This window comes from Haliotis asinina, chromosome 1 (assembly GCF_037392515.1).
Source record: "Haliotis asinina isolate JCU_RB_2024 chromosome 1, JCU_Hal_asi_v2, whole genome shotgun sequence".
Classification (NCBI taxonomy): Eukaryota; Metazoa; Mollusca; class Gastropoda; order Lepetellida; family Haliotidae; genus Haliotis; species Haliotis asinina.
In genome coordinates, this window is record NC_090280.1 from 80,490,451 (window position 1) to 80,562,539 (window position 72,089).

Genomic DNA, 72,089 nt, shown 5'->3' on the forward strand with positions numbered 1-72,089 from the left:
ATGTATGTCAGATCGTAAGGGAAAATGGTACAAGGTGCGATATGCAGGTGTCGCAAAACGCGAATGGGTCCAACGGGAATTTCTTCCAGCTGAAATAGTGGAGGATTTCCACATCAGAAAGACGATGAAGGGAAAAACAAAACGGAAGCACAAGTCAAAACGATAGATTCCTAAACATGATGTTCCTAAACTCCGAGTATAAGGTAGCTGCATATATTTTTAAGTCCCGATATTATTATGACACGTGTCAGCTTATATGGGTACCCAAAGTTATGAGAAGTGATATGGAAAAGTCGCGGAAGGACGTGCCCGCGCACACGAGTATTGATGTATATGAAGCAGAGGGACATGCCTGCATTTATGAGAATTGATGTATATGAAGCAGAGGGACATGCCTGCATATATGAGAATTGATGTATATGAAGCAGAGGGACATTCCTGCATTTATGAGAATTGATGTATATGAAGCAGAGGGACATGCCTGCATTTATGAGAATTGATGAATACGAAGCAGAGGGACATGCCTGCATTCGTGGTATATATAAAAGCTCAAAAGAGTCTAGAGATGACTGACACTCTCTAGTGTGGGGTAGATGAACATCTGCCTCAGGTTTCTGAACGATGAGGACAGTCGAAAGACTAACGATGAATTCATTCGGGACGAAGGACGGAGTGTCGAATAATAAGCAGCCGTGAGGGGAAACCCATTCATAAGTGAGTGTGATCGCCAGCCCGTGTAAACCGTGTTGTGTAAAGAATAACTCATTATCTTGACTGTAAGCGTCATTGTTGTACAACGGGATTATCACTAACCTTCATTCCAAAACAAGGCGGGTTCTCTTCTGAATATTCCCTCACTTATTTTTTTCCGGAAATCTTTTCACAAGCACAGTTTTAGTGAGTCGCGGATTTTCCTACTTTTACAAGTCCGCTCAACAAAATGGTTGATGGGAAGGATTCCCCGTTGACAATTGTTCCGAAAGAGAAATGGACTCGGAAACTCGACTTTCTATTGTCTCTCGCTGGTTACAGCGTTGGACTGGGCAATCTGTGGCGATACCCTTACCTCTGTAACAGGAATGGGGGCGGTGCCTTCCTCATCCCGTTCCTAACCTTCCTCATACTATGTGGCTTGCCCCTGTTTTTCCTGGAGCTGTCCGTAGGGCAGTTCTCTGGCAAGAGCGCTCTACACGTGTGGAAAGTGTCCCCATTGTTTGTTGGGATCGGCGTGTCAATGAACGTCGTGAGCGCTATGTGCGCCCTCTACTACAACGTTATCATTGCATGGACCCTCTACTACCCCGCATCTCCACCATCTGTTACCTGAGGGTGTCGGGGTGTTATACCCTTCTCCCTAGGCAATCTGTATTTCCTCCATTCTTTGTCTGGGGATGATGTAGTCAGATGGTATACTCAAGGATAAGTCCCGTTTGGCGTTCAAGTCCTTTTATTTTTGGTATAGTTTTTCACAAACAAAGGTCCTCAAATACTTCCTAGACTCGGGTCTAAACACGACATTAGTTTACAATGTCTTGGAAGAACTTGTAGGTCTCTTACACAACTTCTGATACTTCAAGTTCATCTGAGCCATTCTCTCAATATACGGAGAGAACCTCTCAAGTCAACGGTGGGGCCCAGAATCGCGCACCACTCACCGGACAACTAACAAAATAGAAGTCATGACAATTTAGGCTCCTCCCCCCGAAATAATGTCCTACGTCATACAAAAATGACTCATACCCAATCTTAATAATTAATTACTTTCATTAGTCCCTTTCCGAGACTTTATCGGTACCATCAAATTCTTCCAGTATAAAATATCTTCGTTAATCAACTTTTAGCCATCCATCAACCAAACATTGACATATCTGACAAAATATCAAATAATATTTCAGACTGGTAGGCGCCAGAAGATACTTAAACAAATTATTTCCGATCCTCTGCGTGTCCCTTTTATTGACACACTGACCATTAGTATCCGAATGTCCATTTGCCTAATCATGTATGATCACAAAGTCCTAGTTATATGCTACTTCTGAGAAATTGCCATTTCCCTCGAGAAAAGTGAATCCATAAAATTTGATTACTTGGTCAATGCACTTTCCCAGTACATTGACCCTTCCTAACTTAACTTCAATTATTCCTTATATTTCTATCAAATATTTTATAAACTTTTTAACTCAAAATGTCTTGGTTATATTATATGGTGAATGGTAGCTTATTCTTGCACACTGCACAACATTTACCGGTGTCAGTGCCTCTCTCAACCCCAATTTGACAATATCAAGAAAGTCGAAAAACATGCCATATATGATCATGACAATCTGTCAAATTAATATGTTTACATACTCTGGGTCTGTAAGTTTAGTGGTAATTGGTAATCCATTATGAAAAATTGGTGCCTGGATGTCATATGCTAAAATAGCTAAAATTTCCTCATGGATGTACGAATGAATGAGTTCTGGTATATCCACTTTAATTGAATGCGGGACATCAGATTCCTCCTAAATACCCATTAAATTGAAAAAAAAAATATGGCAAATTGGGACCAATATTCAAGCTGGTTCCGTTTAATCCAGACTGGTCTTTTCCTCTGAGCCGAGCCAGAAACACCAATAACATCCCTAGATTCCATATTATCCCTTATAAATTGATGGGAAACGCTAAAACACGATACCAAGATTCCAAACAAATCACAAGGCCTAACTAATGAAGGCGTACCCTAGGTCAACAACCGGTGACTAGCCAAAGTATACAGCAGAATAGTGCGTATGATAAGCTGCAAAAAAAAAAGCATGCGTCTTACAAGCGGATTTAGAATAATTAGCAATAGTGCCAATTATAGAACAGCACTATTCAAAAAGTGATATACTTTGGGGTACCAACTAGCCAACAAAACCCCCATGTAAGCATACATGGCATTTCAAAGCGCAGAGTCTGATTGCGGCCAAGCAGTTCTATGTACAGTTGCAATCAGACGTAGGAGGTAGGCATATATTCCAAACTTGGAATATTACAACAACCAACCTACAATTAGTTAACTGTTTGGGAATAATACTGATATATTCATATAGGTCATGTTAATTACTAATATACATAAATTTCTAACAGACAAAAGTATACATGAACAGTAATACAAATTCATAAAACATACAATCAAGTTATTAGTAGAATATAATTATTACCTAGGAAGACACTTAGCATGTCTGAGGGTGAGTGTCTCTTTACTTCTAAAACTGTGTCATCTCAATGTTCTCCCGACTTGGAGGAACCTGCAGGTAGATTAATCTAACCGTATCTCTAACCGCAGTAGTTTGTGTAGCTGTATTACAAGGCGGAGGAGCAGAAGGTCGAACCGAGTCATTAACCAGTATCGGTTATCCATAATTTATCAACGTCCTCACATCAAATCGGTCCAACATGTCTCTAAGTGGAAGTAGCACTGGATTTTTATGAAGAATAGGAGCAATGTCATCTGGCACTCAATGGGTTCTCGTATGTTGTAAACATATGTACTGAGACATTTGAACAATAATGATAGGCGACATAATTTGCTCCAAAGCCTATGGGAAATACTAATTGAAGGAGACCAGTTGTAGAACTCATCAAGGTTAGTCACAACATATTGTGTCTCCAACAAAGCCATAATGAAGTAATGGGGTATCAGTGACAACGGCTAGGAAAGTTCAAAGAATCACAGTAGTATTATCCAAGCACAAAACAAAGGTCCTCAAATATTTCCTAGTTTCTGGTCTAAGCACAACATTAGTTTACAACATCCTGGAAGAACTTGTTGGTTTCTTGTACAACTTCTGATACTATAAGTTCATCTGAGCCATTCTCTCAATATACAGAGAGAACCTCTCAAGACAACGGTGGGGCCCAGAATCGCGCACCACTCACCGGACAACTAACAAAATAGAAGTCATGACATTTTAGGCTCCTCCCCCAAAATAATGTCCTACGTCATACGAAAGTGACTCATACCCAATCTTAATAATTAGTTACTTTCATTAGTCCCTTTATTAACTTCATTTGTAGTATACCCTGCTCCTCTCAAATACGCATAGAAGAAGGGCATGAGCCTTTGTTTATATGGTGAATGGTAGCTTATTCTTGCACACTGCACAACATTTACCGGTGTCAGTGCCTCTCTCAACCCCAATTTGACAATATCAAGAAAGTCGAAAAACATGCCATATATGATCATGACAATCTGTCAAATTAATATGTTTACATACTCTGGGTCTGTAAGTTTAGTGGTAATCGGTAATCCATTATGAAAAATTGGTGCCTGGATATCATATGCTAAAATAGCTAAAATTTCCTCATGGATGTACGAATGAATGAGTTCTGGTATATCCACTTTAATTGAATGCGGGACATCAGATTCCTCCTAAATACCCATTAAATTGAAAAAAAAAATATGGCAAATTGGGACCAATATTCAAGCTGGTTCCGTTTAATCCAGACTGGTCTTTTCCTCTGAGCCGAGCCAGAAACACCAATAACATCCCTAGATTCCATATTATCCCTTATAAATTGATGGGAAACGCTAAAACACGATACCAAGATTCCAAACAAATCACAAGGCCTAACTAATGAAGGCGTACCCTAGGTCAACAACCGGTGACTAGCCAAAGTATACAGCAGAATAGTGCGTATGATAAGCTGCAAAAAAAAAAGCATGCGTCTTACAAGCGGATTTAGAATAATTAGCAATAGTGCCGATTATAGAACAGCACTATTCAAAAAGTGATATACTTTGGGGTACCAACTAGCCAACAAAACCCCCATGTAAGCATACATGGCATTTCAAAGCGCAGAGTCTGATTGCGGCCAAGCAGCTCTATGTACAGTTGCAATCAGACGTAGGAGGTAGGCATATATTCCAAACTTGGAATATTACAACAACCAACCTACAATTAGTTAACTGTTTGTGAATAATACTGATATATTCATATAGGTCATGTTAATTACTAATATACATAAATTTCTAACAGACAATAGTATACAGGAACAGTAATACAAATTCATAAAACATACAATCAAGTTATTAGTAGAATATAATTATTACCTAGGAAGACACTTAGCATATCTGAGGGTGAGTGTCTCTTTACTTCTAAAACTGTGTCATCTCAATGTTCTCCCGACTTGGAGGAACCTGCAGGTAGATTAATTTAACCGTATCTCTAACCACAGTAGTTTGTGCAGCTGTATTACAAGGCGGAGGAGCAGAAGGTCTAACCGAGTCATTAACCAGTATCGGTTATCCATAATTTATCAACGTCCTCACATCAAATCGGTCCAACATGTCTCTAAGTGGAAATAGCACTGGATTTTTATGAAGAATAGGAGCAATGTCATCTGGCACTCCAGTGAATGGCTTCTCGTATGAAACCTTGCATTCCGGACACTGTTTATAATTTAGACAGTTTGTTTGGTGTGAAGGTGGCGGACCCCCTGCCAGTAAGGCCTCCAAACCGTCATTACTGGGTAAATCGAAATGTACACACATTCTTCCCCAGGTATCTGATCTTCCAGTGTGACCAGTCGGAATCTTCCCCCTGATATTTTCCAAAGTGTGACCGGACACCCAGAATGTTGGATTCTTTGGCCCCATTTACAGAATGTTATTAGGGAAAAATTGCTGCAGTTCTTTCGAATTGGAAAAGTTTCTCGCAACAAAGAGCACAACATCGCAGAGCAACCTTACAAGTTCCCTTGATTAAGGATGAGCTGCAAAGCATCCTTAAAACACTGTTCTACTCTGTCTGATTGTGGAGCAGTGATTGATTGCCAAATTACCATGTTTGGAAAAGGTAATAATCGCCAATAAAATTCTAAGTAACCTTGTAATGCTGTGCCCATGTCCGTGTGCAGCTCTTGCAAGTGAAACAAGATTGTCAAATCCTTGTTCCGTTTAGCCGCTTTAAAGCCTAGGGTCATGAGGAGGGGAAGGTCAAAATATAGATAATAGACCATACATCAGGATTATTGCCGCCCCGATCTCCATATCTATATTTTCCCTGCGTAATGGATTTCCATCTCCTAGCCGTGATGGTTGTGTAGCTATGAACAAAGCCCTCTTCACTCAGTCGGACAAATCCGATGGGCTGGGTGTAAACAGAATTGGTGGCCTAAAAGTGAAACGTTTTCGTAATTCGTGTATTGAATTTGGACTTGAATTTTGATTTCTTGTGTCTCCCATATTGTAAACATATGTACTGAGACATTTGAACAATAATGATAGGCGACATAATTTGCTCCAAAGCCTATGGGAAATACTTATTGAAGGAGACCAGTTGTAGAACTCCTCATCAAGGTTAGTCACAACATATTGTGTCTCCAACAAAGCCATAATGAAGTAATGGGGTGACAATGACAACAGCTAGGAAAGTTCAAAGAATCACAGTAGTATTATCCAAGCACAAAACAAAGGTCCTCAAATATTTCCTAGTTTCTGGTCTAAGCACAACATTAGTTTACAACATCCTGGAAGAACTTGTTGGTTTCTTGTACAACTTCTGATACTTTCTTAAGTTCATCTGAGACGTTCTCTCAATATACAGAGAGAACCTCTCAAGTCAACGGTGGGGCCCAGAATCGCGCACCACTCACCGGACAACTAACAAAATAGAAGTCATGACAATTCAGGCTCCTCCCCCAAAATAATGTCCTACGTCATACGAAAATGACTCATACCCAATCTTAATAATTAGTTACTTTCATTAGTCCCTTTCCGAAACTTTATCGGTACCATCAAATTCTTCCAGTATGAAATATCTTCGTTAATCAACTTTTAGCCGTTCATCAAGCAAACATTGACATATCTGACAAAATATCAAATAATATTTCAGACTGGCAGGCGCCAGAAGATACTTAAACAAATTATTTCTGATCCTCTGCGTGTCCCTTTATTGACAAACTGACCAGTAGTATCCGAATGACCATCCGCCTAATCATGTAGAAACACAAGGTCCTAGTTTATGTCTGTTCAGAGAAATTGCCATTTCCCCCAAGAAAAGTGAATCCATAAAATTTGATTACTTGGTCAACGCACTTTCCTAGGACATTGACCCTTCCTAACTTGACTTCAATTTTTCCTTATATATTTATCAAATGTTTTATAAGCTTTTTAACTCTAAATGTTCTGGTTTTTCATACCCCTCCTGTTGTAGAGCATATCCCATGCGGTTGATAAATGGCTCAAGTGTCATCATATACATATAAACATTATATCAAGATCAATAGTAAAGATTAAGATACACATAAATGATACAATATTAATATGAAATATCGATAGAATACTGACAACCCAAAAACTCAAAATGCCAAAATACAGGTAAATGTCTCAGATAGGATCTGTCTTTGGTTGTACATATCTGAGAAGCGAAACGGTCATGTATCAATCAACAACCCTGTAACGATATCTGAATAAATCCCCTTATTACGTTTTCCTTTAAATTAATTATATCTTTTCTACAATATCCACTTTTTTCCCAAGTTTTGAATGCCGTTGTTCCAACTGACGACTTAAAATTCCTCCATCGCCCAACATACAAAAATTATTAACTTCATTTGTAGTATACCCTGCTACTCTCAAATAAGCAAAGAAGAAGGGCATGAGCCTTTGTTTATATGGTGAATGGTAGCTTATTCTTGCACACTGCGCAACATTTACTGGTGTCAGTGCCTCTCTCAACCCCAATTTGACAATATCGAGAAAGTTGAAAAACATGGCATATATGATCATGACAATCTGTCGAATTAATATGTTTACATACTCTGGGTCTGTAAGTTGTAAGTCTGTAAGTGGTAATCGGTAATCCATTATGAAAAATTGGTGCCTGGATATCATATGCTAAAATAGCTAAAATTTCCTCATGGATGTACGAATGAATGAGTTCTGGTATATCCACTTTAATTGAATGTGGGACATCAGATTCCCCGTAAATACCCATTAAATTGAAAAAAATCCCGGCAAATTGGGACCAATATTCAAGCTGGTTCCGTTTAATTCAGACTGGTCTTCTCCTCTGAGCCGAGCCAAAAACACCAATAACATCCCTAGATTCCATATTATCCCTTATAAATTGATGGGAAACGCTAGAACACAATACCAAGATTCGAAACAAATCAGAAGGCCTAACTAAAGGAGGCTAACCCTAGGTCAACAACCGGTGACTAGTCAAAGTATACAGCAGAATAGTGCGTATGATAAGCTGCAAAAAAAAGCGTGATTCTTACAAGCGGATTTAGAATAATTAGCAATAGTAGCAATTATAGAACAGCACTATTCGGAAAGCGATATACTTTGGGGTACCAACTAGGCTCGCAAATCCCCCATGTGAGGATACATGGCATTTCAAAGCACCGAGTCTGATTGCGGCCAAACACCTCTATATACAGTTGCAATCAGACGTAGGAGGTAGGCTTATATTCCAAACTTGGAGTATTACAACAACTGTACAACAGCCAACCTGCAATTAATCAAACATTTTATGAAAAATACAGGTACATTCACACAGATCACATTAATCATTAATACACATGGAAAACCATGTGCATCTACTATTTAAGATTAGTCAGCAGTAAAGAATACTAATTACACAAAAAAGACGTATGATGCGATCAATGCATAACAAATATTATTCACATACATGTAAGGAGATGGTTATGTGAAATATTCCTAACATACAATCTCATACATTAACTGTAGTTTAAATTCATAAAACATACAACAAGCTATCAATTAAATGTAGTTATTAATCATGAAGACAATAGCATGTCTGAGTGTGAGTCATCTCAATGTTCTCCTGTCTTGGAAGTCAAGTCTGGGTTGAAGATTTTAACAGCATCAAAAGTGGACTTTGCACAAAGCATTGTGAGACTCACCAGCTTCACATTCACATGCTTTCTCTTATTCATCATGGAACGGCCAAAACAGGAATTGTAAAAGGCTTTTTCTGTTTTATTTTTAGTTTGTTTTCTCTTCTCTGTTTTGAAGTCAATGAACTGTTTGAGCAAGGGAGACTAATTGAATTGGATAACTTTGTGAATTTTGCCAAGAACCATGCCATGATTCAGATAGAACTGCAAGTTCCTGTAGTGCAATACACACATTTGTAGTTTGTTTGTCAAACAAATTGGGAACTAAAGTTTCTTCATGGGTTTACCTTTAAGGTTTCTTAGCGTGTTCAGAAACCATGTTTAGCATGACTACAGTGGCTTCATTGTGGAGATGAGCAGATGAGAGAGGTATTCTACATCCACCTCTAAGATGTAACTATAGTTTGCGTCAGGAGCTATGTTCATATCATCAATTTTCTCTACATTCTCTACCCACTGGACCTCGGGTAGGGCTTGAGACATCGCACATCCATATAGGTTGTTGGCATCTCACTACATAAGACAACTCATGGAATAATCAGAATTGAAGCTTTTGGTTTCATCAGTGTGTTATTGCATGAAGGTATTTTTTTTAGATACAAGATATGCCACCCCTCAGTCCAGTTTCCAGCATGAAATGTTTATCTATATCTTTCAAGAGTTTATGCTCCACTCGACCCATTTTCAACATAGCATTCCACATCAGCTTGTAAATCATTATTACTACTGCATATCATACACTGTTTATAGATGTGAAATTTTTATTTTATCATATGTTTCAAATAATGCAACTACAACTTGAATAAATTAATTTAACATAATTATAATGTCCAGATAAACCACAGAGGAAACAACAAAAGCAGTGATATTTTTTCCATTTCTAACATGTCATAATATTCCCTTACCTCTTTTGTTATTGATTCATTTTAATAATATTGAAAAATTATTACCAAAAGATTTCTCAAATAATATGTATGATCATCTGTTGCCCCATATAAGCGGAAAATACTTCTGTTTTCAAAGCTTTGTATGAATAACATGAGGCAATTCGTTTGATTACGGTTGTCGTACAAAAGCTCTTAACATTAACTCACAGAATATCACTGTACCCTTGCCAAAAGTATTTTCATATTTGTAGAAAGCAATTTCAATGGATAAGGATTCGTTTCTAATGATGATTATATACCACAGTCTGCTATGAGGGCCGTGATTGGTCGAAATCATGCACATGGCCTAAGGCAGGCAATCATATTAAAGCAATTGATACCACCCTTCTAAACGAAAACTTACAAGATTCAGACAGAAGTCATGGGTAAAATCATGGTATTCCAAATGTTTTATGCAAAAAAAACCAAAACCAAAAAACACACCACCTAATTGTATATTATTTTAAGTTTAAGTATCATGCTAAGTCATGACCCATGACAAAAAATTCTTTGTGCATATATTTTACCATTAAAGATCATGCTTGAGTGCTAAATGCAAGGCGACAAAAGCCGAGACATCTCTTGAATTACATTACGAGATCGCTCAAAAAGATAAATAAATAGTATAAATAGTAATAGATAAATAAGTTATCATGTAAATTTGACAACTTTCATGAGTACTGTCATAGATTTTATTCTTTAGTTTATTCAATTTGTTTAATTATTTCCATTAAATATTGTTACTTTGCTTCTTGACAACTTTGCTGTAGACCCATTGCCAAAGTATCTGTCCCAGAAAGCATGTATGATCAGCGAATATGTATGCATACACAGGATGCATGTGTAAAATATTTTTCCGTCCTTTCAAATTACCCAGGACACGCTGGTAGATTTATCCCTACTATTGTAGAGTCCTTCTATTCTGGGAGATGATTCAGCATGAATTTTGATTCTTCATTCATGAATGTGTCTGTATAAACCCCTTCTGCAAGAGTAATTTTCTTTGTTGATGACTGCCATATTCCCAGAAAAGTTGTTTGAATTTAGTGGCACATTTATCCAAAGCTTTTCGTTTTTTAAGTATTTGGGCAAGGGAATGTAACTGGATGCTGACAAGGGAACATATTAAGCTGTATTAACCTCAAGATGAATGATGTCCACACACTGCCCTCAGCTTGAAAGTCTTGAGAATATGTGTACAGACTCTAGAACTCTTCAGCTAATTGTTGTTCCATTTCCAAGAACTTACTCACCCAGAAGTTTGTAGTTCTCAAAACGAGTTCAGCAAATGATTTTCGTTATTTTCATCATACCAGTTGAAGTATGAAACCAGTTCATATCATTTTTCTCCTTAAGGAAGTCATGCAAAATTGTTTGTATGTCAGACTGTTCATCAGTCAAGAAATGGACAATGTCACCACTGTTGATATGGCTGATGGTGATTGTTGCTGTCCTTAGTGACCCAGCGATCATTGATCTCGAACCTCCTCCACTTTGCCTAGTTTGCCTCACCTCATACCACTAGTGTCCCGTCACATAGCTGTCACACTGGTCAACATGTTCACTGAAGAACTGCTGTGGAAGAGGACCATGGCATGCAATACACTCATGATGTTTATGCAAACAGTTCTCACAGAAGAGCTTGGTTGGTACTAAGCGCTTAAAATGTTCATACCAGTTACATGTGTCGTAACTGGCTGGGGCATTGGAGCCTGTGTTCAGTGGTTATAGAAAGGGATGTTTCGCCGGTGGTTCTTCTGGTCTCTTACCTTCTCTCTTCAAGCTTGACTCACAGTTGTGACTATGTGCATCCAAGCACGAATACGACTTCCCACATTGCTGATAATGTATACTGTACAAATGTGCAGAAGGTAGAGTTTGGAATCAGTAGTGTTTGTCTATTGGTTGACATCCGTGTTGGTTGTGAAAAGTTGTCATCAATTTTATGCTGAACTGTCCTTGGTTGGGCAGGTTTTGAAGCATCAGTGTTTCCCGAAATTATCAACAGTTATTTTCTTTATTTTGACAAATACAAAATCCCTATTTATTGATGAAAGTTTCAACTTTCTTTCAGGATATGTTTCAAATTTTCTTTGCGCGCACACATGCATACACACACACTCACAATACTGCTTACAAGGCCAATATAATGTCAGTCATTTTCAAAAACAATTGTTTCAATTTCATGGTATGTGTTCTGCAGTTTCAAATTTGGTACTGATAATAACATTCATTGTCAGTATAGACTGGTTCATATCAAGCACATGAAATATTGACGATACAGGAAACAATACATTTATAACATCATAGTCATCTTTTCTGTTCTATTTTCAAATAATTCTTTAGACAATTCACTTGATAGTATCATGAAATTATGAGTAGATTCCTATGTTGAGGTATTCCTTTTGACAAATTCGATAAATCGCCTTTGACATCTCACGGTTTTCCTTCGTTGGGAGCCCTTGGCATTTCTTCCAAAATCAGAAACTCTTCCAAACGTTGGATCTGGCATTCCCACCAGGGTAGTTGAATCACCCGGTTCGCAGCTGCTATATTGTTTGTCACAAAACTAGCAACAATGATGTTTCTACCAAAACTTTGCTTCTTTATCTTAACACATTACTGGAAGATCATTATTTCTTTAGAAATAAGTTTCAAACTTACCAGACCTGGTACGTTTCCTACACTGTTGCGTGTATTCGTAGTTTGATCAGAAGACACTGCATTGCCATCATCGCCCATATTGATGACTGGTTGTACCTTGAAAACATTACTATTATCATCACGATCATGATCTTCATTTTCTGTTACTAATGCTACCAACTGACCCATTTCAAGATTTTCAGACATGACTCAGTTTTTTATTCTGTACTGGAAGTCAACAAATGCCTGTTCAATATAGTAATTAGAGTCTGCTTAGGAATCATCCAGGCTAAGGCTGAAAAATGTCAAAGAACAGAAATAAGCAATACTCAAAAATTCAAGATTAGAAAATATTTTCGATCATTTTTTGCCCTATATACTCTTCATAAAAGCCAAAAGTAAAATATTTTTCGTATTTTACAGGAATAGTACTACGACTGGTGTTTTTTTATATTTTTTATTTTTATTCCTCCTGCCTTTAGGTTTTCTGAGAACAAGAATCTGTAAAGCAAGAAGTAAAATTAGTCTCACCTTAGCATTTCAAACAGAATTGTGCTTGTGTTATTATGAACCATGAAAAAATGTGATAATACAACAGAAAAATCTTTTTACATCACATAATAATAACATGCATCACTACCCAGATCTATGGTTTTAGAAACAGAGAAGCTTCTGTGATGTTTTTATCTATACAAACTGAATCATGAAGCTTTAACAAAGGGTTTTACTAAGGGCACTGCTATAAATATAAAAGTTCAAACCTATGATTGGACTGTTATTGTGGGTTCTCCTAGTTCTCAGCATCCATACAGAAAACCTTGCCTGTGTGTTCTAACAGGGTGCCACAAGACCGAAAAACCGAGAAATTCGCACCCTCATTTTCCTGTCTTGGAAAACTCTTGGAATTAGAAAAAAAATGGATGAAATCATGGAAATATCATGGAATAACCTTGGGTTTTTTTTATCTAACAAAACTGTATATATTAACATTACTACAAAGGCTATACAAGCCTTCAACATGAGTATCTGGATTAGTTTGCATATATGTGAATACTTGCTACAATGCCTGTGATACTAAAATTCTCAACAATAACATGTACTCAGTTGATGTTTCATTTTTATATGATCTTATCATGAAGATGTGTGAACGAACTGGAATGTGAGATGGGAGGTGGTATTTAGATACTTTATGTATTTCAGACACAGTAATGTATGTCAAAGGTATCAGTTACCCTAGGACCTATATTGTTGTGTCTGGGGAATAGCAGTATTTGTTTGGGGGGAAATATTGAAACCCTGATTAATTTCATTTGTTGAATGAATATGTTTGTCTGGTTATCAGGATAACCTACATGTAACTGAAAAGTAGGGTCTGAGTTTCAGGAATGACAGTCATGGTATTCTTGTCATGACACTGTCAAATGTTAACATAATATTGAAGACTGTGACAGATTGGTTTCTGTATATGTGGAATTGTATACATGTATTTGATTGATTGATCTGACATATGAATAAACTGTGAACCTTTCTCTATTTGTATGTTGTTCTTATGAATACACTACGAAAAGGCTTGAGTGATGTGATTATGTAACCTTGACTTCCAACATTTATTTGTTAATGACCTATGATATACAGAAGATTATTTTTCTTCATATCACTCTTTGTATGTGAGAAATGTAGAAGTGTTTCCACATCACAAGAGTGAGTGAGTGAGTTTAGTTTTAGGATGCATCCTGCAATATTCTAGCTATATGGCAAGTCTGAGCCAGACAATCCAGTGAACAACAGTATGAGTATCTATAGATTGCAATTAGGATACAGTGACATGTGTCAAGCAAGTTAGTGAGCCTGTCATATGTCTTTATTTTGGGGGCTTGGTGGTTGGTCTGCCAGTGATCCAGCAAACTTGAAGTGCCTGGACCAAGCACACCCGTGACCGGGTGTATAAACCTTGGAGTCAACTCTATGTGCAGACTCTTTCAGTGTTGTCACAACTCCAAGTGTACCGTACACAACCCTTTACTCTTAAAATGAGTAAGTTGAGTTTTACACCGCACTTAGCAATATTCCAGCTATATGGCAGCGGTCTGTAAATAATCGAGTCTAGAGCAGACAATCCAGTGATAAACAGCATGAGCATCGTTCTGCGCAATTGGGAACCTATGGCACATGTCAACCAAATCAGCGAGCCTGACCACCCGATCCTGTTAGTCGCCTCTTACAACAAGCACAGTCACCTTTAATGGCAAGCATGGGTTGCTGAAGGCCTATTCTACCCCGGGACCTTCACTGGTCTCAGCGGATCAGGAGGCTGACAAGAGTGTATGAGGAGGACAGTGCTGACTGTCATACAGTCACATAGAGGCTGACCTTGAGTGTTGTAATATATGCCTTTTACGACAAACTGCGTCACCTTTTATGACAAGCATGGGTTGCTGAAGGCTTATTCTAACCCGACCTTCACAGGTCTTCTCTTGAAAGAACGCATGCTTATAGTAAATTATCAAATGGTGGCCACAATTTAAATGACTTCAGAAAGCACAAATGTCAAGCAATATCATATAACTGAACATGCTGAAACCAAGCTAGCTAGCTCTCTCGCTCTCTCTCTCTCTCTCTCTCTCACACACACACACAGAAGGACAGAGAGAAAAAGAGTGTGTGAGAGAGGAGGTCCAGTCGTGGATTTACATTTGATGTTTTTGTAGGAAGTTTGTGACAACTTCTTCATACTTCAGTGACATGAAACAACAGGTGTGTCACCCTCGAACTATCTATGTTACTACCTGTTGTTTGCCAAAGGTGAAAATAAAACGTTAATCAGTTAAAAGTTAATCAGTCCCTAAAAAGCAAGATGTGAAACCTACAAACAAATGTTCTGCAAGAAACAACTGTTTTCAAAAATGAAATAAGTTCAGACTCAATACAAGCATGCCACTATGGCTGTATAAACATTAGTTCTGGTACAAATTCAAAAGTAACATAATACAAGAGCAGTGATTGTTTCAGTAAAACAATGACATCTTCACCACTCTCCAACAGTTACTCAACTTGGAAGAAAGGGCAAGGCAGAGAGTGTTTAGGGTATGAGTGAGTTTAGTATTACATCGCTTTAAGTAATATTCCAGCAATATCACGGGGAGACACCAGAAATGGGCTTCACACATACCCATGTGGGGAATCGAACCCGGGGCTTCAATTGCTTTAACCACTAGGCTACCTCATCACCCCTGTTGTGGCAAGAGATCTTATGTGAGGTGAGAGGCAATAGCTACCTCCCCTTATACCCAAGAAAATGATCCTGGGAAATTTTACAATAATTTTAAAGGCTAATTATCCTGGATTAAACGGTGTGTAGCAAATTCCAGATCATTATGTATAAATCTAGTACAAGTTTATGCGCAGCACACGACAGCACCTCACAGATAACATGTATAACAACTGGAATTTGTAAATCGTATTTAGCTGGTTCAAAACAAACTGAGAAACACTTTCCCCAAGCATCTCATAGTCACGACGAGATGATATCTCCACAGCGAAGCTGGGAACAGATGAAGTCAAGATCAACACAGATGAAAACAGTGGCTCTGAACCTATGCATTAAGACTGAGAGTGACAAAACAAAATCTCAACACGGCTGTATGACAAAAGTGATGATTTCAACATTCCAACAGTCAGATTCACTTTCATGTTCAGCAATATTCCAACAGCTTGAAACTTTTGATGTACAATCGAGGGCATTCTCTTCCCACAGAGGTTACTCCTGTCATATCTTCCTACGTTACGTTAAACAACTGCTGAGCACGAGTGGCCGGGCGGTCTTTGAAATCCTGATAAAAGCAGCCCTCGATTCATTCTCTTCCCACAACGTAGGAAGATATGACAGGAGTAACCTCTGTGGGAAGAGAATGAATCGAGGGCTGCTTTTATCAGGATTTCAAAGACCGCCCGGCCACTCGTTCTCAGCAGTTGTTTAAACATGGTTACAACATTCAAGGTCTCGTTAAAGCTTCCAAATGTTTAAGGGTAGACGTGGAGGAAATTTCCAAATTTGATGTATTATTGACCAAAATGATGTCTAATGCAATTTCTTAATTTGACTTATAGTCATACTTTCCTAAATTATTTCAGGTGGAACAAATGACTAGACTTAGCATATTTTTATGATAGGTGCCACCGGTAGGGCAGGATTGTCTGATTCAAACCCGATTTGTTTGCTGTCAAACTGCTGAAACAAAATCCTATGGTCATAACTGTACAGACCAAATCTGCTTTTGGCAAAGGCGTCTTTCGAATATGGAAAGGGTTTTGTCGCTTCTATTCCAACACCCTGCTTATCTCACTTTTCATGACCTGTTCACTGTCGACACATTCATTGTGACAGCTGTCTAAAACTTATAAGGTCTGGGCCAGTTTATTGAGCGACAGACATCCTTGGCATCAATTCCGGCCTTTGGGGATTCTCAACCAACCTCACTGACAGGGAATTGTTTACAGTGAGAGTGGAGTCTGTGATATTTGCGACGGAAACTTTGCTCAATGTCTTTGCGATGTTAGCACCAGGAAAGGACGGGTAAGGTATGATAAATGGCCCGTATACCTATACAGTTATTATTACAAGAGAGTTTAATTTTCTTTCATTAGGTTTCCATCAGTAACAAGTAAATACTGGTTGTTCAGAAAACTACAGATAATCATGTAAAACCATTAATTGTCACGAAATTAATACCTTTCTTATGAATAGTATATATATTGTCACAAGTGACCCCATAAGAAGTGTCGATATATTCTCACAAGTGACCCCATAAGACGTGTCTGGAGACGTCTAGTAACCGTATATCGACTGACACGATGATCAAGGGAATTCGCCGCCGATGACGTTACCGTCAGGAACGAAACGTTTTCTCGGTTGTAACATCCTCAAATGTCGGGCTTCAGCTTAAGTTCTTACTCGCGGTCTCCAACTTCCTGGCCTATCTTTTGCCTGGTCCGTCTGCCTTTAACGTTGCAGCAGTCAAGGGATAGTTTGGTTTATACAGTTGACCACTTCGACGTTTTATTCACAACGTGCAGGTGAATGTCACTGCAGGTGTCAAATTGATATCCTTGGACGACGTTTCAGCGTATAATTTTAGCTACAAAAACATTTCTCTAAAATGTGACAAATGGTAATATTTGGCATACTTTCTTTTGCCGAGTGTGCTGGAAAAGTCAAAAGGGCCGAGGTAAAAGTCAAATGGACCGTGACAAAAAGTCAAAAGGGCCGAGGTGAAAGTCAAAAGGGCCCGATTCCTAGTTATGTGGGCCAACAGAACAAACGTTTAGAAGGTTTCACATTATTTATTGAGACATATGCATTGAAACTAAATATCATAATAACATTAATAAAATGGTAATGGCATGGTGACAGAAAAGCTTGTAGGCAAGTTTTCCAGCTCTACATATACAGTAGTTCATCACTAACATATAATCATAATTTACGCTTGTTCATTCGTCCACAAGTTCATGATTTAGATAGACACTATTCATTCGATGATAATACACACAATTTCATTCGATCATAATTTACACTAGTTCATGCGTTCATGATGTAACGGATTAACGGGATTAGGCCATGAAGCGTCTGTCGGAGGACTCTGACATATTGAATGTCCTATCCACAAACTTCCTGCTGACCGGGCAGACTTAAAAAGGTCTTTTGTTGCAGACTTCTTTGCCCATAACTACAAGGTTGATTGATATAATTAAGAATCAGTTCGATTCGTTAACATCTCCAAATAACAATTAAGGACGTTCAATTACCAGTTTAGCTACTTCTAATTAGGAATCAATCAGTTGGACGTACTACTCACCTGGGTAGCTATTCTCGAAACGTTCGTAGCCCTACGGACTTCTTAAGCCCATTCTTAACACATTGGCTACGATCAAAGTTAAGAATTCTTAGGGCTACGAACGTTTCGAGAATAAGGGCTCAGAGCTCTCACTTGGACTGAAACAAGTTTGCCTGCCTCTGCTGTATGGCTGTGTTATGTTTTCATTAGATCTGGATTAAAAACTATCAACAACAACAAAAATAAGCATCCCATGTTTTAATTAGATTTGGATTAATAACTTACAACATCATCAAAAACAAACATCCCCTAGGGATTAGTCATGACACTGAGTCCACAAGAGTCATGTTCAAATTCCAGTTAAAATTACACTAAACTAAACCCCATTTACACGATTTTACTATGTAATTTATTTTTTTTTATTTTCCGGTCCTTTTTTCGGCCCTTTTGGTTTTTCATTTAGGTCCTTTTGATTTTTTTCGTCGACTATCAGGTCAGTGTTCGACCTGTCGAGCATCATCCTACGAGGCGAAAATGTCCGATGCTGGAACTAAGCTCAGAGATTAGTTCACACATTAGAGTGTCTCATTGGCCATCTGGCCAGGTCCTTGTAATTTTCTTTTACCCCTGCCAGTTTTTTGACGTACATTCACGAGACACATAAATAAACTGTTTGTTTTTCTGTCTGTCTGTCAGTCCTTAGGGTGCAGGCTAACTTTTGAGACCAGGTTCAAGAGCTCTCCTGGCATTGGTATCACCCTTCGTGAGCCTTGGTGCGAGACTCTGGTGTAGTTCATAAAAACATCCTGGCGTAGCTCTGCAGACACTGAAGATTGCCGTTGTATAATCCATTCTCAGTTTATTCATCCATGTGGTACGAGGGGATATCAACACGTTCTGAGCCTTGCATATTTATACTTGACAAATAGTAATAGACAGGGCACCTAACGTATATTAGAGTCCTAGCTACATATTCCCGGTAGGATCACATAGCTGGATGCATTTCTTCAATGGCAGTGCAGTGTAGAAGAAATATACCCCCTAGTGAATGTGAAAAATGGACAAGGTTCAATATAGAGCAGTAATAAAGTTTTTTGTCCTGGAGAGCAACACGGCCAAGCAGGTTGAAGGGCAACTCACAGCTGTTTACAAGGAGTCTTCCCCTTCTGATGCAACCATCAAACGTTGGTGGAAGAGTTTCAGTGAGGAAGAGAGAGCTTAGATCAGGATCCCTGTCCAGGATGACCCTCAACCAGTACCACCCAAGCAAACATTGATACTGTGCATCAACTAGTGATGGGAAATCCTCGTATCAAACTGCACGGGTTAGAAGATGCAACCGGGCTCTCATATGGATCCATTCACAGCATACTCCATGACAATCTCCACATGCCCAAGGTGTGTGCAAGATGGGTCCAAGAATGCTTTCTGATGACATTAAGCTTTCTCGGGTCAACATCAGTGGCGCGATACTGACTCGTTACCATGCCAATCAAGAAGATTTTCACTTTAGAATTGTAACCTGTGATGAAACCTGGCTTCATCATTATGACCCTGTGAGCAAGCAGGAGTCAATGGAATGGAAACATGTCACTTCTCCAAGGACAAAGAAGTTCAAATCGACAAAGGTCCCCAAAGAAGGTTATGGCAACTATTTTTGGGACAGTAAAGGTGTTAGTCCACATCGACTACTTGCCTCATGGTACGACAATGAATGAAGAGTACTATGCTAACCTTCTGAAGAAGGTACGTCAGTCCATTACAGAGAAGCGGCGAGGAAAGATCCGGCGAGGGATTCTTCCTCACCAGGACAATGCGCCAATCCACACCAGTCGAGCTGCAATGGAAACTGCGCGCGAGTGCGGGTACAAAATTTTACCTCACCCTCCCTATTCACCAGACCTGTCCCCTAGCGACTTCCACCTCTTTCCTAGACTGAAAAAAAAACACATCCGGGGCCAGAAATTTCAGGATGATGATGAGCTTATCGCTGCTGTGGGTTTTTTTTAGGGGACCAAGATGTGGAGTTCTTCAGATCAGGAATCAGCAATTGGGCAAACCAGATGGGAGACGTGTGTGAAGTTGGAAGGGGACTGTGTTGAAAAGTAAAGCAGTATGAATTCCAAAATCTTGCTTTTTCGGGGCGAGGCTCAAAACTTTTTGATTTTTGATATCCCCTGTATAGTGCCCATATAACATCCTTCTGTGAGCTAGCAGCCATGGTCGAACCCAATAACGACGTGGTCTTCTATGTGTTCTAATCAGGAAGGGTCAAGGTCATTGCATCATGTTGCATAGTTGCTGCTGGGGCATAAAAACATAGCCCAGGGATGCAACGTTTCGATGACGTTGATCTATGACTTTAGCATCATCGGGAGGTGCAACCCACTTGTATATTCGACTGACGATTTTGGCAACAAATTTGACCAGTATTGTGTCAGTGTCCGTTTATCCTACGAATCGTAACCCATTCGTCAGATTAGTGCAAAGTCACCCAAGAATTACATTCCGACCGAATTAACATTGGAACTGATTGCGAAATTTTCGCAAAATTGGGATCAGATGGGCTCTAGGTGAGGTTACGATTTTAAATCGATCGCAATACTTCCCCGCAAAACAATGTGAGTATCAAAATCCCCACAGATGAAACAGGGACCAAACCGATCATCTATCTATTTCACATACCGGTAATGGCTTACAATAGGTTTCCCAGAGTAGTAAACTTTTCTCGCTGTGCTCAGATTGCCTGACGAGAATTCGTTACATTTGGTTTGTCCACGATTCCATGGATTATCTCTTGGAGGAAACTGAGACAACCATTTATTGTCAAACAGCTCTCCGATATAACAAATATTGCACAGATTGCCTGACGAGAATTCGTTACATTTGTTTTGTCCATGATTCCATGGATAATGTCATGGAGGAATCTGACACAACCATTTATTATAAAACTGCTCTCTGGCTACCAGGAGACTGTTTCCTGCACACATTTAGCATCTAAGAAAAAATATTTTATCCTCTTTCTGGTTGCATCGAAGCAGAAGCCAGACATGGCTTCGAACAGGAGTTAAGGTAATGAATGTCGTATTGAGGAAGTACCTGATATTTCAGGTTTGTTTAAATGTCTATAATTTGTAAACCAGTACTTGTTTTCACGTATGTAAGGTACTCAATATATTTGGAGATCTTATCTTACTTGTGTCAATGAGATACAAGCAAATGTTTAGACATAATCATACTTTATTTGTAATACCGTGTCATGAAGATCCGTCCCTTTAATATTCCGTAGTGACCAAACCTTTTAAGAAGAACATTGTCATTTTTTATTAGACAGTGCTGGAGATTACTTTGCAGTAAAGTTCTTGTATTGACACCTGAGCCTGAAGTACACTAAATATAGCCTTTAAACTGACCCTCAGCATCAAAGCGTAAGCGCAACAGACCACAGGAACCAGACTGAGTGAATAAGTTAACAGAGTGACGTCCCTTTTATATTCTCCCAGTTAGACGACCGACCGACAATGAGAGAAAAACGTGAAGGCCGGTTGCAGGCAAACAACTCGAAGGTCCAAGTTGTTTTTCCCAACATAGACCCTTGTGTTGGTATGGTAAGGGCGTCATTTACAGTTTTGAAATCCATGATAAACGTCCGTGTAGGGAGATGATACGGACAGTTTTTGTGGAGTAATTAATTTGGGAGAATCACCGCCTCGAGCACAGGTGACATGACGCCACTTGACTTGTCTCGTCTTGATCCAGAAACGTGAATTTTGTTATGATTTTATGTGGATGAAGGGGACTTTCCGGGAATGAGAGTTCGGTCCTTGTGTTCATCACGAATATTGCTGTGCTCGATATAATGCAAAATAACCTGAGCTGTTTAATACAGTGGGTAAGGGTATTCCTAGTCCAGCAATAACGAGACGACTTCGCCCTATAACGTGCTCGACGTCTAGCCGGCAAGTGAATTTTCTTTGACGTGCTTTAGGCAAAACTCCAGGCTATCGACTAGAACAGGTGCACGGATTGCTGAAACAAACACTCATTTTAAAAACGGCATACTTACTTCTACTAACATCCATTCACTTTATTATTTACCAGCCCAGATACAGAACCATCCCCGTTTTTCACCACTTGGCGGACATTGGTTAACTAAAAAGTGGAATCGCACTAAAACGGTTAGCGATAAATTGACTGTGGTTGCGGGGAAACGAACTTAGGGCATTTTTTCATCGTTTGTAGACATTTCTGGATCCCATGTATCATTGCACCATTCACTGAACTCTTAAAATTACATTGATTACTCTAAAACAAAATGAATCACTGTAAGTAATTATAATTCTACACCATGATCAAAATGACAGTGAGCATGTAGTATACATAATGGGTCTTATGAGATGATAGTTTTCACTTTCATGCACTTAGTAAAGTTGACGTATTTTTAATTTAGGATTTCTTCACTGATTCATTCAATGTTTCATTTCCTCTACATTCTACATTTCTACACCATACAATTCCTATCCTTCAGTACTAAAGTGGCGCCATTACACAAGTTACATGACACCGAAAGAAGACATATTCAACAAATCGGTGAATTTATTTCCAAGATAAGAAAAGCTATATGACACACACTCTTGGGATTGTATTTCATCAAGAATAATTTGATTGTGTTTCATATGCGGGCACATTCACTTCAAATCCCTCTCTGAAGGTTAACAGGGGAGGCCCAACAATTGACTTAACAAAACACAACGAAAAACGTTTGTAATTACATTTCAGTAAATACAAGTCGGAGATGGTTTAACGGGGACATAGTACATAAAGATGTCTCCTAAAGACCACACGAGCAGTTTCACAAAATGACATAAATATCATACGTTCACATCCATACATAAAGGTCTATAAACATAACATCAAGTACCGAGAATCATTTGAGCACTAATTACTCTACATTCCTAGATTCATATCCGTACATATAACTATATAAACACAATCACTAATTATACACATCACTGTTTGATGGAGGAAGGGTCATATATTTACAGTTATTTGGGGGCTAGCTTATGGTTAGAGGGGAGGGACATTATAGACGTTAAGGCAGGACGTCCACCAGATGTTTAATAAAGTCAACTGAAATAATACGGCTCTTCCTACATGCAAGTGACAGAAGTCTTCTTAAAATGTTGCATATTAGAAACCTTGGCAGTTTTCGAATAACTTTCCATAAATATGTGTCAAACATGTGTAGATGGCACACATTTTAATAGGTCACCAATAACACACGTTTGTACCTTATGTATTCGAAGTGAGTGAGTGATAGAGTTCAGTTTTACTCCCCGGTGTTCAGCGATATTCTAGGACTATCGAGACGGGCGGCACAAGAAATGGACTTTACAAATTGGAATTCGTACTCTGATTTTCACCACCCAATTAATCCCTAGGCTTCAAACATTATAGGAACTTCAGTCTCTATATCAAGGTAGTAGCCATGATAATGTCGTGTCTGAAAAAAACAAAACTTTCCCATTTGGATATTAAGAACACTATGCACACCTATCCAACACCAAAAACATCTAGAAATGACATTGTAGGTCTCATGACATCTCTGAACCTGAAATGTACCATCCACAAACAAAAATATATACTACTATATATACTACTTCATGGATTCCGGGGGCGGTGGGGTAGCCTAGTGGTTAAAGCGTTCGCTCGTCACGCCGAAGACCAGGGTTCGATTCCCCACATGGGTACAATGTGTGAGGCCCATTTTCTGGTGTCTCCCGCCGTGATATCGCTGAATATTGCTAAAAGCGGCGTAAAACCAAACTCACTCACTCACTCATGGATTCCGCCTATTAGGCAGCCTCTCATTTACATATCCACAACGGCCAACAGTCAAGGGGGGTATATATGTTTCAAGACGTGTCAGAAATAAAATGAGTGTATTTTATTGGAAGTAAGTGTTCCCCTTTATCGATGAATGTTTGTTTTAGCAAAACATGAAAATATATCAGTCGATAGGTTGAGTTTTCAGTCTTGATTTTGCCTTAAACCGTTCCGCTCAAATTTCTTGCGGAAAGATGCATCAAAGAAAATGCATTTGCCGAATACACTCAATGTTGGCCATGGCTGGAATACAAGTTTATTCATTTGAACTAGGGTATTCCGGTTCACGGCTATTCCGGATCACTGCCGCATACATTAACCCCTAGAAACTGTAAATCTCGATGGATTTCGTCACTCAACCTCTCATTTTAAGCCAAGACAGTGCTCTTTAAGGTGATATATTTTGTTTAACTTGATCTGAACCAGAAGTTTACTTGCGTGCCCTTTAACGAGGATACCTATTATCCCATAATTTATCGTTGGCACAGCAGGAAAAGGTAACTCATTCGGAACGGCTTGTCTCAAATATGTATAGAATCAAGTTGCTTCATGTTAACAATCCATTGCATGCATATACTTTTCACCTGTAAAAAGCAACAAAAATCTTCTCTGCATCTGCCATATTGTTGGAAAAATGAGCAATTTATGGAACCGTGTGGTTAAGTCAGTTGCGGATCACCAGAAAATCAGTAAACTTAGTCTCAGTGTATTTCGTTACACTCCACCACTGAGTCTTACAACACCTAGTAGAAGGTCGTGTTAAATAGATTTACCCAATCAGACAACGGCTACTATTTAGTCATCGGAGGGACTTTCAAAATATTCAGGTCACTGACACAGATTGCTCCACAAACCAATAGCCGCATATAACACAGTTATTTGACCTGCAGTAAATACGCTTTGGGTTTCTGATGACATGGTTACCATTAGCTAATATTTCTGCAAGATGACATCCTGAATATTGCCAAAAACACCATTTTCAGCGACTGTTTGCTCACCATTGTCATGTTTGTACGTATGCTGTGTGCATCACTCCGAAGCGATTAGCATTCGGAAATTGTTCGGGTACAAACCTTTTTGAGATAAAAAGTTCAAAAGGTATGTGCGAATGTGCACTTTCACAATTTGATAAGCTGTGTTCTGATTGGTCAGTTTCAAAGGTTACCTGACACGACCTCCCATAAAGTTTTGTTAGACTCAGTAGTGGAGTGTAACGAAAAGTACTGAAGATAAGTTTACTTAGACTGCCAGAAAATAGGGATCACCTCAAAACTGTCAACCGCTGAAAAATGTTAATAAATGTTGAAATAATGTTATCAGTTCCACGATGTTACTTCGGTTCCCTTTATTTGAATTATATACTCACTCAAGGGTCTGCCTTAGGTGTTCTTTGCTCTAAGTAGATGCAGATTTGCGGTAAAGAACAGTCTGTCAGGAAATAACCAACTTGACAATGCTTTGGGGTTGAAATTGTTTTGTTTTTTTTCAAGTCATATTATTCTTTTTTTATCCTCCCGGTATGTAATGCCCAGATTGCTGTTAGTGTTTGGGTATCTATGACAAAAATGCATAAATATGATCATGAAGAAAAGAAAAATAATAACCTTTTTTGTGTGTTTTCAGGGAATACCATAACAGCCACAAGATGATGATGAAAACTGAGGTTAGCCAGTGAATTATGACTCTGGTATTGAAACAAATGTAATGATGGACAACTTGATGTCGAGAACCACCTCCAAACTAACACAGGTGGAAACAGCAACTGCTTGTGAGCATTGCTGTTTATGTGTCTCATTCTCAAGAAACACAAAGATTGGGTGAAGGAAGTCAGTGGCATAATGGAGTTTTGTTTCAAACATAAAGGAAGAAAGGAAATAATTCCCAGCAAATGCTATCTGAAGAAGCACTCGAAGAATCATGAGTAGCCACAGTGATGTGAACGGGAAACGATACGAATGTGGTGAGTGTGGGAAAGTGTTCACCATATCAAGGAACTTGCAGAGACATATGGTGAGTCACAGTGGACTCAAGCCATTTGAGTGCAGTGAGTGTGGGAAAACATTTCCACTGAAAGCCACTCTGAAGACACACATTAAGATTCACAGTGGTATCAAGCCATTTAAGTGTTCAGAATGTGGGAAGGCGTTTGGACGAGCAGACAGCCTGAAATGTCACATGACCAGTCACAGTGGACTCAAGCCGTATAATTGTAGTGAATGTGGGAAAACATTCACACTGAGAGGTAATTTGAAGACACATTTGAGGATTCACAGTGGTATCAAGCCTTTTAAGTGTGCTGAATGTGGGAAAGAGTTTGCACGAGCAGCTACCCTGCAGTCTCACATGCTGAGTCATAGTGGAATCAGGCCGTATGAGTGTAGTGAATGCGGGGAAACATTTACACAAAGAAGTAATCTGACTGTACACATGGGGCTTCACAGTGGAATCAAGCCTTTTAAATGTGGTGAATGTGGGAAAGAGTTTGCACTTTCAGGTAACCTGCAGCGACATATGGGAAGTCACAGTGGAATCAAACCTCATCAGTGTAAAGAGTGTGGGAAAGGGTTCGCAACTTCATGGACGATGAAGATGCACAAAAAGAGGTTTCACATGGAATTACAGAATCAGACGTATGATGAAACATGAAAGACAGCATCGTGGAGTCCAACGCTAGAAGTGTGGAGAATATTCACACTGTCCACTGTCTGAAGATGCACATGTCTTGAAAGGGTATGTTTGTGCTAAAGTCTGAAGCTGTGCACAGGATATCATCTGTGAGTTTCTCCTTGAAAGTGGAAGGAATGTTCTCAGCACTTAGAATGTCATCCTGCCCTCAAGTCAACTATCACAACATCAAGTTGTCTAAAGAACACACATACAATACCATGGAGTCCTGCCCTGAAACTATGGAGAGAGTAGGTGAAACATTCACAGGATACAGTTGTCTGAAGACACACTTAGGGCATCATGGAGTCCTGCTCTGAAACTATGGTAAGAGTGACTGGAACAATCACACCATCAAGTTGTCTGAAGACTCACAGAAGACATTATGTAGTCCTGCCCTGAAACTATAGTGAGAGTGGGTGGAGCATTCACAGCATCAAGTTTTCTGAAGACACACATTGGGAATCGTGAAGTCCCCCCTCAGAATCTATGGTGAGACTGGGTGGAAGATTCACAGCATCAAGTTGTCGTAAGACAGAAAGAAGATATTGTGGAGTCATGCCCTGAAAGTTTTGTGAGATTTGGATGGAACATTCTCAGCATCAAGTTGTCTGAAGACACACAGAAGACATCATGGAGTACTGTCCTGAAAATATTGTGAGATTGGGTTGAACATTTACAGCATCCAGTTGTTTGAAAATACTAAGAAGACATCATCAGCAGTAAACACCAAATAGCTTCAGGCAATATGTGTCACTTGTTAAAAAGGACACATAATAAACAAAAAAAAGTAAAATCCTGTAAGTTACCTGTGGGTATTGTTGTACAAAGATTTAGGAGGGACCACGAAGTAGAGATGTATGAACTGTTTTGAAGTTCATGCAATGTGTTCTTTGAAAAAGGGAATCCCATATGCGTAAAGTTTTCGTTTCAACTCGCCAGGCTGAAAGTCAGGTGAGCTTATATTGTTGTATATTATCCGTCTTTCCATCATGATTTGCCCCTTATCAAATGCACAATTATTAGGAAATCTTGTAACTTTCCAGTTAGGCTCAACTCTTTGAAATTCAAATAATCATTTGTTGTTACAAGCTTCTTGTGATCTGTCCCTTCAAAATCCTGCTTGAGGTCGTCCAATAGCATCCTCATGTTTGATGATAACAATCATATGAAGGGAGACAAAAATGTTTTTTCCAAGGTCAGTCAGCGACATTACAGTAGGAATTGATAACATGAGGAAACACATTCTTTTGATCCTTCTCAGCTGCATTCATTACTAGTTTCTATTCGTGTCATCCTCTACTAAGAGCTATGTATAGCTTTTGTAGAAGTTTGAAGGAAGACAAATAAGGTCTGGTTCTTGCTAGGTCATGATAGACTGCTTTTCTGCTCAAATGCCACCATTACTGGTGTTTGTATATATCTTCCTCTACTGCGAGCTATGTACAGCTGTAGTAGAGGGTCAAAGACAATGTCTTGTTCTTGTTTTGTCAGATTCTGTGGTACTATTAATCTCAGGAGTCAGATTACATTTGGACACAGATTTAGAAAACTTTCCATATCAGCTGCCACCATCACTGGTGTCTGTCCATATCTCCCTCTACTGCGAGCTATTTATAGCTGTAGTAGAGGGTCAAAGACAATGTGTCATTTTTGTTGGGTTGGATCTGTGGCATGTGGAATTAAACTCAGATCACATTCCATCTGAACACGGATTTAGAAAACTTATGGAATACTTTCCATATCAGCTGCCACCATGACTGGTGTTTATCCATATCTCCCTCCACTGCGAGCTATATATAGCTGTAGTAGAGGGTCAAAGACAATATATCGTTCTAGCTGGGTCAGTGTCTTTGCCTGTGAAATTAACTTCAGATTACATTTGAACACAGATTTAGATTAGAAAAGTTTTTATATTAGCTGCCACCATGACTGGTGTCGGTCCATATATCCCTCTACTGCGAGCTTTTTTTAGCTGTAGTAGAGGGTCAAAGATGTTTTTGCTGGGTCAATATCTGTGGCTGGATGATTTTACAGTAGAACATTTAATGTTAAATGCTTTCTTCTGAACCTTCTTCACTGTAATTATTACAACTATGTATCTATGCCTACCTCTTGTGTGAGCTATGTATAGACTAAAAATGTTCTTGCTGGTTCAGCATCGGTATGTGGAATAAACCTTAGATGATGTTACAGTTAGACACAGATTAAACAAACTTATGAAATACTTTCCTTCTCAGCTGCAACATTTGGCAACAGGTCTACATCAAAGTTGTCAAAGAATAAGTAATGATGTTCCGATATAATAATTTAAAAAATTGAATACATAGAAGAATAAAATTAATAATAGTACTCATTAGAGTCTTCAAGTATGCATTACAAGTTACTGTTTCCATCTTTTTTTGTGAGATTGTGTAATGTAATTCAAGTGATGGTTTGATGCTCGGACACAGTGTTTAATGCTAACGTATATGCATAAAGCATTTCCTTTTCATCCCTGAGGTTGATTTGTGGACAGACTGTCACGTGTCCTATTTACGACATTAAATAACAGCCATCAAATCAACAGTCAGTATCTTGGAACAAACATGTAAGTCTAAATTGTGAGCCCCTTTCTTCTTGTCTTTCTCAGTTGCAGTCATAATTGGTGTTTGGTTGGAGCCATAAATAGTTGGTGAAGAGAGTTGAGGACAAAGGATGTCTTGTTCTTGTGGGGTCAGTATCTACTTAATGTGGAATGAGCTATCTGGCTACATTTCTTGCCAAATATTATGCACATGTTTGATGCACACGATAATAATAATTTTTGATATATTATGATTATATAGTAGATTACCAATCAGTTTCTTGGAAATAACTCCGAGACCTGAATTTTCACGTTGTCTTTGTCCATGTTGATGGAACATTTTCCATCAGTGTTATCTATCCATGTCTCCCTCTACTATGAGCTATGTATAGCTGGTGTAGAGGTCAAAGATAATGTGTTGTTCTTGCATTGTCAGTATCCATAAACTTGGATGAGGTTACACTAGAAAGTGGACATACAAATGTGATAAAAACACAATACTTTTTTCACCCTACTCAGTTGTAATTCTAAGTGCTGTTTGTCCTTATCTACTTCTACTGCAAGTTATGTATAGCTTATTGAACATTTTGTAGTTGACGGCTGAAGACAGACAATGTCTTGTTCTTGTTGGGTCAGTACCCACGGTATTTTTATTAGCCTTAGATGATATTACAATACAAGTGGATCAGTAAAAGTGATTAAACTTGTTCTTTCGATCCTGCAAAGCTGCTTTCATCACTGGTGTAAAATCGCTTTGTCCTCCTGCTGTAAGCTGTGTATAGCTGGTCTTGAGGGTCAAAGACAAATTATATGTTGTTCTTGCAGGGTCAGTATCCACAGACAATGTTACTATAGTAAGTAGATACATAAAATTGATGAAACATGTTCTTTGGATCCTTCTCAGCTGCAACTGCTGTCTATCCATGCATCCCACTTGTGAGCTATGTATAGCTGGTGTAGATGTTAAGGATAAAAAGTTAATAAACCTTAGGTCATGATACACAAGAAAGTTGATATATAAAACCTTTGAAACACTTTTTGTCCATTTCAGCTGCCACCATTACTGGTGTACAACCAACATGTCCTCCTGTTGTGAGCTATATAAGACTGATATAGAGGGTTAATGACAAAAATGTGTCAGTATCAGTGGAATATAATAAAACTTAGGTCATGTTACACAAGAAATGATTATGTTACAATGAAAGTGGATATATGAAAATGCTGAAACACTTCTGATCCTGATCAGCTGCTTCTGTTACTGGTGTTCTACGAGATCTACGAGTAGATCAGCGTAGTAGGCACCAGTGATAGTCTTGTGACTCTCCAGGTAGTCAGCATGGATGATGCCCTTCGCATGCCAGAAGACTGTGGCCATAACTTTCTTAACTGACCTTGAAGACTTGAAGTTCTTGGGTGGAGGAGAAGTTGGGTGGTGCCACTCCATGGATTGACGTTCGGACTCAGGATCGTAATGATAAATACTTGTTTCATCCCCTGTTACCTATCTACTTTTAAAATTTTCAAAATCAAGCTCCATCAATTCAAAATTTTCCTTTGAAATATCACTTCTTTTTTTCTTCAAATCAGCATTGGGACCCATCACGCAGATACTTTGTTCATGCCCAAATGATCATGGATAATAGTTTGAATGGATCCTTGGCTTAGACCCATTTCTCGTTCAACTTCAGCAATAGTCACAAGTCTGCAAGAATACATTTCTCCACGTCTTCTGTCATCATCAAGACGTGTCCTGCCAGACTTGAATATAGCAGCCCATCTCTTAACTGTGGAGTATGAAGGATAATCATCCCCATACACCTTCAACAAACGTGCATGCACTTCTCATGGCTGAATGCCTTCCAGTGTCAAAAACCTTATAACAGCATGTTCCATCACGTTGAAGCAGATATGTATTTAAAAAAACCTTAGATGATGTTACATCAAAAAGTGGATATATAGCACTGGCAATAGACTTTCTTCAGATCTGTCTCAGTTGCAGTCATTTACAGCTGATTGGCCCCATCTCCCTCTACTGTGAGTTATGTATAGCAGATAGAGGGTTGAAGACAAATAATGTCTTATGTTTTCTTAACCTAAGATGACATTAGTGTTAAAAGTGGATATATAAAACTGATGAAACACATTCTTCTGTTCCTGCTCAGCTGCTTCCATTGATGGTGTACAAACCATTTCTTCCTCTACTGTGAGTTATGTGTAGCTGGTGTAGAGGGTCTAGGTCAAATAATGTCTTGTTCGTACTGGGTCAGTATCCATAGAAAGTTGAACCTTAGATGGCATTAAAGAAGAATATGGATATAAAAAAATAAATGAAACATGTTCCTCTGATCCTGCTCAGCTGCCTTCATCAGTGGTGTCCATCCATGCTTCCCTCTACTAAGAGCCATGTATAGCTGGTGTAGAGGGTCTAGGACATACAATATCTTGCATAGCTTTTGCAGAGTCAGAGATTACATAGTGTACACGGACAGATGTCGTCTGCTGTTAACTGTCCACAAGAAATAATTCGTTGAATGTCAGGATCCCCTTCGGATTGTTGCATCAACCTCTCCCTGGAAGAAGACAACATTATGTTGTTGATGATGTCATTTCATGTCATCACCAGTATCTTTTCGTGACTTTGTGAAGTTCTCACATAATGCAATCGCATATCCTCTTCTCCCATCTTCTGCCCTTGGTATGGGACTGGATATTCCTGATGTGGACGTTGTTGCCCCTGTTGGATGTCTGAAGTCTGTCTTATCTTCCTGGAATGAGATACGCCATGTAATTGTTGCACCTACTGCAGATCAACCGTTCTATTCTAGAGGCCCCTCTCGACAGAACTGTCCCCCCGTGCATCACAGACCAAGATGGTGCTCGGAGGCAACGTGGAACATACAGTCTTGTTTGATTCCATTTGAGACCGACCACTAACACAAAATCTAATAAATAGCGAAAGGTAACAAGAAAATGATGATCGTTTATTAAACAACTGTTTTCTTTGTGTGTCCCAAATTATGAGACACGTCATCACGATTTCATATGGCAGTGCAAAATTTGGTTTTGTTGCAATTATTAGATTTTGTGTTAGTGAGCAATTCATCGGTCTCAAATGGAATCACACGGACTGTATGTTCCACGTTGCCTTCGACCGCCATCTTGTTCTGTGATGCACAGGGGGGACAGTTCTGTCAAGAGTGGCCTCTAGAATGGCAATCCGTTGCAGGATCATGAAAAATGATGGTGAATCCCAACTTGGTATCTTGAAGTAAAAATCCTCTTACTTACTCAACCAAAAACTTTTATATGAAGAATCCAAAGCAAATAACTATCGCCAAATTAAGAAAAAAAAATAGCTGTCACAGACATAAATAAGACCACATTCACAACTGACTAATATGCATACATGTCTCTCGCATGAACCTTTAGGAAGGATGGTGAAATGGAAATGAGATTGACTAATTAAACACTTTCTCCTGATCCATCCCAGGTCTGAGTTGTCTGTGTGATCCTTGTTGATGATTCTTATGAAATCCTTTCTTCTGGTCTTACTCAGCTGCAATCATCAGTGCCGTCCAACCATGCATCCCTCTTCTGGGAGCTATGTATAGCTGGTGTAGAGGGTCGAAGTTAACAAAATGCTTAGGTCCATTGTACCCAGGTCTGTCTATGGTTTTAGACTTCTGGTATGGTGCCACTGGTCTCTGTCCCTGAGAGCAATAAAAGTTCTGTGTCCCGCAGGGCCCTTGACACTGAAATCCTCAATTTTCACTTAGCAAGGAGAAACACTGCACCATCAATGTGAATTGTCCTCGGAGACCCATGTATACGAAATGTCCTCTGGTCCTGTGTGTTCTCCCTTGATGTCAAGGATAGAGTCTGTACCTTAAGATCCTCTACAACAGCAACAAGTTTACCTGAGGAGAGTTATGTCATGTTCTTACTGGGTCAGTATTTACAGAATGTGGAATCAACCCAGACAGATACAGTAGAAATGTGCAAGGATGTACAAAGTTGATGAGACACTTTCTTCTGTTCCTGCTCAGCTGCTTTCACCACTGGTTTACAATCCATTTCTCCCTCTACTATGAGCGATGTATATAGTTGGTGTAACAAAGAGAAAGGATGTCTTGTTCGATAGGAGAACATTGATATAAAAATACTATATGTGATCATAGAAATCAAATTGTTATTTATACTTTGTTAGTTATATACAGTTTCTTGCAAGATTCATTTACAAGTTGCATATATCAGTCCGGTCGACATTATAATGAAGATGTGAAGTCAGGTCTCGAGTTCCTTACTTCCTTCAAGTTTTTTCAGGACTGGCTATCAATAGAGATAAATGATCATTAAAAATATATCAATTGGTTATTGTAAAATATCGGAGCAAATATTGATATGTTGATATGAATCTACTGAACATGTTCAGTGAAAATCAAGAAATATTTTACCTTTTATTATTTGGTTTGAATACCTTTTCTTATTTATCCTTTAGAACTTAATTAGCACTGTCTTCTTTGTGATAAGATGTCTTTGTATAAGTCACTTCTCCGTACAGTGATAGGGTCACAAAAGTGTCTTCCAGAACATTTGCAATCAAAGAGTATGACACTTATGGCATGTCCCCTCTTCCGCTGCCTGAAGTAGTTTTATCTGGGTGCTGTGGACACTGAAAACCTAGGCTATCTATACAATGCAACATCAGCAAGCGACTGACAATAGCTCATTGAACCAGTGTATGGGATCTGTAGTTTAGTTTAGTGTAAACTTTGGGTTAATGGAACAAACATCTTAAATATACATGAAGCACTCATGGTGGCGATGATAGAACATGAGTTTTCCTGACATGTATGATCCTTTGAATCCATTGAATAACAAAAAGATTGGAGTCCATGTTGATTTTATGATAATAATTGCTCATATCTTAAAGACAGTGATTTTCAACAAAACCATGTTAGTGCAAGTGGGGCATTGTAATGTTTAATGTTGAATTTTTTTTATCAATGTGAAAATTCAAAATATCATTTTGCATATATTACAACATTCAAGGTCAGCCTCTATGTGACTGTATGACAGCCAGCACTGTCCTCCTCATACACTCTTGTCAGCTTCCTGATCATCTGAGACCAGTAAAGGTCCCAGGGTAGAATAGGCCTTCAGCAACCCATGCTTGCCATAAAAGGTGACTGCTCGTAGTAAGAGGCGACTAACGGGATCGGGTGGTCAGGTTCACTGACTTGGTTGACACATGTCATCGGTTCCCAATTGTGCAGATCGATGCTCATGTTGTTGATCACTGGACTGTCTGGTCCAGACTCGATTATTTACAGACCACCGCCATATAGCTGGAATATTTCTGAGTGTGGTGTAAAACTAAACTCACTCACTCACTCACTCACCTGAGCTGCTGAAGGGGCAATCTACGCCATTCCTCATGTAAAGCAGCTTCTAGTTCAAGAAAATCCCTTTGTTGCACATGCACAATAACGTCTCAGATATGCTCCAAGGGGTTAAGATTGGGGTCATCCTACTGTGAGATTTACCAGGGGATGCATAACTAAGTTCTCTGTGTATAAAATATGCGAATGTGGACTGATGCTCCATGCACATCCAGCTTATGACAGATAGCTGCAATAATTTGAAATAATCAAGGGTTTTATCAATTTGTTTTTATTTACTGATATAGAATTGGCAGATCTCTCTAAAAAAAATTAGTAAGTATGCTTTTTGTGTCACAATAGCATTATCATTTTCAAAAATACAATCACAGACAGTCAGTGTCAATTGCAGCAATGTATTGAAGATATCAGATGTTGTGTTGTGAGTGGTGATGTATGAGAAAGATTTTCTGACTTTCCTTGTTTGTATGTCACTGTGTGTATTGCACTTGTGATAAGTTTGATCTGATGCATCAATAAACTTCAAAAATGTGTCAGTACTTGTGTTGTTTTTGTGAAGTAACTGCCTCCATGGTGTAGTGGTCAGAGCAGCCGTCTGGAGAGCATTAGGTCACAGGTTCAATCCCAGGTTATTTCATACCAAAAGACATGAAACTCTGATACTTTTGGTATCCTGCCTGGTGCTCAGCATGAATGGGCACAACAAGGACTGGTTTGTTTGGAGTCAGTATTATTATGTGTCTGGCTGTGGTAGTCTTGCTCAACTGTGGCATGGAATCTTAGTGAGCTAGTACCATAAAACAAGCTTAAGTTTGTGCTGGTACAAGCAGCCATGCATACACACATTATGAGTCGAATATTCCTTAGTGCAGGGTTAAACCCGGTTTCACCTCACTTTGTCAAATACATGAGAGTATAACCTTCAACAATATTTCAAGACTGACCCATAATATATAATTCTATTCATACAAATTCTGTATGTTTTATCACTAAATTCTGAATCTCATTGTGTTTTGATAGGTTTCAAACGTGATCCTATACAGTTCATCCGGGTACACAAAGTAAATTGTTTGGACTATCAGGTTACACTAAACTTACAGACTTGCATTTCTGTGAAAGCCACAGTAGCAAGTGGATTAGATCACTGGATGTGTGCTGGGGATTTGGTGCATTACTGAGTGTGGGTTCAGAATAGCACTCAACCTAAAATCTGCTGTATTTTTTACATGAGTAAGGAAGTGTAATCCAAAATTTAACATACTAGTATTACATATACCATACAGTTCAGTGATTTACATCTTGACAATAATTCTCGTCAATTTCATTCACTATAGCTTAGCTGGAATCTTTTTTCTTCTCCCAAGGAGGATCAGGGGAAAGCAATGGTCTTCAGCAACCCTTGTACTAATGGATCAGTTGGTCAGACATTCTTTTTTTTCCCTATTTCACTTTTTTGTTGTGCAGCAAGTCATTTAACATATGTATCATAGAAAAAAATCAAATAATGTACAACAATAAAAAAAGAGTTTCATCAAAAGAGTAATTAAAAAGAATGGTTCAAAGCAAACAGCTAAACACGACAACTGAACAAATGATAACACATTGATAACAGAATTGTTTCATTAGTAAACTATAATGATTTCTGCCTTGCTGTTTTTTTCACTGTTTCACAATTCCGTAAAACATGAGAAATATCTTCTATGAAGTCATCACAAGTTGTTAAAACAGGAGAGTTTAAGTATCCAATCGTCAATATTAGTTAACAATTCTGTATTGAAACCAAAATTATTGAATATAATCAGTTTGTTGAAATGGAATTACATTAATATTCCTTTATTTCATATCGATATATTGCTTTGCTATATCTTTCGCCACTGTTGCCTGGCTGAAGTCTCCTGAAATTTGGATCCTAATAAAAGGTTATAGTAGTATTTTGAGCCGTTTTGGCTATACAGGAGCAAATGAGTATTAAATGGTAACAGTGATGCTGTTAATGGGTTATATCAGAATCAAGCTCATTTAAATATTTATTCAAGGCATTTTTTACCCAGTGAAATGTTAAATAGTTACTAGCAGATGAAATATTGTAGTTATTTTTGAAATCGAGGTATGAAAGAATTTAGCCATCTTCATCTATATAGTTTACTCAAGCTTCATCCCATTGTTTAATAAATATACATTTGTTATCATTATACCATATATACTGTGAGTATAAATCCTTTCGTGTTTTCCAGTGTTTGTTCAGGAATAGAGCCTTTGGTGGTAAAAAACACAATCTCGCCAGATGTTATTAATGATATTATCTCTTATGAAGATTGCACCCATTTCTAAGATATTACTAGGAATAGTATTTGAATTGTAAAGAGATAATTCGAGAAATGTGTTTGAGAAAGTCAACCGTCTAAGACATGAAATCTTTTGAGAAGCAATAGCACCCCTTACAAGCTGAATTTTCAACCCCCTGTCCGGAATAGAACATATTACCCTGTCCCTTTTATACTTATCGTGGTTTTCGTTTCGTTTTACGTCTCGCTCAATACTCCAGTTATTTGGCGCTGCTCTGTAAATAATCGGATCAGGGCCAGAAAATCCAGTGATCAGCAACACGAGCATCTATCTGCGTAATTGGGAACCGGTGACATGTGTCAACCAAATCAGCGACCCCGTTAGTCGACTCTTACGACAAGCATAGTCGACATTTATGGCAAGCATGGATTACTGAAGGACTATTCTACACTGGATCTTCACGAATCGAAAATTTTGTAATACAGTTTCTGGTGGTGTAGGAGCGGTAGAGAATAAAAGATTAAGTTTTAGTAACACTAAGGATTTTAGTACTGTGTTACGTCCAAACGGGGTTAACGTTCTAGATTTCCATACTTTCATTGGTTGACACATATCTTTGCTATTTCTCTGTTATTTGACCCGTGAAGCTCACGGGGTAGAATAGGCCTTCAGCAACCCATGCTTGCCATAAAAGGTGGCTGTGCTTGTCGTAAGAGGCGACTAACGGGATCGGCTGGTCAGGCTCGCTGACTTGGTTGACACATGTCATCGGTTCCCAATTGCCCAGATCTATGCTCATGTTATTGATCACTGGATTGTCTGGTCCAGACTCGATTATGTACAGACCGCCGCCATATAGCTTGAATATTTCTGAGTGTGGCGTAAAACTAAACTCACTCACTCACTCTGTTATTTTATGTAACCTCCTAGACTCTAAAAGTCCTTTTCGTTGTCACTGTTACAGTTACATTACCATTCCAATTTTAATGCCATCACTTCTAATTATGACGTATCTCTCTCACTCCTTCACACACACGCATGCACCGCACGCACGAGCACACGTACACGTACACGCACACTCACAAACACGGAAAGGTATGTATATACCCATTGTGCACGAATGTATCTGAGGGAGAAGATGACGATGAGACAGTGACCATCAGCAACCCCAAACAGCAGTGGGTATGCTGTAAGATACGTCCATCTGATGGTCCAGCGTTATCCCCTCCGTCCCATCCAGCAGTGATGGTTGTTCATCTGATCATCACATAATTCACCCATTGATTCAACAGCCAGAAACCTTCCACTAAACCGCTTCCAAATGAGAGCCAGTGTTCATATGTTCTGACATACGACGTTTGGTCATTGGTTAAAGCCTAGTCTAGATTCCTTCGCAGCAAGCTGCGGAATCTATCGGTTGTGATGGGCTTCGGATTTTGGTCCAGTGTCACCAATCATCCTACCTATTTGGGATAGCCAAGTGGTTAAAGCGTTGGCTCATCACGCCCAGGCCCCAGGTTCGATTGCCCACATGGTCTCAATGTGTAAAGCCCATTGTTGGTGTCCCCACCATGATATTGCAGGAATATTGCTAAAAGTGGCGTAAAACTAAACCCACTGTTATCTGCTGGTCTTAATGTTTGATTTACACTGAATTCAATTACACTGAATAAGAAATCGAATTTTGTAGACAAAGTCATCTGAGAAGCATCGTTTCAGATTGCCGAACAGACATTAATGACGTGCTTTCTTCCTCTGAGTCATGCAGGTTATTGTCTCTGACTGTTGGGTTGTGACTGCTAGATTTTCCTTTCTAATCGCTATCCTGATAGGACCCTTCAAGGGGGGTACGGTCACGATATGGCTGGAATATTGTCAATGTGACTTAACTCTTCACTCCAGGAAAGTACGCCCGTGTTAGAATATTCTAAGAAATTGTCCTTCACATGAATAGTCACTGAGACAGAGTACCAACAGTTTATTAGATTGTTCTGACGCACCAAACCAAACCAAAACAACAACACTTTAATGAGTGGAGTACATGGCTGACCTTTTGTGCTGGCGACTATTTGGCTGACTCTGAGAGTGTGGAACTCAACCCAACAAAAGTCGTCGAAAGTGTACTTTACTGAGAAAGTGTAGTCCAAAATATTACATGTTGTACATATATATTTTTCGTTGTTCCGTTTTGACACACAAAAGATTTTGTATGAATAGGCCCATTTGTTTTGGCATTTATCAGGTTTACTGGTACTCATCTCTTCATGTCAACAAACCGATAAAATGTGCTCACCAGTACAAATATAAAGAGAGCTGTGAGTAAAACTGTTATCGTTCGCAGATTGTCATTATAATGCTGTCTGTTATAATTTTATAAGATATAAAATTTGTTTGTGTGTCCTAGATCCTTCTCCTTTCTTATTAATACGCGAGAGGGTGTATTGGTTAGTGATGGTGGTGGGGTGGGTAGTGAATGAGTAGTGCGTGTGCGTGTGCGTGTGCGTGTGCGTGTGAGTGTGCGTGTGAGTGTGAGTGTGTGTATGTGTGTGTCTATTGGGGTGGGGAGGGGAAGGGGGTTGGGTGGAGTGATATGGTCGTTCAAGGTTGAGTACATACCCTAGTTCATGCTACCAATTTTACCACTGAAGAACGCATTAAAATTAACTTGACGGATTAAAAAAAATGTGGAAGTTAGAAGAAGGAGTTGTTCTATTTCACCTTAATAATAACACATTTTCTTAAAAGTAGGGTCGAGTGGGGATAGAACTCAAGTAAAGGTACAGATATTCTCCCACTATCAATATTTATGAGTCACGTGGAGTGACGTCCCTTTGATAACCACTAATGTCCGAACACTACAATGAGAGGAAAATGGGAAGCGGCAGGTCATACACTAATTAGATGCAGATGTGTGTAACTTTCTAGTTGTTTACCCGACCAACAAGTATTTCTTGCGGAGGTAAGAATGAGCAGGGTTTTGATAATGGTAGGAAACGGTCGAGACGGAATATGATGCTGGAAGGTGCTATGGAATGTGAGAAGATCATGGCAGATTAACACAGAACAACCACATGTCCAGGTCGCGTTGTAATCGTTATATCCTAAACACAATGTCGCATATTGTACCAAAATATGAATTTCTTGAATTATCTCTCTGCAGTAATGTTTCAAGTGCAGACCCATTCTTAAATACGTACGCACAAAATATTTTCAGGTTTGTTTTTGTTCTTGTGTGTATTGAATTATCTCCCCTGACACGACCTAAGCAATACCATCAGGCTGTTGATTTTAGCAACTGAAAGGTCAGATATTAACAAGACAAAATGCGTTACTTCGAAATTAACATCATAGTAATTATGATCATAACCTATTTTAGCATAATGACAAACTACATATCTTGGTCTGTTTAGGTGTATAATGGCTGAAAATTTTCAACATCTGTGCTGGGATTCGAACTACCGAAATACTGACCAACGCCTTGCCTACGTGACCAAAGAGGTCAACCCTGTCAGAATGCTTGGTTTACAAAACATTTATGCATGTAGACTTCTTTCCCATTAGAGAGGCGGTAAATACCAAGGAACAACTTAATATGTATGCCACCAAAAGAAACATAAATAACAAACAGAACACTAGCGTACGAAATATCAGCTACAGCACCATTACTGCTGAGGGAAGGGAATTTTGTGATCAGACCACTGATCTTACTGAATATTCGCTTGCCATTTTTTGATATGGAACCATTTGATTTTGCATCTGAAGTGGTATTAATGATTTTGTGTAAATGCTGTAGATGTTTGTGTGCTTTTTATGTAACTTAAGTTCCAGATTTCAATTTTCAATAAAACTTCTCGTGATGATGTGGAAGAAACTGCTTGTACACTCCAATGGTGCACACTCATCTGATATAGCATGGAGTCAGCATGTGACTGATTGTCTACTGTGATAATTAAAGAGCTGACTGATATTTAATTGACCTGAACTGTAAGCCAGCTTTAGTATGGACTTGTACTGGACACCTAGTCAGTATGTGGATGTACATGGCTGCCATGAAGCTGACACAAGGTTTATGTCTAACTTGCACACGCTGTATGTTGAACTTTTTGCCAAACACTATTTTACCTTCCGTCAGTTTCCAGTAGGGTAGCCTGGTGGTTAAGACAGTCACTCATCATGCTAAAGGCCCAGGTTTGATTTCCTGCATGGCTACAATGTGTAGAGCCCATTTCTGATATCTTCCGCCATGACATTGCTGGAAAATTGTTAAGAGCAGCGTAAAACAAAGCTTGTCTCATTCTCATATTCTTTTCCAGACACACAAAGGCTGCAGCTGCATACAGACATCGTCGCTTCTGTCAAGGGTGACAGGTCAAGTTGCCTGCATCAACATCAGACTTTGTCATGGCTGCACACTGTGACCCACAGACCAGTAGCAAAATCACAGAATGGGACAGTATCGCTGAAGAAGCACATTCCCTAACAACTGATCCTCAGAAGAACATGGACTGTGATAGTGACAACGATGGAGACCCTGCATGTGAGGGAATGTGTACTCAAACAGATGATATAGAGGAAGATGATGAGGATGACAATGACATCAATCCTGAATCGGGAACCTGCACACAAACAGATGAACACTTCGGATTTGATGATGAAACAGACATAGATGCAGGATGTGAAGGGGTATGTACGCAGTTAAGCGAAATCACCCCATATCAGTGCACCGACTGCGGTGAATCGTTTACTCAGCCAGAAGGCCTGAAGACACACATGCAGTCTTACCATGGCCACAGCAAAGCCAAGTCTCATCAGTGTCCTGAGTGTGGGAAAGCATTTGCCAGGTCTGCAGACTTAGACAGACATGTGGGGAGTCACACTGGAATCAAATCTCATCATTGCAAGGAGTGTGGTAAAGCCTTTACTAGTGCTTTCAGCCTGCAGATTCATTTGAGGCTTCACAGCATTGTCAAACCTTATTTTTGTTGCGAGTGTGGGAAGGCATTTGCACATTTGGTCGGCATTCAGCTTCACATGAAGAGTCACAGTGGTGTGAAGCCCTTTGAATGTGGGGAGTGTGGGAATTCATTTACTAAAGCAGGTAGTCTGCGAACTCACATGAGATGTCACACAAAACAAAAACCTTACCAGTGTGGACAGTGTGAGAAATCCTTTGCAACATCCGATACCCTGAAGACACACATGAGAAGTCACACTGGAGTCAAACCCTACCCTTGTAGCGAGTGCGGCAGAGCTTTCACGACATCAGGTAATCGAAGGAGGCACATGCGGTGTCACAGTGGGGTGAAGCCTTATCCGTGTAGCGAATGTGAGAAAGCGTTCTCACGCTCAGCTGACCTGGATAGACACATGAGGTGTCACAGCGGAGCCAAAACCCACAAGTGTCCTCAGTGTGACAAGGCTTTCGCAACACCAGGCCAGCTTCAGGATCACAAGAAAGTTCACACCGGAACGTCAAACGATTGCATCGTGTGGAAAATTATTTGAAGAAATATTCAACCTATTAACACTCATGACATGTTACAGTAGATATCTACTGGTAAAGAGTATTATTTCTTGTTATAAAAGGGGCAGGCATCCTAGTGGTTAAAGTGTTTGCTTGTGTTATTGAAGACCTGCTTCAGATTCCATAAGGGGTGGTATGTGTGAAGCCCATGTCTTGTGTCTGCTGATGTGATATTGTAGAATATTGCTATAAGTGGTGTAAAACCATACTCACTTGTTAAGAATTCTTGCTACCTGACTTAGCCAGTGGCCATTCTTCACTGAATACAAGTTCGTGGGCACTTCATAACAGCATCATAACTGCCCCAGTTCGCACTTTCGGGTATTACATTAAGGGTGTTCTGGTACCGGAAAATGCCACAGATCCCGTAAATACAGAGGGAGCTCACAAAACCGGCAGCAGTCCCATCCGACATGCTCTCAATATTAGCAGTGGATTTGGTTCCCGGCAGAAGCTAGTTAATTTTTTATCATTTACATGCCCTCTAATCCAGCGTCAGACTATTCTGTGTACCAGCCAACTGACTGTTACAGTAAGAAGGCTACAGGCAAGGTCGGTAAGGAGAACAGCAAGGATGACAAAGATAGAATAATAGTACTTGCAGCTACCAAGATGACAACTGTATCTCGGCTTTCCAGTTGAACGTGTATTAACAGCACAGCCATCGACATTGAGCTCATTGATGTTATAAATTGGTGAGTGACAGGTGTCACTTATATTATACATTAATTGTCATGTCACAGTTTGTCAATGGCTCACTGTGTGTGTCAGGATAGCTAGACCAGTCAAGTGGGCAAGATTGGAATGAACTTTTATGGCACATTCTCAGGCTGGAAAGAGAAAAGTTCTCTAAAACGACGCGCTCTCTATACCAATATTTTTTGCAGTTCCCAACAAATGCCAGTTAAGAGTGCTTCCACTGTAGTTTTATGACAAAATGGTGGACTTGTAACAGTAAAGAACTACATGTGTCAACAGCTGGTCGTAGTGAAGTACACTGTACTATGAGCACTTACTATTTCAGTTAGCTCAGTGTAGGGGATTGTAAGTTAAGATGCCAATTTGAAGCTAAAGTAATGAGTCAAATAAGTTAATCAACGTCTTATCATGGGACCTTGGATAATGAGTGCTTGTGGAGTAAGTCAGTATTTGATTGTTTAAGTCCCTGAGCCATTTGTTCTGCTTTTTAGAGACTTTCCTCGAATTTCAACTGATCATACACAAATAGGGTTAACCTATACCCTACCTCAAAGGACTGTAAAAGTGCTCCCAACACTGAGGATCATGATGGGTTTTTTTCTGGGCAAATTGTGCCCAATCCAAGGATAGTGAAGGTATTTTTCATTAGGGTGTAAATATGTGCTTGATTGGAAAAGTGTAACTAACCCAAATGATTGTAAATGGGTACTTGAATGGAATGTTGTGGCTAACCCAAATGATCGTAAATGCATATTTCCTTGGAAAGATTTTACTAGCCGTAATGATTGTAAATGGGTGCTTGATTGGAAAGGTGTGGCTAACCCAAATGATTGTAAATGGGTGCTTGATTGGAAAGGTGTGTTATCCCTAATTATTGTAAATTGGTGCTTGATTGGAAAGGTGTGGCTAACCCTAATGATTGTAAATGGGTGCTTCATTGGAAAGGTGTGGCTAACCCTAATGATTGTAAATGGGCGCTTGATTGGAAAGATGTGGCTAACCCTAATGATTGTAAATGGATTCTTGATTATAAAGGTGTGGCTAACCCTAATGATTGTAAATGGGTGCTTGATTGGAAAGGTATATGGATGTTTCACAAGAAAGGTTTAATTAACCTGAATGATTGGAAAAGGAATTCAACTTTTATGATCAAATGGACATACCAGACCTGTGGAATGAGAGCAGTCAGCAGTCTGAGCCAAAAAGTGCTATATTTAGCTGTTCCATGTAAATGTTGTTAAGTTGAATTTGGTGTATAAGTTCATGTACTATCCATTACCATCAGCTACTAGCCTCAGTTCATGAAAGCCTGTAGATCTTGCTGGAGGTCATGTACACAATTCATCCTTCCATATCCTAGCCTCTTAGTTCGTGAAATCTTTTAGTCTCGTTATTCCATCTCCTGCTGATTCAGTTTGTGAAAGGCTGTACATCTTGCTAGTATTTGTGCTCACAATTCATTCTTCCATAGCCTAGTTTCTTTAGTTTGTAAACTCTTAATCTCGCTAGTGTTTCTTACATGGCTACAATATGTGCATCGTCGATATCTCCAGGGTATACGTTCCGATAAGTCTCCACTATACCCTGGACGCATCTACGGCTCTGCCTGATACATTTATTACCTCCCTTTGCTGACTCCGGGTTCTCAAAGTAGCCAATCAGCTAGGCCGCCGTTATAACCGATCTTGCCAGTGTCCACAAAGGTAGCGGTCGCAACTGCGAAGGTTTGCTCGCAGTGCGTTCCAGATTTTACGGAAATCATACAAACAAATTGACAGGTCTGAAACTTTAAAACAACATATGCAAGAACACCTTCTACCTCTTCCAGAGAACCTCTGCATGGTTTCTGTTGCCAAGTATAATCGGTTAGATAATTCAAAAAACAAAAGTGAGTTGTGATTGGTTCGCTCAACTTCCCAGCGTAGACACCTGACTGGATGAAAAGACAGTCAAGGGAGGTAATAAATTTATTGGGCAGAGCCGTAGATGCGTCCAGGGTATAGTGGAGACTTATTGGAACATATACCCTGGAGATATCGAGGATGCAATATGTGAAGCATATTTCTAGTGTATCCCATCAAGATGGTGGTGGACCATTGCTACAAGCAGCATAAAACCAGACAAATATCAATCATTAGCAGACTGCTGAGTCTTTTGCTGAAAATAAATTATGATAGTTGTCAGTGACTTTAGTATTTGAGGGCTGTAATTCTGAACAGGAAATATGAACATATGTTTTCCACTATAATTTCTAAGGACATGATTCTGTCAGTGTAATGTTACCTTGTTGAATTCATTTCCTCAAATAAGTTATAGCTGCATCATGTGGACAGTTTTGATAATAATCCAGACTTTGAATCTTTCCACCCATATTAGTGGATCCATCATCTGGTTGTCTGTTTATTGTTTAGATATGTTTGTGTCATCTTTATCAAGCTAAGACCTGTGACCTCCATATGCCCATGTTCCTTTAGTGTCAGTGTTTTTTTTTGGTCAACTTTTGATTTTGAAGGTGAGCTACAAAGCATAAGGGACCATCCATTATTAATGGCTAAGGGGAGTGATGATGATTACAACATGCTGCTGTATAGAATGCTTAAAGAATATTGGAGCAGGTCCATTGAGTTTGTACATGACAGTGGGTGTGCGCATGCATGCTTGTGGTTCTCTTCTGTTGTAGATCCCCATTGTACATAATTCTCCACATAAGTCCTCATCCACCCCCTGGCCATAAATTATGAATGATTTCTATTTCTCTATTTTTTCAGATTTGATTATATGACTTATAACATGAATGAGTATGAGGATGGATAGTGCAGTTTCTCTGCTGAATGGGTAAATTCCTTTCAAGACTACTCAAGACTACAAATACAGTACCAGTATTTGTTACCTGGGCTGAGAAGGTGCTGCAATGTTGGCAGAAACAGGCTAAAACTGTGTTGAAAAGCATGAATTTTTCTGAAATAGTGATTCTAAACAGTGAAGAGAGCAAAATGATTCCCAAATTTTGTTAACGAGTTGTGCTAACTATACCTGAAAGTTAGCAGCCCACAAAATATTACACTCACTCATAATCTGAATGCAGACATGGGCTTCATAATTAAACTGTTAATGTGATGAACATGTTTATCAGGTTATAAGCTTGCATGATTTAAAATTGTATTATAACTTAACAAGTCAGAGTGAGTGATATATGTACAAAATGACACCATGAAAATTCACTAGCCAGACAGGCCCAACTGGGTGTTGACTAGCCACAGGCTTGTGGGTCAGTGGTTATTTACACTGTGGCTCCACAAGTTGCATCTTTTTGCCAGGATTGTGGATCCAGGGTAAGAACTGATCTTCAGTAAATCATACTTGTGGTAGAATAACAGGATTGGATGGTCCGGCTTTCTGACTTGGTTGTCGTTTTATCCCAAGTGCATGAATTAATACTGATGTTGTTAATTCACTGGATTGTCTGGCCCAGACACAATTATTTACAGACTGCTGCCATTTAGTTGGAATAATGCTGAGTAATGCAGAAAACTGAATTCACTCACTCACTCACTCACTCACTCACTCACTTGAGTACATTTTAAACCATTGGTTTGTCAGCTTGTCACCTTAGCATGACATACAACTACTGAAATAAAGTGGGTAAACCGATGAGCGTCTGCTCGTCACACCGAAGGTCAGGGTTTGATTCCCCTCGAGTACAATGTATGGATTCCATTTCATGTGTCCCTGGACATGATATTGCAAGAATATTGCTGAGAGCAACATAAAACAAAAGTCACTGATTATTTTCAAGTGCACCAAAGACTTCTTACTCACTCGCCCATGAAATAAATGACCATTTTCTTAGAATGATTGAGGATATGTAAGTGGTCCCAAGACTCTTGTTACAAGCAGCCTTTGTTACAGTCATGTCAAAGTTTTGTGAACTAGTTTAGATGTCAACAATTTTTCAATGGAGGAGCACATAAAGTTGATATTAATTTTGCTGTGTTGGGTATCATGATATATTTTATGTAATATTTGGATCATGTGGATCACTGTAGAATAGAAGTGTGTCTTTTAGATGAGTCCTCCATTATCGCTGTTGTACGCTGTTAAGAATGATAAAATCAATTCCATATCTTTTGAATTGTTTATGTTTCTAGCCACCTCATTGGTGTAACAGGTTATAGTGTCTGCTCGCCATGCTGAAGATCCGGGCTTGATTCCCCAGATGGGTACAATGCATGAGGCCCATTTCTGGTGTCCCACGCCATGATATTGCGAAAAGCAGCATAAGACTTAACTCTCTCACTCATTCAGAGGTGTGATAGGTAGCATGTCTACTTGCAAAAGGTCACTGGTTTCATCCACATCATACCACAGAAAGATTGTACATGTTCTTACCAAGGCTGGCACTGGACTTTAAGCAGGTAAAAGGACTGACTCCAGCGTTCAAAATTAATTAGACAGGAAGTCGACTGAAACCACTGGGACCCACAGCTTTTGTTTTCTGCAGGTCCTCATGGTCAACAGCTTTTCATCCTCAATAACTAAGAGTATTATTTTTCAGAAAGTATTCGATACTTTCAAGTTTTTATCTCAGTCAGCAGCTGTTAAGTGAAACACCTATTATTTTTGAGGAAACAATGTAGCAAATGTCAAATTTTCTGTTTGCTGAAAATTACATATTGTAGCTAAAATATAGTGCCAAAACATTCTGATGAGGACCCACAACATCTGTTGTTCTGGGTCCTAAGGGCCTGCAACTTTTCAAGGTTAAGGCACACACTGACTGGCTGTCAGTTTTAATCTATGTCTGACAAGGGTACCCATGAAAACAGACATATGTACACAGATTGTTATTTGAATCATATTTTATTCACCATTTTACTAACGGTACCAGCTTAACTTTTTATCCATGGACTGTGGTATGTCACATCTTGACAATCTTGAACATGATGTTAAAGTTATTTCATCTAAACAAAAATGATATCGATGGAAAAAAGTAAGTTTTTTATGAACAGTATGGATGGATACAACACTTGATTTACTTTGTTGAAACATTTGGTTCCACATATTTTACTGTAACATGGAAATGATATGAACCAGATGTTTCATCAATACATGAGCTAGTTATAGTCTTACAACATTTCAACTGAGCAAATTATGGAATTAATGCTTCCAGGGCCCTAGTTAACTTTTGTTAATAAGGGCATCGCCATCCACGTGTTATATGAATAGTTTGATGCACAAAAATTAAGTGTACCACCACCGTTGCAAACCGTCGGGGCCGGATGTTGACAGCCTTTACTATGGTATCAGAATCTGCAAAGTTGTGTTTGCGTTGCATGTGACCTTTAAGTGCACTAAAGTTACCTTAGTCACTTACGATCACCTTAGAGCTTTATGAAAGGGGGCTGGAATTGATTGGACGCCAACCAAGAATGGTTCGAGCAGTCAAACTGGCGGTGTGGAATCGATTCCTTAGATGGCTCTGTCGAATGTAGTTGTCTTGGTGATACGAGGTCACGCGTGGTCGGCCGGTCCAAGGCAATTCTTTAGTGTTCCCATTTTGTTTGAAACGCCTCCATGGAGACGATATCGTAATTGTCTGGCCACCCGATTTTGGCCATCCCAGAGTCCACCACGTGACAAACGTGACACGACGTATAGGTTGAAAATACACGTGAAACGTGTATTCCACAACATTCAGAGGCAAGAGATACATTTTTTTCAGTTTTCAACATCAGGGCCTAGATCTTCGAAGCTCTCTTAACGCTAAGACAGTCGTCAGTGCCATACATGGACGTTCGACTACAAGCGCTAAGACAACTGGGAAAACCTAGACTCAGGTGTGTGAACTGCGGCAGTCAGTAAGCATGGTTACGTCTTGGTGATGAGAAAATAATGAAAACGGATGGTCTTAAAGTACACGCAGTTACTTCAGTTAAATGTACACACATGAAATGCTCACTCGGGATAATGAAACTCCAATCCTTTATACACTCTCACAGTGTGCACATATGACAAACAAGGAAAAATGCCTTTGTTGTCGGAACATTCCACCACAGCCATTAGCTCTCTCGCTGGCGTGGCCACTGTCTGTACAGAAGCAGCCCATGCTGAGCCTTTTTCCTCAAATGATAACAAGTATAGCTTATGTAACAAATGTTATATTTGGGATTACACTTTCTTAGTAAAGTACAAATTCTGGCACTTTGTTTTAGAGGAGTCCCGTCAGGGATTCGACTTTATGGGACTGAACTTCAAAAAGTACAAGAACTTATACTTTAATTTAAGTGTAATCACAAATATACCATATGTTACATCCGACCACTTTCTAAATGGCATTTTGTAATCATTGGTTTTGGCCATGGCAGCCGTGCCAATTAACACGTATCAGAAGAATACACAAAGCCCGCTGTCTACACTACCAGTTGTTCGGCTTTCATTTTGTAGCGGCGGTGGCTGACTCTGTCTGCTGGCGATTAGGTGCCTGACTCTGAGGATATGGGTTCGAATCCCGGATAGGACTCAGGTCCAAAACGTACTAGAATGTGTACTTTACTAAGAAAGTGTAATCCTAAATATAACATACGTTACATTTGTTCACCTTCTAAATGACGTTGTGTAATCAAGTATGGCGTATGCCCAGCCTTCATATGTTGTCTCGGAAGTAGCTAGACACAGTCTCTGCAAGATGAGACTAAACAATCAGGGGCAAAATTGTCAATAACATCTTAGATAGGCATTAGCAGGAACAAAGTGTGACCTCACCAATAACGTTGATGCTCCTAGGTTTCACGTGATTTCAGGCAGACGTATTGCATCGCCTTTTGTCAACATTGTGTATTTTCTTTTTCTACAAGTGTTATTTCCAAAGAAGACTTTACAGAGATGCACTTATAAAGAAACAAAACTATGTTTAGTAAGTAATTATTTTTTTCCTATTCTCGTGTAGAAGTTCCGGCATACTGTTTTCAATCAGTGAAATCGTTTTCTGAAGCAGCCAATTAACGTCAAACAAAAGGTGTAACCTCCCTAGCGACTTACACTGTCCTCTTTCCCATGTGGGTAATAACAGACGAATATCTCATAGGAGATATGACAGTAGATTTTTCTTACAATGCCCTGACGTCATCAATTGAACAATACTATGACGTAAAAAATAACATTACAGTGCTATGACGTCATGAAATTGATGACGTCACAATGCTATGCCATCGCTGCACTGCAAGTCTAATGGCAGAACTGTGTTCAGAGATGTACATTTTTCATTGAAACGGAAGAAGAGTCATTATTTATGATCAATAGAATCTTACCCTCGTGTCTTGTGATATCAAGTGTTGCAACACTCGTCAATAAAAGTACAAGTATTCTCGACAAGCTTCGGATTGGGATACTTTGTAACTTTATCAACCGTGTGTAATTGACATCAGCAGGAAGTCTCTAACAGAGTGTTGTAATTAATACCTGATATTAGCAGACATTTCATGGAGATTCTCCAGTATATGAGAGTTGATTTACAAATTGAATTAATACCTTTTTACAAAAGTATGTTAGTAATGTTGCACAATTTACACTAATAACATCTCCATGACATTTTCCTTCACATTAACACAAAAACTGCGACCGGAAAATGGCATCGAACTTAATATCCAATCAAATGCCCGGCTGAAGAATGTCGTTCATGAGACAGAAGGAGTTACCTCCCCTCGACATTTCTTCACGCTCGTCCATTTTCCTGCGAGAAACAAAAACAAATTCAAAGATACAACGGTCAAATCAGATCTATTCATGCAAACTGCCAATTAATTGCAGTTATTTAGGAAAGGTAAGAATGTTCATGCTGATTAGTATACGTTCCTATTCCCAAACATAACCGTAAAATCTGGAGGCCACGGTCGTACAGGCAAACTTGGCTTCTCCAGACCGGTATTGACCCGACATTATGTGCATAATAATTTTGGCGGTTAGAGGACCCATTTTTCCTTTCCGGTTTGCCTTCTTTCGTATGGTACCATCCGTTCTTCAGGGCTGTTGATATGTATAAATTCATTTTCCATAAATTTTCAACTTTATTGAAATTGGGATGGATCTATTTTTGTTGCAATTGGTTTATACTCTCCATGAAACGCAGTCCTATTAATGATTAGCTGTCTTGCATTAAAACGGAAACAACTTATACAAAATATACTTTTCCACTTCTCAGATATGGAGATATTATCGATAGATAAGACATGCTGGTAGTTTGTAAATATCCACATGCTGGACAAATAAACAGCTACATTTTTTTACAGACAAAATGATCGAGATACTATTGTCATTTCTGTGATGAAACAATGGCCTCTGATGCTTAACTGCACATCATGTCTATTTTCACTGAACTTGAAGCACTGTACTATATTGTGCTGGCAGCAGACTGATCAGGGTCTACTATTGATGCAAAATAAATATGAAGCCAGTTAACAGGTAATGCTAAATTTGTATGGGCTCCAGATAAGGGCAGTTTCAGTGTATGTATGAATAAAAATATGCACCATACAGTATGATATAATTTATAAAATGTAGCAGATATGCACCACAGCGATGGTGTGAGATTTCAGAATTATATACAGATGTATTTATGTGAAAAAGTGTTGTTTTATTGTTTACTGACATTACACAGACAAGCAATATTGTGGTGCGTACATGAAAAGAAACAAAAGTTTACTGGTACACAATTAAATTCCATTCAGTACTCTGAATGTACTCTTTGTTTTCCGGTACCCTAATACCGAAAAAATATAAGGAGTACACACTCTTGGCGTTGAAAATTATCTGTAGTACTGTGTGGATATTCCTTGGGGTGAGCTATGTTGAGTCCCCAGCACCCTATTACTTGCTAAAACAGGGGACACATAGTGTAAACTATGAGGGGTGATGGAGTGGGGTGGGGTGGAGGGATGATTCCGGCCAACTTTATTGGTTTAAGATTCAAATCAGGTGGTCAGCCTTGCTGTATTTGTTGGTCTGTGTGAACAACATGGATTTTCTGGTACCCTAATACCGAAAAAAAATAAGGAGTACACACTCTTGGCGTTGAAAAATTATCTGTAGTACTGTGTGGATATTCCTTGTAAAACTATGAAAGGTGATGGAGTGGGGTGGGGTGGAGGGATGATTCCGGCCAACTTTGTTGGTTTAAGATTCAAATCAGGTGGTCAGCCTTGCTGTTTTTGTTGGTCTGTGTGAACAACATGGATTGTTGCTAATATCAATCACTTGATTGTCTGGTCAGACGTGAGTAGTTTGCAGGCCACTGTCATGAAACTTTAATATCAGGAAAAAGTGATAGTCGGTTTACAGTTTGATGGAATAAACATACAGTCTTTGTTAGTTTTGGCAAGATGTAATTGTTCTAGGGTCCCTTATTTTGTCTTAATGAAGTTGTCATAAATTGTCAAAAAAATTGAACCACCTTCTCAGGAGTATGCTACTGTAGATTGATCTGTATTTTCTTTGGTAGTGCCAATAAATTGTTTTGGAATTTGATTGTGTATATTTAGACATTTGCAGGCCTTATTTGTTGTTTTTAGCACATGATAATCCAGGTTAGAAGTTACCATTAGCAACCCTTGAGATAAGCTGGCTTGCTGACTTCGGTCATGCCTGTCATCATATGGACTGGTATTCATGATGTCAGTCACAGGATGTTTGGATCCAGACAATTATTTACAGACCACCTTCATGTAGGTAGAATATTCCTCAAAGTACACAACAAAAATTGGTACAGTTCTACATTGTGAACATGTTTTGTGCTGAATGAAGAATCATTTAATCACTGGAATAATTTCTTGTGTACCCCACATTAGAGGTGTTTAGTTGATAAAAAATAATATAAATAAATAAATGAATGAATGAATGAATGAATGAATGAATGAATGAATGAATGAATGAATGAATGAATGAATGAATGAATGAATGAATGAATAAATAGGAATTTTGTTGTTTTGGGATAACACACTTGAGTAAATTCACCATTAAATCTGATGATTATTCATGAACAAATGCACACTCAACAGAGTAAAACTATGTGTGTTGTAAAATTTTAACCACTTTTATTGTTTAATGACAAGTCCACTGTCTTTCATGCATACATGCATTTCATTGCATGGCAGTATTACTATTAGTTACAGAAAACAGTAATTAGAAAAAAACCTGCAGAAAATCCTTTAAAATTGGTGATTACATTAACAATGTATATTTTTCAATTATACTCGATAATTGTTGACACAAGTCCCCCAATAATCGAAAGTGGATTTGGTTTCCAATTTCCAATACTACCCCACGATATGTCATGTTATTTCAATCAGATTATGCACGTGATGCCTAGAAGGCATGAAACAAGCCTCAATTGTCAAAGAATATTACACACAGAGTATTGTAGTCAGTGATATCAGGGCTGGCTAATATGATTAGGAATTAATAGGAATTTTTAAAAATATGATAAAGATGGTGTTTAGTTAAAAATAATAAATGAAATCAGTTTTCAGAGATCAAACAGTAACCAGTAAACATAGTTGAATTGCAGCTGAAACTAAAATCGTTTCGATAATGGTTACCTTGGAGTTAAATACACCCAAATTTTCACTAGAAAGTAATGACTGATAAAGTTTTGGTCTTATTAGAGATTGCTTATAAAGTGTTCAGATTAGAAATTGGCCATGGGATGCTTATGGGAGCTTAAAAGATTGAATGGATGATAAATGTCATATTTGTTAGTTTACTGTCAGTATGTTGTCATTATGTTTGAAAATGGAAATATAACTGATACACACAGAGCACATATTACAGAAAATTGAATAAGAGAACTGAAAACAGACAGTTAAATAAGTAAAAACAATGTAACTTTGTTACATACTCTATGTCTGCTGGCTAACAAACTTACAGCGAGGTGCAAGTCACCACTAGTGGTGTTCCAGTTAGTTGAAATAATTGAAGATTGTCGTAGTGGAAAAAAAAGAACAAGCAATCAATCACATTTTCTCATTATCGTGCACAACCGATTTTGCAACTACTGTTTAGGTGTTTATGAGGGAACATGTCTTGACAGTTCTCAGGGTCTGAAAATGTGTTAAATTCTTAGAAAACTCACTTAATTACTTGTACTTAAAAGACATGGCTGAATAGTTCTTTAAGGGTCTGGGAATTTTATGTTCATGATGTATTAGTCATCACTTTAAAGTAGCTAGCTGCATCATTTTACATCAGATGTGAGATTTGCAAATGCATTTTGCACAGTTTCTAAATAAAACAAAAAAACCCAAAAAGAGTACCATGCTGTTTTCTATATTTTAACTGAAATAACTACCTGAACCAGAAAAGTGAAAAATAATGCTAACCAACTGTGTTTGATGATTGCACGTTGGTAATGCACCAATTATCCTGTTGTGAGATTTCAACCAATTCCCAGTATTAGTAATCACTCATTTTTAGTGCTATACATTGTATGAAGCACCTCCATCGGTAAGGGCACGCGCAGCTGCAGAGTCAGACAGCGGTACACAACATGACACAAATTACAGCGCCAGGGCTGCTGCTTTGTCTGATTCCAGGTTAGTACCAGAGCATTTGGAATAATGTCTGTCACATCACAGAAATCTCCAAAGTTTCATGATAATCCATTAGCCCACTTTAGTCCAATCTCTTTAAACGAAATTTTTTTTTGTTTCGAGTGATACTTCTCTGCTTAACACCTGAGAACAGCATCATACTAAGTCTTTTTAAACCTTGATCAGCCTTTCACTGATTAATCTGAATGTAGTAAAAAGCATATGTCATTTGACTTTTACAACAAATTGGCTTCATTTCTCTGCCACCTGGAGTTTGAAATGCCAGTTATCAAAACACTGAAAAAAATACACTTTACACAATATCCCTTTGATGGTACACTCTGTTCAGTCTAAGTGAACTTATCCTCAGTACTTTTCATTACACTCCACCACTGAGTCTAACAAAACCTTATGGGAGGTCGCGTCAGGTGACCTTTGTGATTGACCAATCAGAACACAGCTTACCAAATCGCGAAAGTGCACATTCGCACATCCCTTATGAACTTTTTATCTCAACAAGGTTCGTACCCGAACTATTCCGAATGCTATTTAGCGTATGATCGCTTCCGCACACAGCGTACATACTGCCATGACAACGGTGAGTAAACAGTTGCTGAAAATAGTGTTTTTGACAATATTCAAGGATGTTAATTTGCGGAAATATTAGCTTTTGGTAACCCTGTCAACAGAAACCCCAAAGCGTATAAACTGCAGGTCAATTAACTGTGTTACATGCGGATTTTTGTTTGTGGAGAGATCTGTGTCGGTGACGTGAATATTTTGAAAGTCCCTGTGATCCCTAAATAGTAGCCGTTGTCTGATTGGTTAAATCTATTTAACCGTCTCGCATTTGATTGGACCGTCATTGGTTGCTCAAAGGTTACCTGACGCGACCTTCTAGTAGGTTTTGTTAGACTCCGTGGTGGAGTGTAACGAAATACACTGAGATGAAGTTTACTTAGACTGCACTCTGTTGAATTTATACTCTTCAAAAAAAAAGTAGGAGAACCTGAACTTTCAGTTTGGATAGGAAGTGTATACTTTGACAGACAAACGTTTCAAGGACAGACATCTTATGAATGCACCACCATTTCCCTCTATTACCACCTTTAAACACAACACACAATATGCAGGTGCACAACGCAGTATTCCCATACACATGCATGGGGTGTCATTCTTGATTTTGACTTTTTTCACTCATCTTGCATCACACATTTGTTAGTGTTTGTTTCTAGTCGTTTGTTTTAAAATGAAAATCGTACAGATGCAAATTACATGCCATACACCAGTCTTCTTTCAAAAGCGACTACATTCCAAATATCTACTGTTGTAAGGACATGCAAATGGTGATTCACTCTCAAAACATTCAATATTATCATATCAACATTGATTGACTCTGATAAATCTCCTATATATTTTTAATCGTAAAAAGGAGAATGAAGTTCCCTAACTTTTTTTTAAGAGTATAGATGCCACGGAGATGACAAATGAGAGGATGTAGAAACTATGCATTACAATGTTATGGCACTATCCTATTTATATACTTCTAACTCTGCTCAAAAATCATTTGATGTTGTTTGGTAGGTTCTGAAATTCAGCTTACTGAAAGATGATGATTCATTATTGATTGTCATGGCAATGGCTTTAAGACATTAGTTTATTGGTAGTACCCTGTAGGTCCAGAAAGAACATGTGATAGAACTGATACTTTGGCCAACCGAAATGTGACATCACACTTTGGGAAGGAGAAATTGCACAGTTTCTGGTTATTTTCTGTTTATGGTATAAGACATTGTTATATAATCAGAGGTTATGTTATGTGTACTGAAAATGTAGTAACCAGTAGCCTGAAAGTTTGCTGACTTTTCAGTTCTATTTTGTGAATAAAATTACTAGTGTGTGAGCTGCACACGTTCTACAAATATAAATTGGAATGTGTGTGCATTTGATATATGTATATAGAGCCTATATAATGTAGCATTATGTCCCTTGGGCTATTAAGAACCGCCGCCTTTCAAATGTTTATTCAAGAAGTAAATAACGAAAGTTGCAGATTAAGTGAGTGAGTGAGTATGGTTTCATGATGATTTAGGCAATATTCAATCAGTCTCATGGCAGGGGACACTGGAAATGGGCTTCACACATTGTACCCATGTTGGGAATTGAACCTGGACCTTCAGTGTGACAAGCAAATGCTTTAACCTCTCATATGCTTGTCATGCTGAAGTCCAGGTTGAATTCCCAAAATGGATGCAATATGTGAAGACCATTGCTAGAATTTTACTGAAATCCAATCTCATGCAGGACAAGACCAACAACAAATGTCAATAAACTTGGCAACCATAATTACAACAGTCTCTTTAGCTTTGAAGGAAAAGTTCTTATGACAAAAAAAGTCCTGTGACTATAATATTTACACTTTTTGCAAGGTATGTTATAATACTTCTAGTTTTAAGCCTGGTTAGAACCCAAGCCTTTTGAAAAAAAACCAACATTCTTTGACTAATGCTTGTAGGCTAATAAATGTGTTAAAGGCATGTGACGTGTTAGATATTTTCCTTTTGTGACTATTCCTGCAGAAATTCTTTTTTCCTTTTTAGGTCTGTTCCATGTGACCTTTGTAACGTTTGGTTTCCACTGGAACTTATACTAATGAAGATATCTGAAAAGGTCTCAAGAAGAAGTGAATGACATGGAAATCTTACATTACTACTGATCCAGCAAGGCAGTTTGACTATTACTCTATGATGGAGGAACCGAACCAGTTATACATCAGGAAAAATGTCTCCCAAACAGACATGAATAATGGAAGCGACAAGGAATCCTTGGTAATAAGCGATGGGAACACAGACATGGAGAGCGCATCCATAGGAACCAATGATGGAAACACAGAAAAGGGCATTGCATCTGTAGAAACCAGTGATGAGAGGAGCAGTGAAGAAAATGCTATAGAAACCAATGATGAAAAGACAGACAAGGGCAGTGCATCAGTTGAAACTGGTGATGACAGTGGCGAAGACAACCAATCCATAGAGACAAGTGATGAGAAGACAGATGAAGACAGTGTATCCATGGAGACAAGTGACTGTAGGACAGGGGAGGACAATACCTCCATTTCCAGAAGTGATGGCAAGACAGACGAGGATATCACATCCGTGGAACCAAGTGATTCTAAGACCAAAACTGAAAGTGGAACTGCGCTTAAAGAGAGTGGTGATGGTACAAAAGAAGAATCAAGTACTAAAAGGAGACACAAGAGAAGCCACCTGCGAGTGAAGCCTTTCCAGTCCAGTGAGTTTTGGGAAACGCTAACAGGAACCAGTACCCCACAAGCCCCGGTAAAACGGCACAGTACACCAAAGCCTTATATGTGTAGGGAGTGTGGTAAGGAATTTACTCGGTCAAATGACCTGCGGAGACACATGAGTTGTCACAGTGGAATCCGTCCATATCTGTGTAGCGAGTGTGGAAAGACATTTTCTCGTTCAAGCACCCTGCAGACACATATTAGATGTCACAGTGGGGTAAGGCCTTATAAGTGTGATAAGTGTGACAAAGCATTTAAAGCCTCGATGAGTCTGAAGAGGCACATGGTGTATCACAGTGGTATTAAGCCTCACCATTGTGGCGAGTGTGGGAAAGATTTCATAACGACCAATGAGTTGCAGATTCACATGAGATCCCACAGTGGAATTAGGCCTTATGAATGTACTGAGTGTGGCAAGGGATTTACCACATCAGGAAGTCTACATATCCACATGAGATCTCACACAGGAATCAAGCCATATCACTGTACTGAGTGCAGGAAAGCGTTCTCTACGTCAGGTAACCTGCAGAATCACATGAGGTCTCACACAGGAGTCCAGCCCTATCAGTGTGGTGAGTGTGGGAAAACGTTCACAAGATCCAGTGGCCTCCAAATACACATGAGGTTTCACACTGGTGTGAAGCCTTATAAGTGTACCGAGTGTGGGAAATGCTTCACACAATCTGGTCACCTGGTTGGACATATGAGGTGTCACAACAAAAACAAGGCCCATCTTTGCAAAATGTGTGGGAAAACATTTAAAGATCCAAGTCAACTGCAGATCCATGTGTTGAGTCACAATGAAGACGAGCCATTTGAGTGCAATGAATGTGGGAAAACCTTTACAGAAGCAAGTCAGCTGCAGATGCACATTCTTAACCACAGTGTAGACAAGCCGTTGGATGGAGAAAAATCGTTTACAGAAACAAGTGGCCTGCAGGCACACATTTTGGATCATAGTGGTGTAAAGCCATTTGAATGTGAGAAATCATTTATGGAATCGCTTAACCTGCAGACCCACGTTTTGAATCATGGTGGTGACAGGCCCTTTGCGTGTAGTGAGTGTGGGAAAGTATTTGCAGAATCAAATCATCTCCAGATTCATAGTTTGAGTCACAATGTCAAGAAGCCTTTTGATTACAAGAAAGCATTTACAGAATCTGGTAATCTGCAGTCACGTATTATAAACAACATTTTAGATAAGCAGTTAGAGAGAGGGAAAATACATGCAGAATCTGGTCAGCAGCAGACGCAGATAGGCACTCCAAGTGGAAGCAAACCGTTTGAGTGTATTGAGTGTGGCGAATCATTTACAGAATTAGGTCATTTGCAAACCCATATGAGTTCTCACAGTGGTGACAGACCCTTTCATTGCAACAAGTGTGGGAAAGAATTCACAAAATCCAGTTTACTGCATAGACACATGATGATTCACAGTGAGGGGAATCCCTGTTAGTGTGTTGAGTGTGATGAAGACTTTGAAACACCTGATTATCTTCAGTCTCACATCAGGTGTCACAGTCAACCCAAACTCTGAAATCACCTACAAAATTATGTATCTTATCAACCATGTTATGTATTGACAGTAAGAATTTATATACCAAAGCTTTATCGGTGTTAAAGTATGCTTTTATGTGCACAAGCTTACAAGACATGTGCAGGGCTTCATTTAGAGCTTTGTTACTTGCACTGGTGCAACACAATATTGTCAAATGCAACCTAGTAGTCAACCTTGAACCAGGTGCTAGTCAATTTTTGAGAAATAAATAAACAATTAAGTGAACATTTTAAGTATAGGTACAGCTCATTTTTCGTCTAAACTTTGAATGGCTGTGGCACAAAACATTGCAATTTATGGACATGGTATGGATATTTCAGCACACGTAAACAGGGATTGGTTGTGTCTCTGTATTCTAGTTTAATGGGTACTACATCATGGAGATATGTTATGTGCACTGAAACTTCTGATTTTTTAACACACTGCATTGCAGCAGGAATCGGTAGGTACAACCAGGTTTATATCCTAGGTTGCAGCTTGTGCAAGTAGGTTAGCATCTCTTAAATCGAGCCCTGATGTGGAGAAAGGCTGTGTGACTGTGAGAAGTTTGGTTTATTGTGGTCATATTATATGCATGTAAATGCAGTCTGTGGCTTAATCTCTAGCTCCAGTTGGATCATGTTCTTTATTGTATTTATTTCTCTAACTTATCTAAATATATATACTCTTCAAAAAGAATACGGGAACCTGAACTTTGAAGTTTGGTAGAAAGAAAACCCATTAAGGAATGTTACAGTGACATTCATCTCGTGTATGCAGCATCATTTCACGTTATCACCACATGCAAACACAATGCATGGGAAGCACATGCACAACGTGGGAGCCTCTTACATGTGCATGAGGTGTCATTATGAATGTTTTGAAAGTTTTCTGGGCTGGTCAGTAAATCACTGTAGACCATTTTTTCTGATAATTTTCTTGCATCTGTGCTTGGTCAGGGATTTCATGGTGAAATCACACACTACTGACTGAAAAATGTAAACCTGAAATTTTCATGTCATACTCCCGTCACCTAACAAGGGGGATAACTGAATGAACAGCTTTGCTTTGAATGAATTGAATGTGGTGATGCATTCTCAAAACATCTATTATTATTGTACCAACTCTGATTCAATATATCTCCCAATTTTGACAGTCATACATAGAAAGTACAGTTCCCCTACTTTTTTTTTAAAAGAGATATAGCTTAGGTATGACCAATCTACTGCAAATATTTCTTGATACAAGTTTTGGGTAATATGAGTAAAACCAGCTGTTTTGAGCACCAACATTGATGTTACAACGTGGTTCTTCCTCTATAATGTCAGTGGATCATGCCTCCATTCTGTTATAAAGTAACCTGGATGTAGCTTGTTTAGGACGTGACATCGGAATTATCTCTCATTATCTCTTCACTAATTGGCACAGTGGGGAAGCTCAGTGGCTAAAGCATTCACTTGACATGCCACGGTTTGATTCTCTACATGGGAACAATGTTAGAATTCTGGTCTCCCTTTCCCTGATATTGCTAGAATATTGCTAAAAGCGGTTTAAAACCATATTCACTCACTTATTCATTACAATGTTTGAAGCCCATTTCTGGTTTTCCCTGCCTTGATTTTGTTGGAATATTGCTCTAAGTGGTGTAAAAGTATACTTGCTCACTCTGTCGTCTAAGCTTCACATCTATGCCCAATCAAAAGACAAACCACCTTTTCAGGACCTTTTCATGCTGTTTCAAAGTCGTGACTTGACATAAATGTTTCTGAAGGTCTTTATGAGGATGAATTATCTTTCAAAGATGCTGTCTTCAGGTTTTACATTCTGGTTGTAATTAGGAATGGTAGGGTAGTCTAGTGGTTAAAGCGTTTACTTGTCAAACCAAAGACCCTAAGTTTGATTCTGAAGCCCATGTCTGGTGTCCTCCATCATGATATTGCTGGAATATTGCTAAAAGTACCATGAAACCACTCAATCTCTTTGTATGTACTGAACAGTGCAGAAACTATCATGTTAGAGACATTGTTCAAAGCCTTCATCATTGCAAAACAGAATGAATTCATTGGGAACTTTTCGTAATGTTTTAACATGTATGTCCTCAAAACAAAGCTATGTCAATAAACTAGCCTATATATTTTATATAGGGAGGCTCAATGTACTGAATGATTTATTATGACCGAAATGACGACTTGACTCTTAAAACTGAAAATCAAACTCAAATTCAGGATCAATCCTTCAGTTAACACCTATGCCTAACTATACCACATGTCAAAAGCTGTTTTACTGCTATGGAAGCACCAACAAGTTTGGTCAGTCACAGTTGTTTATTATATACACCTTGCTTTTCAAGACAAGGAAAGACTTGGTGGGGTTTTTTCACAAAAGAAATGAAATGGTTTTACATGGCCCACTTTTGGTCCTTTGAAAATGTTAAATTTTGATACTGATGGACTGAAAGTTATCAAACATATTCAGATTCCTCTTATCTAGCTTTTGCATTGTTACACTTTCAGTCTGACTTGATTGATGAGTGAAATGGCTTAATTTTTCCAATTTGAGATGAAAACCATTGGATGAGTAAGTCCATGACCTTGCGCCTAGATTTTTGAATCACCTAGTGTTAAGATGGTCGTAAGCACCATTGACACTGACTTACAACCCCCTTTGTGGTAAGAGAAGTTCAAATATCTAGGCCCAAGTGGAATTGTTAGCCATGTGTTTGTTTTGTTTGTTTGTATGTCTAGCATTGAAGTTAGGTCAGGTCTTAAGCCTCCTTTTGTTAAGATATTAGAAAAACGTTGCCCCAAACCAATCATGTCCGCCTGAATGCCTTACTGCATCATTTATATCCTTACGTATTAAGTTAGAGTTTCACAACTCTGAAACACATATATGTTGAAATGATTATAGTTCTCACTCATTAGAACTTACTGGATAATAATCATAGCATTTTCAAACTGTTTTTTTATTTTCCTTCCTTGTGGGTGAAAAAGAAGATCTTCGAAGGGCTTTGTGATGTATCCTTGTTCTTGTGGGCATTATGTTATCAACATGTGCATGTGAGCATATGTAAATAAGCGTTCTCAATACCTGCCTGCAAGACTGCGCAGGACAGGTTATTTCCGGCTTGGACTGGCAGATTCTCAAATTCAGGTTAGCCCGACAGTGCAGTATGTGAAGATATTTTGTGGACAGGCAAGTTTTGTTCAGGGTTGGCCAGTTTTACATTTAACCAGCCCTGTGGTCTGGCTGAAAGTTTTGTTAGTTTCATACCCTGGTTAAATCATTCGTTATGTCCGATCTAAATATCAGTGCTGTAAACATTATACAAACAACATATGTGTCTTCCGTGCTCCTGATTTATGGGGGTTTGGGATTTATAATTTTTTTGCTGCATCGGCAATATTCCATTATTCCAACTATGTCAAAGTGGCCTGTAAATAATTCAGGTTTTGCTAGGCATACAGATAGGGTGCGTTGCAAACAACCAGTTGCTTTCAAGCGATGTACAGTGATACGGAACACTTTCTGCCACTTGCAGTCGTATCAATCGCTGGATGAGGTCGCTTCCTTGTCAAACCAATATGGCGGCTTAGGAAAATTTGAATTTGACCACTCAACAAAATTGTTCAGCTGTCAAATTGGCAAAAACCAGCTTACATCCCAGCATCCTCAGTTTGTTTCACAGGTTCAATGTAATCATCAACAGTCATACAAAATCCATCGCTCTTCATCAACTCTTCTACCATGTTCTTTATTATCGCCAGACGAGCAAATCTGATCGCTGTGCCATTTTTGGCACTTCAAGCTGTTTCAAGCCCAGAATAAGTGATTCATTTGCTTACTCTAAGCGATTTTCAGCTTGCAACGCACCCATAGTTAGTAGTGTCACCTGTATTCACAAACTCGTGTTAGCAGTTTGCTGTAGACTAGAATCACAAAGATTTCCTTGAAAACATTTACCTCAGTTACCATGGTTACCTGTCATATGGAGCTTATGACCAATGTATACTTCTTGTTCATGTGTGTATGTTGCTAATAAAGGTTTCATGAATATCTTTGTTTTTGTGTCGAATCATTGTGGACAGGTACAGAAGCTGGTTGACTTGGAAGATTATCTGTCTTTGTCCAAGTAATGGTGAAAAACTTATGCTATTATTGGACTGAGGACATGGGTGGCACAGCTGTGTAGATCACAATGGTTTGCTGTTTAGATTTGCATTCTTGGGCTAACCAGAAACCTGTCACCACACTCAGAAATAATTTCGAGCCATATAGTAGCAGTCTGTAAATATTTGAGTCTGGACCAGACAATCCAGTAATCAACAATATGAGCAACAATCTCCAAAATTGGGATACAGTGACGAGCTGAGTCAGACAATCACTCTAGAAGTCTAACCAACAACTTCACACAATCACACTAGAAGTCTATCCAACCACTTCACACAATCACACTAGAAGTCTAACAAACCACTTCACACAATTACACTAGAAGTCTAACATACCACTTCACACAATCACACTAAATGTCAACAATAAATGTGATATACATAGATGAACTTTGAATGCTGATCCTACTCTACAGATAGTGAACAATTTTTGTTTGTTTATGATATCATGTATGATATTATGGCTTTGTGATATCTGTCCATGTTTGGACCAGACAATCCAGTGACTGACGTCATGAGCATCTATGTATACTATTTGTATATGATGACATCTTTGAGACCAGAACGACCACCCAATTCTTGTAGCTTTACAAATTCTACTTCACTGGGCATATTCTTCACACCTTAAGTAATTCAATCAAAAGTGAATGTATGTTGGCTAGAACTTCCAGGTAATGTAGGTGTATCAAATGGCTCTAAATGTTGTTGTCAAAAAGCATTTCATTAAATGTTTCTTAAAACAGAAAGTTAAGCCACTGAACCAGAAGTACATCATTAACACATTTAAACATGGTGAGGTCATTTATATGCTAAGGTAGATGCAACTTTTTGTGTGCTGGATGGGCACTTTAAACATGCTAGAACATGCAGAGAAGCAACTTCTTCAATATTTGTTTAGTTTGAGTGAAATGAAACATTGTCAGAAAACGGCAGAAAACAAGGGTTCTGAAATACACTCGCACCATGGTTGAATCCCGTTTCCAGACACAACAGCCTAGCGCAGATGGAAGACCTACTTCCCATGCAGCTTGTGGCAAGTTTCCTCTTAAAAGAAGCTACAGACAGTATTGAAACCTCACAACTTCTTCTTCATGCCACAGCTCCTTTCACAAAGCAACCTTTACTAAGGTTAACCTTAACTCCCATTCTTTAACATTACACTAAGGATATATAAATCTAAGGTAACCTTAGTGCAATGTTAAAGAATGGGAGTTTAAGGTTAACCTTAGTAAAGATTGCTTTGTGAAAGGAGGCCCAGACCATTAAGCACTAACGGCAGATGCAGGGCCATTGCATGGTTATAAGATGGTGAATCCATAAGAACTGTTGGTCACCGTCTACGGGTGTCTCCCTCTGTCATTCACACACTGAGGGAGATGTTTCAGGCCACTGGAAGAGTACAGGACAGACTTTGCTCATGAAGACCTAAAAAACATCAAGGCAAATGGCTGATGAGTTATGTTCCAAACCCATTGGAACCAAGTCACAACTGTCTGTGCCCAATTGCCACAACTTTCATGGGCTGTCTGTCTTCCGCATGCACTGGGCCGTTGTGTTTGAGCTCTGGAATCAAACATGGTGCTGGAGTATTTCAGTATGCTTGTTTTTCACTGTTTTTGGCAATGTTTACTTCCACTCAAACTGAACGAATATCGAATCAGTTGCTTGCACTGTGCTGTTGTGTTTGAGCACTGGAATCAAACAGGGTGCTGGAATATTTCAGTATTCTTGTTTTTCACTGTTTTTGGCAATGTTTTCTTCCACTCAAACTGAACGAATATCGAATCAGTTGCTTGCACTGTGCTGTTGTGTTTGAGCACTGGAATCAAACAGGGTGCTGGAATATTTCAGTATCCTTGTTTTTCACTGTTTTTGGCAATGTTTTCTTCCACTCAAACTGAACGAATATTGAATCAGTTGCTACACTGCATGCTCTAACATGTTGTTTAAAGTGCCCATTACGCACACAAAAGTTGCATCTACTTTAGGATATAAATGGCCTCATCACATTTAAGTTTATGTATGACTAACAAAGTTTAGGGTCTTCCCATATGTTTTCTTAGTAGTATATATAATTTTGACAGTGACAAACTAACCCAATAAATTGAAAAGGAGCCAAGAGAGACCAGAGATTCAGCCTGAACCTCAGGAAATCTAGACTTGCTTCATTTAAGGCTAGAGCATTGCAGAGAGGGCTTGGCAGTAGGGAAAATAATGTGGTTCAGGGCCTATGAGACAGACATATTTCCTATGAAAAAGTGGTATCATTAACCTGCAAGTAATATGTTGGAGGTTCTTTATCTAGTTGTCACAGTCTCATAGAAATGGAAAGGTTAGAGGATGGAAATGACTGGTACTATATTGGTTTCTGTGAACACCTTATTCCATATTAAATTTTTCTTTTTCAGTACCCTTGTGACAAGTTCTTAGCTAGGGTTTCCACTTCAGAAGTTTCTTGAAGAAACAAACGAAGATGTATGAACAATACAGAGGAGGCTGTTTGATCCATTTTTAAAATATGGAGAACCAAATACAGATGACCATTAGTACACTTAAGGTAGAGTCAGGAGGCCTAGAAATGTCTATGCAGTGGATGAGGGATGAAAAGCCATATCTGTGCAGCACATGTGGTGCCCTATTTACTTCGCCAAATGACCTGCAAGAACACACGAACAACCCCTGTGATGTACATGCATTTCAGTGTGGTCTGTGTGATGAGGAGTTTACATTGTTTAGTGCCCTTCAAGAACATATGAAGAGTCAAGGTGTTGATGGGTCTTTACATGGTGGAGCGTGTAAAGACCTGACTTCATTTGATGACCATCAAGCTCACACAAACATCAAGCGTGAAACACATGCATTTCAGTGTGGTCTGTGTGACATGGAATTTCCATTGTTTAGTGCCCTTCAAGAACATAATATGAAGAGTCATGGTGTTGTTGGGTCTGTGCATGGTGGAATGTATAAAAAACTGACTTTGTCTGATGACCATCAAGCTCACACAAACATTCAGCGTGAAATACATGCATTTCATTGTGGTCAGTGTGGTCAAGAATATGGTTTGTTCACTGACCTTCAAGAACACATGAGGGGTCACAGTGTTGACAAGTCATTGCAGGTCAGAGGACATGATGAAGAATTTACTTCAAGTGTTCAGCAGAAATATAATGGGGATCAAAGTAGTGCCAGAAGATTACAGAGTGGAGAAGGAGATCAAGAAGTTACCTCAAACTGTGACCTGCAAGAACTCAGTGTTACGAAGCCATTGCAGTGGGAAGATAATGATGAAGAATTTACTTCAGCAAGCATGCAGCAGAAGAGTCACAGTGGTGCCAAGCCATTACAATGTCAAGAGTGTGGTGAAGAATTTACTTCAGCAAGTGATCTGAAAAAGCACCGGAAGAATCACATTAGTGCCAAGCCCTTACAGCGCAAAAAGTGCAACAAAGGATGTACTTCATCAAATGACTTGCAGAAACACAAGAAATGTCACAATGGTGCCAAGGCAATGCAGCATGATAAAGAATTAATTTCATCAAGAATTCTGTGGAGACGCAAGAGACAAAGTGTTTCTAATCAATTCCATTGTGATGAATGTAAACAGAAATTCACCTCATCAAGTGACATGAAAAAACACAAGAAGCGTCATATGAGTACCAAGCTGTTAAAGTGTGCTAAAAAGATTCCTCTATCAAATGTTCTGAAAAAGCAGCAGCAGAGTCAGAGTGGTGCCAAGCCATTGCAATGCAAAGAGTGTAGTGAAGGATTTACTTCAGCAAGTGTTCTGCAGAGACACCAGAAGAGTCACAGCATTGCTGTTAAATTTCAATGTGAAGAGTGTAATGATGAATTTAATTCAGCAACTGTTCTGCAACGACACAAGAAAATTCACAGGGATGCCAAGCTTTTGCAGTGCAAAGAGTGTAATAAGGAATTTACTTCAGCAAGTGATCTTAAAAAGCACCTGAAGAATCATAGAAGTGCAGTTCCATTACAATGCAAAGAATGTGATGAAGAATTTACTTCAGCAAGTGATCTTAAAAAGCACCAAAAGAGTCACAGAAGCGCCAACCCACTGCAGAGTGATGCATGTAATGAAGAAGTTACTTCATCAACTGGCCGACAGAAACACCAGAAGAGTCATAGTAGTGCCAAGCCATTTCAAAGCGATGAGTGTGATGAAAACTTATGGTTTGAAGATAGTGATGAAGAATTTACTTTAGCAAGTGTGCTGCAGGTACACAATCACAGTTGTGCCAAACCATTACTGAGTGACGAGTGCGATGAAGAACTGACTTCATCAAATGATTTGAAAAAACACCAGAAGAGTCATAGCAGTGCTAAGCCATTACAGTACAAGGAATGTGATGAAGAACTCACTTCATCAAGTGATCTGAATAAGCACAAGAGGACTCACATAAATACCAAGCCATTACAGTGCAAAAAGTGTGATAAAGAATTCACTTCATCAAGTGATCTGCAGAAACACAAGAAGAGTCACAGAGGTGACAAGCCATTACAGTGCAAAGAATGTAATGAAGAATTCACTTCATCAAGTGATCTGAAGGAACACAAGAAAAGTCACAGAGGTGGCAAGTGCAGACACTGTGATAAATCATTCACTACTTCACGTAACCTGAGGAGACACATGATGAGCCATAGTGGAGTCAAGCCTTATAAATGTAATCAGTGTGGTAAAGCCTTCAGTCAGACATGTAACCTTACTGCACATCAGAGGATACACACTGGAATCAGATCCTTCTTGTGCAGCGTGTGTGGGAAAACCTTCACCGAATCAGGAACTCTTACCACTCACATGAGATGTCACACCGGGGAGAGGCCTTTTACATGTGAGGTGTGCGGGAAGGCATTTACACGATCAAATCACCTCAAGAGACACGTGAGATGTCACACTGGGGACAAACCATATAAGTGTAGCGTTTGTGGAAAACCATTTGCACAATCAGAAGCTTTACAAATACACTCGAGGACTCACAGTAAAGAACAACTTTACAAGTGTGATCCATGTAAGAAAGAGTTTTTATCTTCAGCTCAGCTAGAAAGACACAAGATAAGCCGTCATAACCATGTCGTAGAAAACTGTCATCGTTGTAACGAATGTGCAAAAGTATTTAAGCGACCATCTGACCTGGAGAGACACAAGAGATGTCACAGTGGCAGCAAACCTTATGAATGTGATGAATGTGGGAAAAGGTTTGCACAGATGGGAACGTTGGTGAGACATGAGAGGTGCCACAAAGAAGTCCGGCCCTATCAGTGTACGAAATGTGACAAAGCATATCTACAGTCAGGCAGTTTGCGAGACCACATGATGGCAGCACACTGCACGGCCAAACCTACCAAGTGTAGTAAGTGTGAGAAATCTTTCTCAAGGAAGGCTGACTTAGAGAGACACATGAAGCTTCACAGTGAAAACAAGCCTTTTAAGTGCAATGAGTGTGAGAAAGCTTTTATACAAGCCAGTTGCCTGGCAAGACACATGAGGCACCACACTGGGGAGAAGCCTTTTAAGTGCGACAAGTGTGGGAAATCGTTCACCCAGGCGAGTTCTTTGCAGACGCACAAAAAGAATAACTGTAAATTCAGAGTCAGAGTAGCATGTGTAGAAAGGGTTGAAATTATGACAAGCGATTCATCACAGACAAGCGATTCATTACCGACAAGTGATGCATCCTGAAATAATATTTGAGTCATGGAAAGATTAATTGTAAAGTTCAGATGTGTAGCAAGCCAATTTTTTATGTGTAAGCCTGACAGGTTACTTAGTTTTACATTTAGATAGTGTTAAGGGCTTGCCAAACTTTCATGGTGATCTTTAGCCAAGTCATGTTTAAGCCCAGGCTAGCTATTCTCGAAACATTAATAGCCTTACGAACTTCTTAAGCCCATTCTTAACACATTGGCTACGATCAAAGTTACGATTTCTTATGGCTACGAACGTTTCGAGAATAAGGGCACATGCACTTTGTTTATGATGGTAGCTACGCCCCTGAAGATAGTGTAGTCAGTGTAATTAACTTTAGTGATTCAGTGCAGACAAGCAAATCGTCCTGAAATCATTTTAATCATGGTGCAAACAGAATAGGTACTGGAGACAGCTTCTGTGGAGTGGTTAGACTGGTAGATATCCAATATGACCTGCAAAACCTGTGACAAATTATGTATATCTGTAAAGAAATGTTTTTGGTTTTTCCATGAAACAAAGAAAGGCTACCAAAGTTATGTCTTCTGTTTTGAGTTTATACTATTATACTATGTTTATACTAGTATATACTGTCATGTAAACATTGCCCAGTCAATCTAATGAAATATATATTTGGATCATCATGATCATACACGGCAAACAGCACCTGTTGTAGCTGCTGGAGATGCATGTGCTACTCAAGACTGTCTAGGCATGGATAATCTTCATGTTAGGGCCAAAATGGAATTCTCCCACCACAGTACAGTACATACTGTGGTACTAGACCTTCGGTTTGGTCTGTTTCAATTCAGTATATGAGAACGTACTGTCAGGAAGATAGCTTCCGTCTGGCAAAGAAATGCATGATTCAATTTAAAGACATTTTAGAAAATGTTTAGGTTGTTTATAAAAGACAGTACAAAAACTGAAAATACCAAATTTTTGGATTGCATTACAATATTCTCAACCTCAACTATGTTCAGTTTGGCAAAAAGATGATTGTATGTATGATTGTAGGTGATATCTTATCTGGTTTCCCAATCAAAAGTCATCGCTAATCTCTCGATAAGTGCAAAGTTGTATATTAACTACTATGACAGTACCAGGATCTTGGTTGAACTATACTCTTCAAAAAAGGTAGGGGAACCTGAACTTAGAAGTCTGGTCGAAAAAAAACACACATCACACGCAAACACAATGCATGTTAAGTACATGCACAACATGGGAGCCTCCTACATGTGCATGGGGTGTCATTATGAATCTTGACGTTTTTCAGGCAGGTCGATAAATCACTGTAGACCATTTGTTCTGATAATTTTCTTGCATCTGTGCATGGTCAGGGTTTTCAGGGAGAAATCACACACTACTGACTGAAAATTGTATACCTGAAATTTTCCTGTCATACTCCAGTCACCTAGCAAGGGGGATAACTGAATGAACAGCTTTTCTTTGAATGAAATCCATGTGGTGATGCATTCTCAAAACATCCATTATTATTGTATCAAAATTGATTCAATCCCATTTATCTCCCAATTTTAACAATCGTACATTGAAAGTACAGTTCCCCCACTTTTTTTCAAGAGTATATCTTTTCCTCCAAAACTGGCTTTCACAGTAGATGTTTCCTAGGTGATATCTTATCCGATTTCCCAATCAAAAGTCATCGCTAATCTCTCCTCCATTTGAGGCAGACAGGCTGCTTTTGCCTTCAGGACACTGATTTTTGGTGTTTTCAGACAGAATAGTATACATTGGTTTAGGAATTGCTTATGAAGAAATGTGTATGACTCATGTCAAGCAGTGTTTTGACTCACCTGGACTTCTGTACATATATTTTTTTAAAAGTGCGTGAGGGTTTTGGGTTCATCAATGGCTGAGCAGTATATCAGTAAAAATGGTTTTCTGCTTTGTGTGTGTGACATAGATGGAAAGCCTGAAGTGATTGATATCTTAGATGTTTGCTGTTTCTGTGAAATTCATGAGTGTTGTCTTGTGAGCCAAGAAATATCAGAGTGAGTGTGTGGTTAATGCATGTCATGTGAAGCTGAATCTCCATGGGTTTTTACATGCTGAGGGATATAGTCGACACCTCGTCTGTCTGGCTGTCTGGCCATCCGTAGTCATTTTGTTTCCAGAGTGTAACTCAGAAACCATTCAATATTTTTAGACCAAACTAGAAAGATATAATAATCTGAGCCTATGGTTGTGCCTTTTCGCTATTTACAGATTTTTGGCATTTTTATCTCTTTCTTTTTTCCATGGAACATTTCGGTGTTAGTCTAATGGTGGGGTGGGTTTCGTTTCTGGAGCAGAACTCAAAAACCGTTCAATATTTTTGTGCAAAACGTGGTAGATACATCAATCAGAACCTAAAGTGGTGCCTTTTGCTATTTACAGGTTTTTGTGATTTATTATTTTCTTGGTTTCCATGGAAATGTTTCGGACATAGTCTCAAAAGTGAGAGGTGTGTCTCA

General features: G+C 39.0%; 3 protein-coding genes and 1 pseudogene across 3 annotated transcripts; all 4 read left to right on the forward strand.

Annotated features, from left to right (window-relative positions):
- The first annotated feature begins 940 nt into the window (after positions 1-940).
- On the forward strand, positions 941-1,327 carry LOC137276128 (sodium-dependent noradrenaline transporter pseudogene; annotated as a pseudogene).
- A 20,466-nt stretch (positions 1,328-21,793) lies between these two features.
- LOC137274505 (zinc finger protein OZF-like) lies at positions 21,794-27,632 on the forward strand. The gene is made up of 2 exons (XM_067807768.1): positions 21,794-21,900; positions 25,802-27,632. Exon 2 carries the CDS (start codon positions 26,096-26,098, stop codon positions 26,822-26,824), a length of 729 nt encoding a protein of 242 aa, XP_067663869.1. The 5' UTR covers positions 21,794-21,900; positions 25,802-26,095; the 3' UTR covers positions 26,825-27,632.
- A 12,292-nt stretch (positions 27,633-39,924) lies between these two features.
- Positions 39,925-59,976, forward strand: LOC137276144 (zinc finger protein 420-like). Its single transcript, XM_067808210.1, has 4 exons — positions 39,925-40,055; positions 41,410-42,599; positions 43,114-43,176; positions 57,620-59,976. The coding sequence occupies exons 2-4, from the start codon at positions 41,498-41,500 to the stop codon at positions 59,659-59,661; spliced, it is 3,207 nt and encodes a 1,068-aa protein (XP_067664311.1). The 5' UTR covers positions 39,925-40,055; positions 41,410-41,497; the 3' UTR covers positions 59,662-59,976.
- A 6,453-nt stretch (positions 59,977-66,429) lies between these two features.
- On the forward strand, positions 66,430-70,077 carry LOC137276160 (zinc finger protein 420-like). The gene has a single exon (XM_067808211.1). The coding sequence runs from the start codon at positions 66,430-66,432 to the stop codon at positions 69,607-69,609; it is 3,180 nt and encodes a 1,059-aa protein (XP_067664312.1). The 3' UTR covers positions 69,610-70,077.
- The last annotated feature ends 2,012 nt before the right edge of the window (positions 70,078-72,089 follow it).

Bases quoted from the DNA above. Each gene is read 5' to 3' on its own strand.
- LOC137274505 (XM_067807768.1), top strand. From the start codon at position 26,096: ATGAGTAGCCACAGTGATGTGAACGGGAAACGATACGAATGTGGTGAG.
- LOC137276144 (XM_067808210.1), top strand. From the start codon at position 41,498: ATGGCTGCACACTGTGACCCACAGACCAGTAGCAAAATCACAGAATGG. The intron at 42,600-43,113 runs GAAGAAATATTC...CCTCTAATCCAG, and splicing joins CATCGTGTGGAAAATTATTT to CGTCAGACTATTCTGTGTAC. The intron at 43,177-57,619 runs GTAAGGAGAACA...CTACTGATCCAG, and splicing joins GAAGGCTACAGGCAAGGTCG to CAAGGCAGTTTGACTATTAC.
- LOC137276160 (XM_067808211.1), top strand. From the start codon at position 66,430: ATGGAGAACCAAATACAGATGACCATTAGTACACTTAAGGTAGAGTCA.